This window comes from Ursus arctos, unplaced genomic scaffold (assembly GCF_023065955.2).
Source record: "Ursus arctos isolate Adak ecotype North America unplaced genomic scaffold, UrsArc2.0 scaffold_21, whole genome shotgun sequence".
NCBI classification, from domain to species: domain Eukaryota; kingdom Metazoa; phylum Chordata; class Mammalia; order Carnivora; family Ursidae; genus Ursus; species Ursus arctos.
Genome location: NW_026622886.1, coordinates 4,975,695 through 5,045,090, shown reverse-complemented (window position 1 = coordinate 5,045,090; position 69,396 = coordinate 4,975,695). Strand labels below are relative to the sequence as shown.

At 54.3% G+C, this 69,396-nt stretch overlaps 2 protein-coding genes across 5 annotated transcripts in view; both read right to left on the bottom strand.

Annotated features, from left to right (window-relative positions):
• Nucleotides 1-14,631: 14,631 nt before the first annotated feature.
• Nucleotides 14,632-32,941, bottom strand: IFT27 (intraflagellar transport 27). 3 transcript variants are annotated; one of them, XM_057316171.1, is made up of 9 exons: nt 32,857-32,941; nt 32,380-32,479; nt 25,976-26,055; nt 25,539-25,598; nt 24,407-24,466; nt 22,666-22,770; nt 22,342-22,459; nt 21,286-21,395; nt 14,632-14,874 (listed from the first exon to the last, which is right to left on the bottom strand). In XM_057316171.1, the coding sequence occupies exons 2-9, from the start codon at nt 32,411-32,413 to the stop codon at nt 14,776-14,778; spliced, it is 666 nt and encodes a 221-aa protein (XP_057172154.1). In that variant the 5' UTR covers nt 32,414-32,479; nt 32,857-32,941; the 3' UTR covers nt 14,632-14,775. The 3 variants fall into 3 exon arrangements, with proteins under 3 accessions (XP_057172154.1, XP_057172156.1, XP_057172155.1); XM_057316173.1 differs by having other exon boundaries at nt 32,827-32,929; XM_057316172.1 differs by lacking the exons at nt 22,666-22,770; nt 32,857-32,941 and having other exon boundaries at nt 32,380-32,812.
• Nucleotides 32,942-50,270: 17,329 nt separating this feature from the next.
• PVALB (parvalbumin) overlaps nt 50,271-69,396 on the bottom strand; it is a 19,635-nt gene continuing 509 nt past the window's right edge. Inside the window, exons 1-5 of one of the 2 annotated variants that reach the window (XM_026499682.4) lie at nt 68,026-68,164; nt 67,445-67,512; nt 65,628-65,760; nt 64,370-64,479; nt 50,271-51,103 (exon numbers count right to left, since the gene is read on the bottom strand). In XM_026499682.4, coding sequence (XP_026355467.2) covers nt 51,075-51,103; nt 64,370-64,479; nt 65,628-65,760; nt 67,445-67,505 — 333 coding nt within the window. In that variant the 5' untranslated portion in view covers nt 67,506-67,512; nt 68,026-68,164 and the 3' untranslated portion in view covers nt 50,271-51,074. Of the gene's footprint in view, nt 51,104-64,369; nt 64,480-65,627; nt 65,761-67,444; nt 67,513-68,025; nt 68,165-69,396 lie in introns of those variants that run through there. The other variant, XM_044384434.3, reaches the window with a different exon arrangement.

The following is a 69,396-nucleotide window of genomic DNA, read 5'->3' as shown; positions in this document are numbered from 1 at the left end:
AATAAATCTTAAATACATTTTTTAAAATTTTGAAAAGAAAAATTCTGTTCCATCCCCATTTTCCCAAGTCCTCAGTCCCTCTGTGAGTGGCTGTTTCTCCCATTTCGCAGACGAGCATGCTGAGGCCTAGAGGAGTTTAGCCGTGAGCCCAAGAACACAGCCGCAGAGCTGGGCACAAGATGGGGTTCTCTACACTTTTGAGTGAGATCAGGCTGCCTCATCCACCTGCCAGCCGTCCAGCCATCGGGGACAGCCCCAGGGTCCTCCCTGCAGAGAAGGCCCTCTGTGCTCACAGGCCCCGAGGAGAAGCAGGAGGAGCCTCTCGTACCCAAGCTCACTGGGCCCATCCACCTGTCCTGCCACCATCCCAAGTCCCCTCCTCACAGCTTCCCTCTGCAGAGCCAGGCCCAGGTGACCAGGTCTCCTCTCCCTGGGACCACTGGGACACTGCGGCAACTGACCTATATTCCTCTCAAGCGCTATTTGCTGCCTGAGGCCCCGCCCACCGAGCGCACAGCCCCACCCCGCACAAACACCTCCACCCATCCAAGGACGCCGTGAAACTAAAGGGATCACACCCGGCCCTCTGGGAACCGTGGCTTTACAGCGTGTCCTGCTCTGAGCGGGAGGCATTCACAACCCAGAAGAGGAGGAGGAGAAGACGCAGGGGGCCCTTGGGAGGGGAGAGGGGAAGCAGGTACTCACCAGCTCTCATGGAAGATGGGGAGAAGGGCAAGGGGAAGGGGAGTCACCAAAAAGGGTGAGAAGAAGTCGCGGGGACCCCGGGGGGCGGGGGGAGCACCGATGGAGACTCCGAGAGGGTGCAGAGTGGGCAGAGGCCGAGCAGAGAAGGGTCCTGGAAGAAAAGCCGTGGAAGGGCAAGAGCCGGATGAAGGGGGCAGAAGATGGGCAAGCAGCCGGAGCTGAGACCCCGGGACATGGGACTGGACTTCCGTGCGGACTAGAGACTGAGGGCATGAGAGAGTCCAGGCCCAGCCTAGAGGCTGCAGAGCCAGAGGCGAGGGCTGGCCGGCGAGACACAGAGTGAGTTCAGGCCAGTGGGGGCAGCTGGGGCCTGAGGCACCGAGAGGCCCAGCATCTGCAGGCTGCACAGACCATCACCCCAGAGCCAGCAGGTGCAGCCAGTGGGGCTGGCTCCCGCAGGGTCTTCCTGGGCTCCACCTGCCTGCCCAGCCCGTCCAGGGAGGCCCACTGCCCTCTGAAGGCCTTGGTCCCTTGAGAGCATCTATGAGGCGCTTTCAGTCCCTCTGAGGGCTTAACGAAAGGCTTTACACTCACACCTTGGATTCGCCTGTAAGCCGTTTCCCTGATAGTGGCCCGGCTTTCATCTGTGCCTGGACCTCATTTCCTCTTGTAGACAGATTTCGAGAAAAGTCTTCAAGCCCAGGAAATCCCGGCTCTGTTATGTTTAATGGTCAGTTCTTCGGCTTCTCTTACTGACAGATGCAGGATTTGCACCCAGGACTCTCTGTTCCCTTGCTGAGAGACCCTGTTGCCTCCAGTTACAGTGGAGTGAGCAGATTCTGGGAAGTTCTGAAGGAAGGGGTGGGGGGAGCTGAAGCAGGAGGGAGAAGGGAGGGTGTCCAGGCAGGCCTACCATTCGGAAAAGACCTTGGCAATGGAGGGAAATGCACGTGGTGGGGGACACAGCAAGGCATCCAGGAGGGCCACACCTTTCGATCCCTCTCTGCTGTGCCGTATCTGTCCTGTGTTTGTTCCTACCTCCCCGTCACTCAGCACCAACTTTTCTGTTCCGTTTGTGGCACCAGCCCTTCCATCTGCCACACTACATTCCACTCCTCCTCCAGCTGGCTCACAGAGGTCCCGACCTCCCCAAGAATGCCCCTTCCTCATCTTGCCCCCTGGACAGTGACTTCCTTACCCACCAGGGCCCGAGAAGAGTGTCACCTCCTCTGGGAAGACTTCCATCATAGTTAGGATACGCAAACTATTGTAAAAACACTCCAGCGCCACAGTGGCTTGACAAACAAGAGTGTATTTCTCATGCAGAGCGCTGTTGAGTGAAAGGCGGCGAGGTGAGGGCGGTGGGCTCTGCTCCATAGTTATATGGGGGCCCAGGCTCCCCCTGCGGTGCCTCCACCATCCTCTAGGGCGGAGACTGGCAAACTATGATCTGTTTTTGTAAATAAAGTTTTGTTGGGACATACCCACACCCGTTTAGTTACAGAGCCTCTAAGGCTGCGTTAGTGCTTCCGCGGCAGCGGCACTGAGAGGCCGAGATAGCACCAGGGCCAGAAAACCTAGAACGTTTGCCCTCTGGCCTCTCTGGAAAACATCTGCTGATCCTTGCTGTAGGGCTCTGGAGGCCTATGAAGAGAGAGTGGGGAGGTTTTGAGGGGCCGGGCCATGAAATGCTGGGCTTCGCCTGCTCCCACGTTCCATGGGTAACAGCTGGTCACGTGACCCCAGCATGCTCCAGGGAGCTGGGGAATGCTGAGCGCATAGGCCTGTCCCTCCACACATTTCCTCCTTGTTTGCGCCTCTTCTCCCCCTGCTCCCTGCACGCGTGCCCCCGCAGGACGGGAAGCCCTGTGTCCGTGAAAGGCTGAGACTGTGTCTGTCTTGTTTATCACTGCTCCAGACTCAGCACAGAACATTCTGGAAATAGTTATCGAAGAAAGGAGTGGATTGGTCTGTCATGTGTGCTCCTGGAGCACTTTGTAAATACCTCCGATCTGGCGCTAACATCGCTGTGTTGTCCTCATTCTGTGCCTGCTTCCCCCCCCGTCTCCGTTCTACCAGTTTCTTTCCAGGCATCTCCTGTGTGGTTACACTGTGCCAGGCCCCGGGCATGTCTTTGTGAACAAAACACACCGAGCCGTGTCCTCATGGAGCTTCCGGTCCAGCGGGAGAGACGGGCCAGGAGCAGAGAATCACACCATTGTGCCAATAAATGTAAAGTGACAACAGTGATTGCGAGCTGTGAAAGGAAGGGGCCGAGCAGGTGTGCTGAGCACATCCAAGGGGAGATGATCTAATCTGAGATACAGGGAGGGCTTCCCCGAGGAGGTGACTTTGGGCTGCAGTTCGAGCCACATGCAGACATGAACCAGGTGGAGGGAGGGTGGGCAGCGGCGTGTGCCAGGCAGCAGGAAGTGAGGGCCCCGAGGTCAGAGGGAGCATGACCTCACTCCCAATGACCACGACATCATTCACGTCATTACAGCTCAGACTCACTAAGGGCTTACTATGTGACAGGCCCTGGATTAAGTTCTTTACATGTATTATGTCAGTTAATCTGCAGGATGCTATGAGAGAGGTACTCACGAGGGCACAAGCTGTTAACGTCCAGCCCCTACTCCTTCAGTCCATCCCAGAGGTCCCCTGAGGACGGTTCTCCTAGTTCTCCCGGCTTCCCATGTAGCTCTGTCGCCTGCAAGGGGCCTACTTCCCAGGAGTGCCCTTGGCAATGACACCCGAGAATTGGGGTGGGGGGGAAACTGCCCTGCTTCCTTGCCCCTGGGTGGGGAATTCTGTGGCAGTCCTGCCACGGCCTCTCTGAGGCCACCCCCACCCCTGACATGGAGGTTCTGTTGCCCACAGAAGTAGCCCCCATCAGGGCACACATCACTGACTCCCTCCCTCCCTAAGCTCCTGGGATCACTCCAAAATCACTGGAGTAACCCAAACTAAGACACTGTGAAGTGTCCCATTTCATAGATGAGGAAGCCGAGGCACAGAGGAATTAAGTAAACACAGAACCGAGGGAAGGTCTTTGAAACTAAAGCACTGTGTGTGTGTGAGTGTGTGTATGCACGCGCACATGTGTGCATGTGTGAGTGCATGTGCACGTGCACACGCATGTGTGTACGTGCGAGTGCGTGCGCATGTGTGCACGTGTGTGTATGAGAGTGCATACACGTGCGTGTGCGTGCGTGCACGTGGGATGGAACAGAGGAGGCCAGTGAGGTGTGTTGCAGCCAGGGCAAGGATTTGGGTCATTAACTTATGCGCGTGCGTGCGTGCACCTGTATGGAACAGAGGATGGAACAGAGGAGGCCGGTGAGGTGTGTGTGCAGCCAGGGCAAGGATTTGGGTCATTAACTTAGAGGCATAGGAGGCTGTTGAATCGCTCTATGCAGACTGGTGACGTGTTCTGATTGACGCTGGGACAGCGTCACCGTGGTGACCAAGGCAAACCTGGGTTAGAGGAGCTAGAGCCCATGCAAGGGGGTGGTTGGCAGTCACTGGGGGCGCCCTGGGGACCCGCCAGGGCAGAGACACTGAGCTCACTCCTTGGTCTCTGGAGCTCTGTGGGGCCCTGTGAGAGCCAGGGAGTATCTGGGTGTCCGAGGGGCTTCGTTCCCTGCACCCTGCCCAGGGTTCATCTCTCCAGGGGGAACACGCACATGGTATCCCAGCTGCTCCCCTCCCCGCACCCCTTTCCTGCCCTCTTAGTTCACAGAGTCCCCCTAGCTCCCCCCAACTCCGGGATCTCCATCAGGCCGGGTCTGTGCCTGGCGCCCAGCACCCCCGCAGCCCAGCTGGGGCCGGCAGCTGCCGAGGGAAGGCCAGCCGGGCCTCCTGACCAGGCAGGCCCCAGAGGCCAGCACGTGGCCAGCCGGGTGCCGGCTGTTTCTGCCCCAGTGCCCTGTGCGGCCCACCACCGCCTGAGCAGATGGTCTTGGAAGTGAGTGCGGACTGAACGGGGTCAGGAGGGTCTGCCAGTCCATCTTCTCCTCCTGTGTCTCTGCTGCGCTCCTCTGCCCTTGCCACCGTCCTGGAGAGACCGCTGAGCTCGGCCGGCCGGTGGCACTGCGCAGCGTGGTGAGGTGTGGTGGGACACGGCCCAGGCGTCCAGGAGAGCTGGGTATGTGGGACGTGGATCTCAGGGGGCTTTGGGGCAACAGTTGCAGGACTGGAGGGTGGGAGGTTGGCAGAAGAGGGGCATGGGGTGCAGGTTACCCTGCGGATGCCTCAGGGAGCCCCTCACCAGGTGGCTTGTGGAGGCGGTTTCCATGAGGGTCCCCAAAGGACGAGGTCACATTTGCTGAGAGGCTGGTCCTCAGTTAAGTGTTACCCCAGACTATCACCTGCCTCTCCCCACCACTTCATCGCCCTGCCTCCACCCTTTCTGGGGGGCCTTTCTCCAGCCCCTATCCTGTGGGTTCCAGCCCCCGAAATCCAGTGTTTATTATGTGGTCTTCCCTTGCCCATCCTCCAGGTCAGCTGCTTCCCTGCAGGCCTTTCCTCGAACGTTCCCAACAGTGGTGTCCTTCCTGTTCCATGGGGCTCTCACTCCCTCCAGCTCTCATTCCCAAGGGTCAGTGGAAGCCTCCCTCAGGCCTTAGCTCTGGTGGTGGGTCAGTCCTGTGTGGGGCCCCCAGGGCCGACCATGGTAGGAGGGGGAGAGCTGGAGCCCCACCTTAGCTCAAGGCTCATATCTGAGCATCTGTTCACCAATGCCTGGTGTCTGCTACCCTCTCAGAGTGGGGAATGCCAATACCTGGCAGAGAAGGGCATGTGGAAACCCCGGGGGAGTGAGGGCAGAGGAGGAAGCTCTGCTGAGATCCATTACGGAATTGGGGCTGTGGCTCCTCTCTGCCTCAGGACCTTTGAATGTGCTGTTTCTGCGTGTTGATAGACAATTTCCCTGTATCACTGCCCAACTCTTACTTGTTCACATCTCAACATAGGGGGTTTTGCTGGACAACTTCCTCCCTGATCTAAAATAGGCCTCCTTTGAAACCTAGTTCGGAAGGCTCTGGTCTTCCCCATCAAGCAGCTTTTATAACTTGGTTGTACTTGTGTTTGTGAACTTGCTTATTGTCTCTCCCTCACGAGACTGTATGCTCCATGGAGCAAAGAGAGGGGCCTTGCCAATCCTGTGCAGCCCAGAAGATCCTGCACATAAAACAGGGCCTGGAGCCTAGTTGGTTCTCAAAAGGCCAAGGTCAATTGAGACACATTGTCCCTGTGCCTGAGCTGTTCAATAAGGCCTCTTGCCTGCCTGCTGTGCGTGGAGAGACAAAGAAGTTAGAACCACAGGACTCTTTGGGATTGTTAGCCCAAGCTTGTCATTACAGAAGCCTCTGAGGCTTGGGCCCTCCCACTGAGGGACAAGGTGGACTTGAACCCAGGTCTCTTGGTCCCTAGTCAGGTCTCTCTCATCTGCTCTGGGCTGTGGTAGGCCATGTGCCAGGGGACCCTTGTGGGGGGGACTAAGGCCTCCCAGCCCCAGAGCTCCTTTGGATGCAAGGTGGGGGGCAGCACACTCAGCCCCTTGGGATGATCTGGGATGGGATAAGAGCAACCACAGTCATAGCAGGACACGGACAGTGGCTGCTCCAACGTGGCTGAGTGTTCCGTAAATACTGCTGCGTTGGGAATCATCAGCGGCCATCAGGGGAGGGGATCCTGAGGCCCAGGGCAGTGAAGTGACTTGCCCAAGGCCGTTCAGTGGGGAGGGGCTGAGCAGGATCGGAACCCAGGGCCATTGGCCTCCAGAGCCGAGAGTGCCGTGTGGGGGTGCACAGCTCCGTACTCGGCTTCCCCGAGCTCTTGCCACCTCCTGCCTGGGGAGCAGGAAGGTGCTGAAGGAAGGCTGCTGCCAAGGACCCAGCCTTCCTCAAGATGTTTCCTGAGATTCACAGATTCCCGAAGGCGGCTGTGGGCGTTCCTGGAAAGCCATATTCGGGAGCGAAGGTCACGGGCCCGGGGTGTCTTCCGCCATTAAGGAGGAGCGTTGGCTTGGCCTCCTGGTTTGGTCTGAAGGTTGAATGAGAGGAAAGAGCTTGAAAGGGACTTGGGGAGATTCTGGCACAGAGCGGGACTCTCAGGGACTACGTCTTCCTGCTGGGTCCTCACTTGGCACCAGAGGCCCAACAACCCCCCATCCCCCTGGGAAAGAGACCTACTGTTGGATCCACGAGGAGGCAAGGGGTTGGGGACAGAAAAGGCTCACAGATGCCAAGAAGACAGCCTGAGGTCATGGAAAGAGGCCTGAGTCGGAGGGAGCCCAGGTTCGAGTCCTGACTCCTACCAGCCAGGTGGGTCACGTCACCTGCTAGAACTCACTTTCCTTTTGTGTGAAATTAGAATGTCCTCTCCAAAGAGTTGCCACACAAAATAAAATTGAGATAGGACGTGTGAACTGCCCCACACATCGTTCGAGAAACCGTTTCTTGATCTTTGCTTGAGAACTTCCTTTTACACCAGCAAGAGTCCACCATGACCTGGATCCTGTGTGCTCCTAATTTCAATACCCTCTTACGAAGGATACAGAACTTAGCAAAGTTCTGGACTCGTTCTAAACCCATGAACTCACCCTAGTTCTCCGGTCCCGTCGTCCATGCTTCCAGTTGGAATGGCTCCGTCCATTGAAGACTGAGGACTTTGCTCCTTGGACCAGTTCTTCTCGAGGGCTTGTACTCGATGGATGGGTGCTATAGCGGAGGGGGTGAGTCGAAGGCAAGCAAAGCATCATGCTGTCCCCCTCCAGAGTGACACCCCAACTTTACCCAGCCTGCAACAGCCAGAGCCAGCCTGTCCTCCATTTCTGTGTGTAGAGCCAGGCCTCAAATGTATCTTAATTTCATTTACTCTTCTCAAACCTGAAATTAATTTTCGTTTGTAAGCCATAACAAAAAAGCAGCAGCAGCAGCAACGTAGGGACCTACCTACCGCGAGTCACATGTGGGTCTCCTCCCTGCCCTCACCCCTGCCCTGAGCAAGTGCAAGAACAGAACGTCCCCTGGCCTTCGGTGGTGGAAAGTCTTGCCCAAGTCCAACCGATAACCTTCAGAACAGGGTCCCCTGGACTGTGAGCACAGTGGACAAAGCCTTCGGGATTGTAGGGAAACAGATAAGCTTTGAGCACAGCTGGGCTGCAGCTCCCCGCCCCCCCACCCCTTCAGCCGTGGCAGCCTGCTCCTGATTTCTCTGGAAAGGCAGCTCCTAATTAGAATAGATCGAAGAGTCTTTGCTCCAGCTTTGTTCTTGGTCTCGATTGAATCATTGCTTTAGGACTTAATCTGGTGTAGTCGCCAGTGGGCTGGGACCCTTGGCTCTCCGAGCTCCTCTCAGGCTGGGGCAGGCTGGCACCTGGAGCGGGGTAGGTGGGGGGAGATGCGGGGGTGGGGGGCACCAAGACCTCTGCGTCACCCCCCTCTCTGCACCCTCTCCCTCCGGCCTCTCTTCTTTTCTATTTTTCTCCCCACCTGCTTTCTCTCCCTTTAATTTCCTTTCGTTAACAACCCAGGGCTGTCCAGGATGCCAGTCCCTGCTGGTGGGAGTGCAAATTGGTACAATTGCTCTGGAGGGCAATTTGTCAAATGCTATTAAAAGCCTTAAAAAAGTGCATAGGCTTTGACCTGGAAAGTCCCCTTCTAGGAATTTGTCCTAGAATATAATAATTGGACAGGGGTCCACAAATATGCTGCCCTCGGTGCTTTTCATGAGTGACAACTTGGAAACCTGGAGCCCGTCAACAGGGGGTCATTAGAAATGACCATGTGATAAACCAGCTAGAAAGGAACCCTTTGGAGCTAATTGGAGAAATTTGAATTCTGACTGGGTATTAGCTGCTCCTTAGGAATGGCTGTTAATTTTATCAGGTGTGATCATGGCCTCGCGATTGGTTTAGAGACACATGACAGGAGGGCTGGTATTTGGTTTAAACTGTTACAACAACAGTGACAGGAAGGGGAATGGGCAGAGGCAATGCTGGCAGACTCTTGCAAGTTCTGAATCCGGCTGACAGGTTCTTGGGTATCCGTTTTGGTGCATCCATTCTAATTCTGTGCATGTTTTAAAATGTTCATGATTTTTTTTTAAAGATTTTATTTATTTATTTGACAGAGAGAGAGACAGCCAGCGAGAGAGGGAACACAAGCAGGGGGAGTGGGAGAGGAAGAAGCAGGCTCATAGCGGAGGAGCCTGATGTGGGGCTCGATCCCATAACGCCGGGATCACGCCCTGAGCTGAAGGCAGACGCTTAACCGCTCTGCCACCCAGGCGCCCCATAAAATGTTCATGATTTAAAGAGAAATAAAATGATGGTGTAAACCTGTATTTTTTTTTGATGTCCACAAGATATTGCTAAGTGAGAAGAGAAAAATCCCACATAGCAAATATGGCCTTACCAGATTTTTTGGTTTAAAAAAATAAACACGGAATTTTATATGCAAAAGAAAAAGGATGGAAGTACACACACCCGAGTGTTAATGGTGGTCATTTCCAGGTGGTAGGATATGAGTAATTTCCAGTTTCTTCTTTATACTTTTCAATCGTTTCTAAATTTTGTTTTTGTAATAAGCATACATTACTTTTACGCTTCTAAAAAGCCATAGTTAACTCAAGGAAATTGGGAAATCTACGATGCATTGAGCGTGACTATACGTCGTGTCTTGCAAAAGGAGGTTTGATAGATCTTAATTCACATGCAGTCATTGGTGAGGTTGACATTGTTACGCCTATTTGCTAAATGGGGAAGCTGGCCATCAGAGAGGGTGAGCGATTTGCCCATAGACACGCAGCCTCAGCTCTAGTTCCACTCTTCCGATGTGACGCCAGTCCTCTTGCCACACTACGCCCCAACTGCTTCCAGAGAACCTGCAAGGAGTATCGGGCGTGGGCCCGGCCCTCCAGGAACCCACCCTGTCTGGTCCCCCTGGTCTCCCGCCCCCACGCTCTGCCCTGAGAACCAGTTAGGTAATGGCTTTGCCAAGAACAAATGTTCCCCCCTCACATCACAGGTGAAACTTGAACGCTGCCCCTTTGGTATTTTCTCCTAATGAGCCTTCCCAGGCTTCTTGCCTTTTTAGGATGGAAACAAGCGCTCTGCTGTTATCCTCTTCATATTTATCAGCTCGGTTTACTGGCAGAGTGGAAGAGTGAACGGGCATTGTATACATAAATATCATAAAATCCACAGAGGGCTGGCGAGCCTGAGTTCTTAATCCTGGCTCCATCACTAACAATTTGCAACCCAAAGAAGTCACTCTCTCTCTGTTTTCTCTGTCTCTAAAGTAAATAAAGGATAACCCATTAGAAAAAAATCAATTGGTGCTCTGAAGAAAGGAGGGGGTATAGACAACTCCAAGTTGGGCTGAAAATACGTTTCCGAGGTTTTTGCTAATGTTGGGAATGGAAAAAGCCCAGTCTCCACCTCACCCCATCAGCTCTCGTCCAGAGGACTGTGATGTCTCTTACCTGATCTCCAAGCTCTTGTTTGTCCTTCTCCCCAGTTGTCACCTGCTGGGCATCCCTCACTCCTTGCCTTACCCTGCATGCAGTTTCCAAGAGGGGCCCCAGCTTTGCACCTCAGGGCCTTTGCATATGCTTTTCTCTTTGTCTGGAATGCTCTTCCCCAGCTAGCATCAGGTATTTCCCTGTAAGGTCCCTGGAAACCTTCCCTGCCCACTAGACCTGAGCTCCTCGAGGGCACAACCTCAGTTATCTCCAGCATATAGCTGGCCCTGCGCAGACACAGACAGGGGCATGGGGCAGGCAAGGGCAAAACCCAAGGCTTTTCTCTACATCTCCAGAATGGGCAAAACCTGTCCCACAGATTTGCGTTAGAAGAACACTGTTTCCTTCCTGGGCTCCATTGAATCTGCCCTTACTGCCATCCCAGTTTGGGATAGGACATGTTTCTAATATTCTTTTTTTAAAAACATGACATTTAAGCACCAAAATGACTGCATTTTTACATAGACACAGCAGGTTACCTCTTGCCCCCAAGTCCTTGCAGAGGATGGTCTAACCAAAGCACCTGTCTCAGCCTGGAAAACTGCAGGGCTGGCTCTCAGGGCAGAAGTGTCACGGCGAGCCAGTGCGTCTGGGGACCACCTGCCTGGGGGCTGCCTCCCACGCCATCCACATCGGAATGACAAACCCTTCCTTGGTGAGACCCCAGCAGAGGACTCAGCAGGGAAAGTACCTGAGTGTCATGGTCACATCGTGTTTATGTTTCTGAACACTGGTTCCAAAACTCTACCCGCCCATGAGTCCCCACCCTCCCACTAGCCTGCGCTTCCCTGCCCTCGTGGCGGGTGAACCCCAGCCGTGTCAGCAAGCAGCAGGGACAGTCAGCTTCACACAACCAGGAAGCAAACACAGAGGCCAGGCCCCGGCCCCAAGCCACTCCTCAGAGAAGAAAGGAAGCCATGAAGGGCAGTGAGAACCTTCCCCCACAATCCTAAAGGAGATGGGGGAGAACCTGGCTCTTGTGCCCTCCCACGGCAGGTGGGAGACCTGGCTGGGGTGCTTTTTGGGTTTCACTGGGGTGTAGAAGGCAAGTGTTGCTCAGCTTTCTCCTCTCTGGATTGCAGGTGATTCTAAGACAGGGTCCCATTCAGCTTGGCATCCCACCGAGTCCATACACATGGGCTGTGCTCATCTCGAGTCCTGGTGCTGTGTGCCAGGGACAGAAAGTGGAAGATGGGCCACCACTGTCATGTTCCATCTCTGTGGGGCCAGCGAACTAACTGGAGGGTGCTGTCACTCTGCTGTCTCTCAAATCTTGCTGTAATGTCATCTCGGGAGGGTCTCTCCTGACCCCTAGTTCATACTGCCACTCCCCCACCCCAACACCCCCTCTGCTCTCTCCTGCTCTATCACCATCTGTCAGATGGTCACCTTCCCTGCTTACTTGGACCTCTCTCTCTCTCACTCTGCTAGAGGGTGGGGAGGGTTTTTTGTGTTACTCAGTGACAAATCCCCATTCCTAGAACAGGGACCGGCACGTAGTCGGTGTTCAACAAATGTCGAATGAATAGATCTGCAGACCTGGCATGCATTTCATAAATGTTTGCTCACCGAGAATGGGGTCTCCAAGCAAGTGAAGACATTAATAACCACTTACTAGAGTCCCCAAATAGCGTGGGGCACTGAGTCGACAAAAGCTACAGTTTCCCACTGGCTTCCTGTTGCCTTTGCAATAATCCAAATTCCTTGCGGTATGGCCTCTGTCTGCTTCCCTTCCTTCTGTTTCTCCTGGCACACACCAGACTACACCTCACTGACTGGCCTTAAGTTCCTAGACACTCTGAGCTCATTTACACCTCAGGGCCTTTGCATTTGCTGTCCTTGCTGCCTGACGGCTCATCCCTCAGTGGGGACACATGGCTGTGGGGCCCTAGCTCAAATGTCACTTTTCCTTGGAGTCCTTCCTGCCCACCCTACCCAGTTACCCCAACACCCATCATAGCTCCCTTTTATCGTCTGCATTGCACTTAGCATGGTCTGAAACGATCTCGATCATTTATTTACTCATAGTACGTTTATTGGAGAATCTTGACCGCCTTAGCTTCCCTAATTGCTTTATTCTGTCCTGCTCCGTCGAGCCCTCCTTCCCGCTGGGCCTTCATGACAGTGAGATCCCACACATGCAGGTGCTCTAGCTTATTAGAACTCAGACCAGGCCAGTTCAAAACCCCATCCTGGCTCAGAGCTCCTCTATAGAAAGGGCAGGAACGGGAGCAAGAGCTTTGTCTTCTCCTCTGGGGTGGGTCGGGGTGGGCTGCTTCCATTTCCCTCGTACACGCCTCTCTTGGTTGGCTTCCATCTGCTGCCGTCTCCGTGGAGGTGGGTGCCTGGTCGTTTTGGGCAGAGCTTCCCCCGTGGCTGGCACCTCCCCAGGAGGCGGGAGCCACAGCCCCCTTCAGCATCGCCAGCGGAGTAGGCCCCAGCCTCTTCCAGGTCGGAAGCAGCTCCCCTCGCCCAGGATCTGTCTGGGAGGCCCCTTGACTGTGCTCTTATATGAGCCCGCTGGGGGTCCTGCACAACTGAGTTGGGGGCACCTGTTCCTCCTGCCGGTGGCACAGGCTTCTCCCCACCAGATGCCCCCGGAGCAGGCACCACTCCAGGGCATGTGTGCCGAGCTCCCCCAAGGGCACCCTTACCACCCCGTGCCTGCAGCTGGCACGAGGCTCCCGCAGCTCAGCGAGCATCCAGCAGGGGAGCGAGGTGCCAGCCTTTGTTGGCAGTACCCTCAGCCTCAGGAGCATTCTCTGGGGGGTGGGGCAGGAGCCGGGATGGGACCCACTCACCAACACCCCATCTACCCTCACTCCCTCCTCTCGACCACTAGGCTTTCTTATACAAACAGGGGAGAGCGAGAGGAACACAGAGGCCACAGAGGCCCGGGGCTGGTTCCTGGCAGCAGGGCCAATTCTGCCCCAGGGAAAGTGTCTGGCCCCAGCTTTTTGGGATCTCTTAGCATTTCTTTGTCCACAATGGTGGGTCCCAGTAACCAATTCTGGGGCAACCGGAAATGCCCCCTCCGTGGCTCCTTGGTTGTTTTTGTAGGTTTCCCTTGTGGCCCACGTGACACGAGATCAGCAGCTCGGCATTGCTGGCGCCTATAGAAATGCCTGACACACTGTAGGTCCTCGGTAACCACTGTCCGAAAGAATGACTCAGCAGGAAGACTGCTGGCTACTGGGAGCTCACAAAGAGAAATGACCAGAAGAGGAAGGGGCTGGACGGGGCCTGACGGGGTGACGCCATGTGCCACCTCCCACCGTGCCTTCACCTGTTAGCTTAATTCTCATGGTGACCTTGAGGGGCAGCCTAGCCATCACCCTTTGCAGATGGAAAGACCTCCACCTGCTTCAGGCCAGGCCAAGCTGGGGGAAAGTGAGGGGCAGGGGAGGAGGCCGAGGGGCAGCGGCTGTGAGCAGGACTCTGGTGTCCACGATCCTGGCTCTGCCACCCCTCGGCTCAGTAACTGGATTTTCTGACTCCGGTTCCTCGTTTGTAGAAGCGGGATGGTAAGGCTACATTGTAAGGATTGAATCCACTAATATAGGTCACGTGCTTAGTTCAGGCAGAGACCCGGCAGGTCATAAACAGCACCCAGAGTAATTTTCACGATCATCACGATCACTGGGACAGACCCAGGTCTGTCGACCCCGAAGCCGGTGCTCTGCATGAAGCCCCCCACCCCCAGGAAGCGGGAGGGGCGGTGCCTGACAGCGGACGAGGGGGAAGCCCTCGGGGGCACCGGAGCCGAAAGCATCCGAGGCCCCCAGCAACGGTGACAGGTGGCCTTCTGTGCCAGACCGCGACCCACAGCCCAGATCTAACAGGCACTGAGGAACCTCTGTGGGTCTTTAATCAGGGGAGTGAAACGATGAAAGTGAGGTTTTAGGAAGATTAATCTGGCAGCAGGCATGGGGTGGAAAGAGTCAAGCTAAGTGCAAAGAATTACGACTGCCGCCCGGCTCCGAGAGGCGGGTCCTTAAAGGAAAGTGGCCTGGTTCTCGGCTCCCTGGGCACTCAGGGTTCCCAGCAGCTGGCAGGGGCTGGGCGCCCTACTCAGGAAGAGCCCCCGAGGGGGCCGGCAGAGGGCACTGTTTGGTCAGTGACAGTGGCCACTGCAAGGGAGCTCTGGTGTCTGGACAGAACAGGCAGCAGAGCCGAATCCACTAGAAGGAGGCAGCCGTGGGCCCCTCAGCTGTGGGGCCAGTTCTGGGCTGAGCATTCCACTGTGGGCCGTGCTGTTGGTGCAGGCCCTTGAAGGCGGGCAGGACCACCCGCTCTGACAGGTGTCGGGCCACCAAGGTTCTGCGCGCCGCCCCGGGACTGGCACCCAAAGGGTAGGACGGAAGCAGGGCCGCCCCGGCCAAGAATGGAAGGAGCGGCTGCTCCTACATCTCATTTTATTTAAAGCTGTCAGGACATATTGGAAGTTGCCGAGCCAATGCCAGCTTCTCTCCTCCCCGAGGAGCCGGAGTCCCTGGCGGATCCCCAGCGGCGCCGTTGCGAGGTGCTGCCGACCCCGGGCCCTCACACTAGCGCGTGGAAAACCTCCACTTTCTCCCGGTACAGGTGGTGGAACTGCTTGGCCAGGCAGTGGAAGGGGGCTTCGTAGTTTTCCATCTCCTTCTGTAGAGACAAGGCGAAGAAGTCGGCGGTGTTACAGCCTCATCAGGACAGGGAGCTGGCGCGCAGTCACGCTCCCCTCGCATCAGGTGCCCCCCATGCTTGGCCTCCTCTCGCCCCCACGCCGGCGGGGCTGGCTCCTAGCACGCCCTTGTTACAAGGAGGAAACTGAGACACGGACAGGTTAAGTAACTTGCCCGAAGCCTCACACCTGTTCATGGTGGAGCAGGGTCTGCACCTAGATGTTTCTACAGAGCCAGTACTTTCAGCCACGTTCACCCCCTGTGTGACGGGGTGCTAAAGTGAGACTCTCCTCGCTTAGTTTTCACTGGGGCCCTCAAAGGCCAAAGCAAAATAACAGATGGCAAGGACTCCCCCCACCCCCCGCCGCCTGCCCCACTCCAGAGGGAGGGCCAGATGGGATGGGCCCACCCTCACCTGGAGTTGGGCAGAGCTGTGGCACTGACCCCTGCAGTGCCTCTCCCTCACTTCGAGCTCAGTGGGAAGCTTCGGGAGAAAGCCCAAGGCCCAAGGGCCCATGCCAGTGCTGGAGCCAGGCCTGGGAAAAATCGAGGTCAGCCCGGGGGCTGGCTGTGTTGGCGACCAAGCCAGGAGAGGACTGCAGCAGCACTGCCCTGGGCCGGCGGCGGGCCGAGCAGGAGAGCCGGCCTGGAGCCGCCCTAAAGGGACTCCGCAGGGATGGGCTCCAGGAGGGGGATGGGCCCCAACAAGAACCAAGGGCCAGGAACTAAGGCTGCAGGAGGGGTGATGAGGGGTCACCCATGAGCTTCGGGAAGCTGCAGGTGGGAGGGTTCTGCCAATGCGCCAGGGATGGGGCATCACCGAAGTGCTCCCAGGGCACCAGCCAAGCCGCCTGAGTGCCCTCTTCTGCAGGTGGCAGGCTGGGGGGAGGGGCAGGGGCAGGACCACCGGCCTGGCCCTGCTTCCCACAGCAGGTGTGGGAGGGGGCACTGACCGGAAGTGGTGAGGCACCCAGCACTGTGCATTTTCATAACTGAGATGAGTATTTTGTGACTAAAGGTGCCCAAAGGACATCCTGTTCTGAGACATTAGACAAGTTCTAGAACTGGCCCCAGATGTCTACAGAGCGGGAAGAATCGGCCTCACAGGGTGAGCATGGCCAAGCTCTAGGGGAAGGAAGACGGTAGCCTCTCAGCTTAGCTATTGTTCTCTCACTGTGTGTGCACGTGTGTATTTTTTTTTTTTTACGAAATACGTTGGCAGAAGAAAGAACCCGCTACTTTGAAGACAGAGGCTCAAGCTATGTATGCACGAGAACCCGTCTTCAAACAGTCCTTGGCAGCTAGCAAAAGCACAGCCTTGACAAGAGGCAACGATATACCCCCAACAAAAGGGAAGGATTTCCCAAGTTATCGAGCTCAGTGCCCTCGCTTTGCAGGTGAGCAGTCTGCAGCCCAGGGGTGCAGCTGGGGCGTGTGGAGCTCCCCAACGGGAGAAGAGCAGCCTTTCCACCCTGCCAGCCGGGGAGACAGAAACGCACGACGGAAGCCAGTGCTCACAGGGAACGTTACCTGGACTTTGTCACAAGGGAAATCCCAAGGCGGACGGGACAAGTTAGCCAAGAGCAGAAACAGAAGTGGCACTGCTGAGGAACCAGGGGACAGCGTAGAGCCGACACGAGCACCTGCACTAAGTGCGCGGCTGCCCGCCACCAGCCCCGTCGGACAGAAGAGAACTAGCTCGGTCACGTCAAGGCACGTTTGGTTGTACAGAACATAATGTCCTGGGCAATGCCAGCGTCCGCAGTAAAACGTTACACCGGGAGCACCTGGGTGGCTCAGTCGGTTGGGCATCTGACTCTTGATTTCCGCTCAGGTCGTGATCTCAGTGTTGTGGGACTGAGCCCTGTGTCAGGGCTGGGCATGCTGGGCGTGAAGCCTGCTTAAGATTCTCTCTCTCCCTCTGCCCGTTTCCTCCTCCCTCTCTGAAAAAGAATGTTACACCAGTTGAAAGCAGAGTTAAGTAACGAGCAGACAGAGAATGAGGCCTGTATTGGACACACACGAGGATTTCCAAATGAATTTGAAAGCTCCTGAAAGCAAGATCTGGGGAGAATGCAACATAAAAAGTAAAGAATTCAGAGGAGATGAGCCTTTATATATGCCACGGAGCATTCCCGAAGTAGCAGATGTAAACTGAACCATTTTCTGAAAGCATTAGGAGGGTTTGCCGGTGACAGGAATCCTTTCGTTAAATGACTAATCATAATCTCACTGACACACTATACAGTACATCTGCTTTGTGTGAAAAGATCCTTAGGACAGGCTCTCAGACTAGTGCTCAACTGGCCTAGAATTCTGCCCCTGAGAGTCCCAAAATTGGTTCTGTGGGAGGCCAGAGCTCCTTCTAGAAGGTTCTCAAGCTCAGACAGGCATTCTAGTCCTGGTTTGGCTGCTCATAGGCTGGGCAACCAGGGAGAGCCACACAAACTTTCTGAGTCTGCTCATCAGCTGTAAGACAGGGATAGCACTGGGTGTCTTGTAGGCTGCTAGAAGCTTCAGCAGATAAATGTGTACAGATACCTAGCACACAGCAGACACTCAACAAAGGTCAGTTCCCTTCCCTCACCCTGCTGCAAGAGGAGTCCTCCCCACAGATCCTTCTTGAACCTGCTTGTGTTTAATATTGTCCTATAGTGATGAACTTTTTAAAAACTTCCTTTAAAAAATCTTTAATTTTTTGGTCTGCAAATGCCAAATATCAAGAGATGTTAGAAAGTCTAAGGGGGGGGGGCAGCGCCTGGGTGGCTCAGACAGTTAAATGTCTGACTCCTGATTTCGGCTCAGGTCATGATCTCAGGGATCGAGCACCCCCATTGGGCTCCCCATTGGGCTCTGCGCTCAGTGTGGAGTCTGCTTGGGATTCTCTCTCTCCCTCTTCCTTTGGCCCTCCCACCATTCATGCTCTTTCTCTCTCTAAAATAAATAAAATCTTAAAATTTTAAGTCCAGGAGGAACTACAAAAAAACCCAAATAGCCAAAGCAATCCTGAGAACACAGTTGGAGGCATCACACATCCTGATTTCAAACTATATTATAAAGCCATAGTCATCAAAACAGAATGGTCCTGGCATAAAAACAGACACAAAAACCAATGGAACAGAATTGAGAGCCTAGAAATAAACCCCTGCCTACACGGGCAACTAGTATTTGACAAGGGAGCTAAGAATACTCAGTGGAGAAAAGCTAACCTCTTTAATAAATAATGTTGGGAAAACCAGATATTCCCGTGCACGAGAACGAAACTGGACCCCTATTTTACACCATTCATAAAAATGAACAGAATGGAGTCAAGATTTGAACTTGAGACCTGAAACCATAAAACTCCTAGAAGAAAACACTGGGAAAAAGCTCTTGGACAGGGAACTTGGCAATGATTTTATGGCCATAACAGCAAAGCACAAGCAACAGAAGCAAGAATCAATACATGGGACTACATCAAACTAAAAAGTTTCTGCACAGCAAAAGAAACCATCAACAAAATGAAAAGGCAACCCATGGAATGGGAGAAAATATCTGCAAACCACACATCTGAGAAGGGGTTAATATCTAAAATAGGTAAGGAACTCGGGAAACTCCACAGCAAAAACATCGATAATCTGATTTTAAAAATGGGCAGAGGAGCAAATGGACATTTTTCCAAAAAGGATATTCAGGTGACCACCAGGCCAGTGAAAAGGTGCCCGACACCACTCATCAGCAGGGAAATGCAAATCAAAACCACAGTGAGATACCACCTCACACCTGTTAGGACGTCCATTACCCCAAAGATAAGAGATACCAAGTGTCGGGAGGACGTGGAGAAAAAGGAATCTTTGTGTACCGTCGAATGCAAGCTGGTGCAGCCATTGTGGAAAACCGTCTAGAGGTGCCTCAAAGTGTTAAAAATAGAGCTACGATATCATCTAGCAATTCCACATCTGGATAAATACCCAAAGGAAATGAAATCGCTACCTTGAAGAGACACCCGCACCCCCATGTTCACTGCAGCATTATTCGCAACAGCCAAGACATAGAAACAACCCAAGTGTCCATCGACGGATGAATTAAAGAAACTGTGGTATGCATATGGACATAATGGAATAGGATTCAGCCACGAAAAGGAGGGCGTCCTGCTCTTTGTGACGACGTGGATGACCCTTGACGGCGTTACGCTCGGGGAAACAAGGCAGCCAGAGAAAGACAAATACCGCATCTTCTCACTTACACGTGGAGTCTAAAAACACTCGAAGTCATAGAAACACAAAGCAGACTGGTGGCTGCCAGGGGTGGTAGGCGGACACGGTGAAGGTGCATCGAAGGGTACCAAGGGCCAGTCTGAAGACGAGTTAAGTTCAGGAGATGCAGTGAAAAGCCAAGAGAGAAGGTCAGACGACCACGTAGGTCCCTCCTGGTCTGCGGGACGGTGGCCGCCGCGTGCAGTCTGGAAGGCGGAGCCGGGCGCTAGGTGTCAAGGCTTGGCCATGTCTCAGGCAGCGTCAGGTTCTATTTCCTTTTTAATTACAGCTTTCTTAACCGAGCTGCCAGTGGTGCTTCTGTTAGCATCAACTCGGGGGAACCAGCGCCCAGGGTCACGGTACTGCCTGTGAGGGGACTAGTTAACTTACACAGTTAATACCAAGTGCTTAACTGAGCCTCCTCCGGCATAATTTACACCACCCGTTTTGACGGCGTAGCAACAAACACCCACGCTGTTGAAGCGCGCATTCCAGTGGCCTGTGATGACTAATGTGTTGGGGGTGGGCGGTAATTTCTGAGCTCCATCAAGAGTTCTGGGGACTACAGGATACTGGGCTGGGGAGGCAGTTTCACAAATGTGAATGGAGGCAGAGGGAGTAGGAAAATGTGGCTTGATGTGGGTAGCCCAGTGTACGGTTGGCTCAGAGGCGCACTGCGTACAAGACGAGAAGCCGTCTATCCCGTAAAAGCTTGCTAGTGTGAACTTCATTAGTTTAGCACCTGTGATCATCGGGCCACAGGCAAGAGGGACATCTATCTTTGTAGAATCTAGGAATACAAAACTTTTAAAGTAACAATGGTATAAAGAAGATTGGTGGGGGGATGGTCCTACTTCAAAAGCAAACATTTACTGAGTGTTCACTATGCACCAGACTTGGTGCTGATGTTCTCCTATTCACCATCTCACCGAATTCTCACATTTATCACTCAATGAGGAATAGATTTCCTTATTCCCATTTTACAGGTGAGGAGACTGAGGCACCAGCAGGCTGACGAACTCGCTAAGGGTTCCAGAGCTAGTTCTGCAGTCAGAGCGTTGGCCTCTACCTGCTACACTTTCCCAAGAAAGCACGCCACTCTGGGGGATTTAAAAAGTTCACATCCACACAGCAACTGAACAGCAACATTTGCCAGGTTTTGTAAATGCGACAACAGAAGTGTCTGCAGCTTGAGTGGAAAACCGCCTCCAGGCTCTTTCTTAACTAGCCCACTGACTCTTTCGGACAGCCAAAGAATCAGGCCCGGGGGGCCAAGAGGCCAGGAGTGAGGTCCAAGTGACAACCATGGGTGTTTCTGGCCGTGCGGGGCTTGGCAAGTCTCCCCACCAACCCCGCGGAGGGGCACTGCTGCCAGCACCTTGGCCCCTGCTGGCTGAAATCAATGCTTCTGTGTCGCTCCTGCAGGGGGCGAGTTGTCACTTTACTCCCTTCTGGAAAGTCTGAAAGGAGCATGTCCGATTGGTGCACCCTGGCTGCAGGGAGGCTGGGACCGAAAAGTTCTCGAACAGAGGAAGGAGGGTTCCCCAGTGCTGGACAGCCAGAATTATGAGACAGTGCGCTGAAGGTGCCAGTAGCAAGTCCTGCTGGCTGTCCCCTTTCACAAGGGCTCCTGCTGACTCTGTAAGGAGGGTACTTCGTGGCCTGGCGTCACCCTGGGGCTGCGGCAAGGTGGGACAGGGAGCCAGGGATCATACTCCCGGCTCGACTCTTCAGTAGTCATGTGACCCTGGGCAAGTCACTTCGCCTTCTCAACACGGAAATGGGGATTACGGAACCAGCGCCCAGGGTCACGGTACTGCCTGTGAGGACCCGTGAGATAATGCTCCAATGGCACGTGACCCACGCTATCTCACGCAAATGCCAAGGGTCACTATCATCGAACCCCATGCACTTGTATTCGTCATTAACTGAGATACAACTATGTCGGGGCTGGCTGGCTGATCTGCTTTTCTGTAAGGGCACGAGTGACTCTGCTCTATCGAGAAGCGTCTTGGACTAAGAAATGTACACATCGGTTCCAAATGAGACTCTGCATATGGTGGGAGAAGAACCCGATGCCTGTGAGGTCACGTGAAAGACCACTTCCAGCAGAGGCCCACTCCAGACTTGGCTCTGGAGTGAGTGCAGCTACTTACCACGGATGTTTCAAAACATTCCAGGCCTTGGCCCAGGGCCCACTCCCGGGCCTGAGCCGAATCCACCGCTCGTCTGCCGGCCAGGTCTGTCTTGTTCCCCACTAACACACCTACTCGAAAGAAAGAAAGAACCAGAGCGTTGCATTTAACTGTGGCAGCCCGGGAGGACCGCTGGACAAGGAAATGGGCAAGCACACTAATTTTGAGGGGTTCAAAACACTGTCGGGGAAAGGCTGCCCGACTCTAGGTGCTGACCATGGCAGGGTGGGGGGGGAAGCGAGGCTCTAGGGCTTCCTCTCCCCTAGGCCGCAGGAGAGCTGGAGGGCTTTGCTTTTCACACACGGCTTTTGCTCGGCCCTTTTTGCAGACTCCACGCGGATCTGTCTGCCCTGTCACCTTCAGGCTGCAAGGCGAGGGCCAAATTTATGTGAGCGTTTGCGATAATTCCTAGCACATGGAGCAAACGTTAAAAATGGTCATTAATACTAATCTAAGGACTGGGCTCAGAGTCAGGGACTCAGAGGTAATTTAGAGCCGTTCCCAGCTGCATCAGCTGCAGCTAATTTCTGAGCCCGTCTCTGGAGATCGCTTTCCCTGGTCTCTAATGAGGGGAATTTGTTGATCTCACATAGGGATGAAAAATAAACTGATTTAAAGCATTCAGAAGTGACAATAGGACTTGAATGTTTACTTGTGCCCCACATACAGGAGAAAATGAGGAATCCATCCCTGGGGCTAGCTTTCAGAAATAAACCCTCATTCATACCACAGCGCCGCCCCCATATTATTCTCGAGTCTCCTCTCCACGACCCTGCAGGGGGAAGGGGGACCGCGGGAGTCATCATGCCCATTTTACAGACTCCCAGAGCTGTGTGTGGTAACTCACTGAGGTTTCCGTGGCTGCTACGAGGCAGTCACTGTACAATGCAGGCCGCCATACTCTAAGCCGGGGGCACCCACCCCTCTTTTATATCGGTAGCCACCTCTGCAATGACCTTGCGCGCGTGCACTCGAGGGACAGATGCCGCCGGAAGTCCCACAGACGGCAGCTCCTACCTGGGAGGGAGGTGCCTGGAATCTGTGACCGAGCCTTCTCCAGCCACTTGCTGCAGTTGGCGAAGGACTGCTCGTTGGTCACGTCATAGACGAGACACAAGACGTTGGGGCTCTCCCACTGTGCCAGAGGGGCAGGACGAGCACGTCAGTAACAGCGCAAGCGATTTCTAGGCTGGCCTCCCGAGGGAAGCGACGGCGGGTGGGGGGAGATGAAGAACTGTAATGGGGATGGGGGTCCGAACCCTGAGCCCACCCACAGGAGGAAACGATTCACCCACAGGAACCAACAGGAGGGCTGGGCTGGCGGCGAGGGCAGGGGCTCACCTCTGCGCCAGGCTGCTGGCTGGGCAGCGTTCTGTGCGCGGTTGAGAAACCTTCCAACTTTGCAGGGTTGGTTCCCAATATCCCTACTGAGCTCGGAGACGGTACCTGACTTGCCCAGATCAGACATGCTTTAAGGACTGGGATAGGACTGAGGCTTTTTTCTACCCAGAAATGCTCTTGCCTGGCTCTGGTTTCATTCATTCATTCTCTGTTGCATTCCTCTCAAGGGCTCACTCTTAACGCCAGTTATTACGTTTTGCTGCTTTGCAGGCCTAAAAGAGCACCCTCTCTTCCATTAGCCAGCCCCTGGAAGCTTGTTTGCTGGCATCTTCTTAATCAAGGCTGGCTTTTCAAAATGCAAAGAGCACTTTCTGTGTCTCCTGCAGTGTATCAGCCCTAATCCAGACCAGACCGACAACTGGACAGGGCTCGCTGTCCCGATTAAGAAGGAGGGCTACGCTCTCGGGGCCTGTGGCCTTCGGGGGCTGCTTAGAGTCCCAGGACGTCCTGCTGCTTGGCACAAGGCCACAGGACAGCCCTGCTCAGGCTGGATGCTTGTCCCAGTGCACGAGGCTCTTGCCATGCCCCAGTCTCTGGGGACCCCCCCGTCCTGCACAATCACAGCCTGGTTTATTTCTGATGTGTCAGTAACCTCCCAGGGTGTGGGGAGGAATCCTTTTTCCTCCAGTTGTCCTTGGAAGGCCAGTCCAGGATTGGCTCTGGAGGGCTCCCTGTACCCCAAGGCTATGCTGCTGCTTCGATCGAACTGATGAACAGCCCCCCCCGCCCCCCCACATTCACTCTGCAGACTAACTCAAGAACTCTTGCTAGAGCCACAGTGACCTCCCCTTTGTGCATGCAGGGGACACCCCCTTCCTCTAGGCCTTCGTTAGGGGACCCAGGAGAAGCCGGGGATCAAGCCGGAGCCAGGGCAGGAGCCCAGCGTCAGGCTGGCTGGAGGCAGGGTGTGAGCTGACCGGTACTGCTCTGACTTGCCCAGACACGTCCTCGCTTCTGCCCCAGTGAGAGGCCGTGCACACAGCAGGCGCATTGTAAGCATCACAGACGGATGTGGGAAGCCAAGCCCATGAGGAATGACTGTCATTAGATCTATTTCTCTTAGACAACAAAAAAGGGGCAGAAAACAGTTTCTATTAAAATGTAGCCGTTCTTGGAAAGGCAGGGGAGGGCTCTGGAGAGCTCAAACCTTCTAATTAGCTCACTGGCCCAGATTAGCGGAACTGTTACCTTGGAAGGCACAGCGAGCTAGATCCTGTGAGGAAGGCTGGGTGGGCCAGAGAAGCCCCTGGTGGCAGCAGGTGCAGGTCCCAGAGCAACCCCCCCCCACCCCTGCCGCGAGGTCCAGGGGGTGAGAGGGGAAGGCGAGCCTTCCTACGGGGCCTCCAGGGTGCCCCCTAGAGGGGAAGGGAATGTTTGCTTCCGTCCTAGGAGGTTGGGGAGTGCTGACTGCGCACCATGGGAGGGAGCTGGCGAAATAAGGGGGGCCCAGAGCACTGCGGGGACTGAGTCAGAGCTAGGGGGAGGGGGAATCACGTGCATGAGCCAGTCCTCCTGGCCAAGGGGCCGTGAGTCCCGAGGCTGGGAGGACTGCTCCTGCACGAATTCTGCCATGATAGCTTCTCTTGGCAGCCAGACTGCAGTGACACTTCTGGGAGAGCATCGAAGGGGGAAATGTTTTGGTGGAAGGTGGTGGTTAGGAAAAAGATCGCACGTTACTTGCCAATTTATCCAGCATTTCAGAAAACAGCTCCTTGCCGGCGGAGTCAAAAATGAAGAGTTCCTAGAACCAGAAAGGCACGTCCCGAGAAAGTCTCCACGCAGGGAAATCGCTGGCCACGAATCCCCGAGGTGACACTCGGCTCCCTGCAGACCTGTCTTAGTGGTGAGATACACCCATTTCCGCAGAGCCTCTCTCTCTTCCCCGGGGGCTCGAGGAAGATGATGGGGGACAGGAACGATCTTGAGAGCCCGAGACAGGCAGCGCAACGGTTTCCCACACCAACTAGCACTTTGTGTGCGGCGCTCACCTCTCCTAACCCCGAGTGCAAAAATACCAGGAACAAGCTGACTTCCCACCTGGCAGAACAGAATGCTAAACAGGCTGACAAGTGCTCTGGTTTCCAAAAGGTCATTCTGCACTTTGTTAACCAAATTGATTTTCAAATCTTAAAACAATTCTTTTCAAAGCAGGTCACTGAGTAGGCCTGGAGAAGGCGTTTAAAGTAGGACAGCCTGCCATCCTTCCCCGACGGCGGAGGTGGGATTTGGACAGAGGGCCCAGGGTGACCCTTCCTGCCCCTCGACCCAGCGTCGGGGCCAGCCCATGCGAGGGCCCCTCCCCGAGGCTCTGCTCTGGGAAGTCTCCCCCGGGCACTGGGTGCCCCCTGGCTGGCTCCTGACCCCGGCACACGCTGTCTGAAGGTCAGTCCTGTAATCTGCGTCGCACGCCGATCATCTGCGCTCATTTTACCCCTTCTCCGTGCGTCAGGGGGTGCTCAAAGTTGTGTTTTCTCATGGACCTCCTTAAGAAAGTGGTGATTCTTCAACCTTCTCTCCAGGACAGTACTACAAACATAATGCCTTGCAATTCAATTTCCAGAGTTACGGATTGCAAAAAAGGGACCCGGGTTAAGAACCCTGATACTACACCAGTTTTGGGAGGACGGGGCCCATATCCCTGTCTTCCTACTCCCTCTTCTTCAGCCTGGGTCAGTGACTCTTCCCAAGTGCTCAGACAAGCCTAGGCCAAGTCCTTGTACCCCATCCCTCTTAGGGAGGATGACACTGGTCACGGAGACTCTGGGCTCAGCGGGAGGAGCACTGAGCTCTCTTGGGTCAAGGGCACCACTTACCACACTGTCCCCTGTGTCCGGAACCGGCACTGTCTTCACCACCAAGTCTACCCCTGTCGTCTGCGGAGGAAAACCGAGAATATGCGTGTCAGAAGGTCCCGAGAGGCTCGTTACAGGACACGATGAACATCCAACGCCCAGGAGGCATGGGGCAGTGTTCCGGACTTGGTGCAGAAGTCAGGCAGGACCGACGGGCCTCGTGCAACTCCCTGCCCACGAGGGGCGGACCATGGGGACCAAGCCGACCGCCCAGTCTGTTGCACAGACAGCCTAATGCCCTGCGGCTTATGGAAAAATGCCCTCCACATGGCCATTCAAACAGCTTCTCATCGGACTTCTTAGGGCTTCTTAAGGAATTCCGAAAAGTCACTCCCTCGGGGTTAGGGGACGACCGCTTCTCTTTAAGCCTCGGCCAGCCCACAACTCCCACATCTCACCAGGGTGTAGTTCTTCTGGAAATGGGCCCCGTCGCTGCGGAACATCTGTGCCAGGGCGGTCTTGCCCACTGCTGGGTCTCCTGTGAGGTCAGAGGAGAAGAAAATCATCATTGCCATCCTGATCTGACTGGAGAATCTCCCACTCCAGAACGCTAGTTAGAAACCAGAAACTTCAATGGCTTTTCAGAGAAAATGTACTTGATTCTCCTGGGGACTTACGAGGTGGCTGACGGGGCCACGGGTCCAGGAGAGCAATCTTCAAAGCCCAGTCGCGTTTCTTCAAGGGTAATCCTTTCATCCAAAAGAACTGACCCAGAAGGTAACAGAGCTTAAGGGGGGCTTTCGAGCACTAGAAACAGAACTCACATCTGCCACTGAGCACACCCCTGGGGAAAAACTCTCACTTTCAAACTTGAATTTACTTTGAAGTCTTGAAGGTAAACGGGTATGACCCGGCTCAGTCTTATGGGTCTCACCTACCTAAAGGAACCAATTCGAGTTTAGAACTTCCATACTTGGGGCCCTGCACGCTTCTGTTACGACAGGGGGGTGGAAGTTGGGGGGGGGGTTTCTGTATTTACAGGAAGCAAGAGACCAGGTGCTAAATTCATCAACCTGAAATCCATTTCCAAGTGATTGTTTCCACGCCCGCCTCCCTGTGCCCGAGACCACGGCAGATCCGTCTTCCCAGGGGCCTCTCCACGTCTGTCCGCCACGGCTGCCGTGTCCTCCAGGCTCGCCTTATACCTACTGAGGTTTATCCCCCGGCCTTCCTTCAGGAGTCCACAGCCCCATAAACTGCTGTCTCCAAACTAAAGGTTTACGGCATAGTTTCAGTCTGAGATCGGGACCTTTCCCGACTGTCGGGAGCGATTTAATCTGGAGGTCCTCCCCCTGCCCCCCAGGGTGCTGCAGGCTCTCCCTGTCCACCCTAATCCCTCTCTGTGCACCGCCGCCCCCCCCCCCCCATGGCTCTGCTCGGCCTCCTGGGACTCCACACTGTTCTCATTTGCGAGATCTTCTGGGCCAGGAGTCTTGCACAGATGCTCATCAGAACACCTGTTTTCTGCACTCTCACCCCTGGCTCTTGAGTGAAACCGCCACTGCACGGGCGGGCCTCTGACTTGTAGCCTCCGCTGTGATCGCCTCACCTTCGATGTTTACGGTCGGCTCCCACGCGCCTCTGCACTTGACTTCTCCACAGCCTGCTGCTCTGCTCACTTCTCAGTTTTGACTTTTCCCACCTATAATTTTCTCTTGCGAGACAATTACTTGACTACTTGTGGCATTTCATTTCCTGTGAACTCCTCCAGGATTGAGTGAGCTAGTCAGTCTTGCTTTTCTATTTACCACCATGACTTGGAAGGGAATCATTCATGCGATTCCCTCCTTCCCAGCCCCCACCCCCTATCGTGGCCGTCATTAATCTCATTTGGCGGACGAAGAGTCCGAGGCTCAGAGAAAGCTGGGTAACTGGCCCAGAATTCCAACATCTTACTCTACCGGCCAGACCCCACTCCTCTCCTAGAGCTCGGGGACACTCCTGACCCATTTCTGACACCGCTCCTACGGGCCCGCATCACCGCAGCCTTGCCTGCCATCAGGGGCAACCGCGGGCTGGACTGTGGCCGGGTACCCATCCATCTCCGAACAAACAGAGCGTATCACATTCCTTCTTACACTCTGACTGCATCCACCCTCCTGACTCGTTTTGCTTCTGAATCCAGTTGGAAATTGGCTCTTCCTGCTCGTGAAATTCCCCACAGATTTATTTGTTCTAGTTAATTTCATAAATCTTTCTTCCGACTGTCAGTCAGAGTCACCCACACTTATGGAAAGCCTCGTGTGTCGGCTGAGGAGGGATCCAGCACAGGGAAGGGAAATAACTGATAAACACATTTGCAGAGCAACACGATGACAAGTGCAAAGGCAAATAGCACAAGCTGAGAACCAAGGCGTCTGAGGGAGTGTTGAGGAAAGAAACGAAGGAGCAGTTTCATCAGCGAGGCCCACTTCCCTGGGGAGAGGCTGAGCCCGGGGTGACGGCGGGGAGGGGCACTGCTGGACAGAGACAGTGACGCCTGCAAAGGCATGACGCAAGGTCACCTGTGATCTCCTAATCGCCAAGTCCAAGGGCTTTTTCTCAGTTCTCATGCTCCTTGACGTCCCTGAAGGATGAGTCGGCCTAAAGCAGCCCCCTCCTTCCCCGTGGCCCTGGTGTCCTCGCATGGGTCTGGTTCTCCCACCTCCTGCCCTCTGAAACGTGGGCACTCCTGTGGGACTGTCCTCTGCCCTCTGCTCGCAGTTGCTCTGTCCTGTTTACTCTCTTTCCCCTGTCACCTCTCGGGTCAGGATCTCTCTCCACACTTTGTATCTCCGACAACCTATGGATGTTTCTGCTACAATGCTGGGCCTTCACCCGATCTGTTTGTCCACAGCCAGGCTTGTGTCGCACCCCCAGGTCCCAAGTGGTCTTGCTCATCCATCTCACTGGTTCTGTTCACATCACCATTGGCCCCTGCCTCCCAGCTGTACCCAGTCACCTCTGACCACGTCTCCCCGCCTCCTCCCATGCCCTTCGCTCTCTCCTCGCCCCTGATGTCCTTTGCTGGGTCTCAAGCCTGCGTGGCCTTTGTTGTCATTGCTGACACTGCTGACGCTGCCTTGCGATGCAGGAGCAAGGACTCTGCAAACATGCATCCCCTTTGCCAGGGGCTTCCTGTCCGGCTCTGCCACTGCGAGTTCTAGAGAAAGACTGGCGGCTGGGAGAGGGGATGGGCTTTCCCCTTTCCCACCTGCCCGCTGTGTCTCTTAGCAGTACCCTGGCAATGGCCTTCAACCCAGCAGTAGGTAGTAACTTCTCTCCAGTTTGTTTGGGGTTTTTTGTACTCCCAGACCAGCCTTATTACTCCCCCTCAGAGATGCCAGCATTGGGGGGCAGTGCCCCCTTCTCAGAGATCTGCATCTTGACTCCCCAGGGCCCTCCTAAGCTTCTGATGTCCCTTCGTCCTTCCAGGCCTCCAGTACCTGTCTGGCGGACATCCGCATGGAATCTCACCGGTGCGGTGCCTAATGTAGCTTCTGCTTTTTTGCCTGGACCCCGATTCTGTAGCACTGGTAACAAGAGTGGCCTCAAAACCCAGACCCTTAGGATGGTCCAGAATGGATCTGGTCATGTCTTGCCTGAACACGGGGTCCAGCTCCCTACCAGTGGGGAATGGGACCTAGCGATCCGTAGCATCGCGTGGTGGGTCACTGAATTCTTGAGGTCCCATCCCAGCAGAGCTGTGCCCCCTCCTCGGGAATCTGGATCCCAGCTCTGTGGGGCTCTTCCTCAGGCCTCTGACAACCCAACCTCTATCTACCACTGTGTCATCTCAATGTTTTCTTCTTGCTTTTCCATTTCTCCAACCCCCGTTGAACCAATTCCGTATAATAAAATGCCTAATGCATTTTCTGTTTTCTTCGCCGGGTCTTGCCTGAAGGGCTCCCCACCTGTCCCTCTGTGCTTTTCATTTTTCTTTGTTCTACCCACCCTGTCGGGACTTATAGATGGACCTTTCCGAGATAGTGTTTGATCCTGTCACGCTCTCATGAAGAAGATTCCTTCTACTGTGTACCCCTCTCTACTGTCAACCCCGAATCCACCTCCAATTCGCTCTCCAACTATTAGTCCCTTATGTCGAATCTGGCCCTACACTCCTACTCTCTTGATCTCTGAGAATCCCTCAAGGGCAACTTCCTTCCAGGTCTCCCCGCTCAAGTCCAAAGGCTCTGCCTGGCGAGGCTCCGTGGGTCCTTCTGCCACAGCCTCTGAAGGCCGTCCCTCCCTCTTGCCTTTACCTGTGAGGCTCACCGCTGGTAGCATGAGCCTTGATGTCAGAGCCACCTTCTGGCAAGGCACTATTATCATCCCAACTGCCATCAGGGGGCAGTACATAGTATTTAGGGCACACACCCCAGCTCCCCACTTACTAGCTATGTGACCTTGGGTCCTCAGTCTCCCTCTGGGCCTCAGCTGCCGCTTCTGCAAAATGGGAATAATAGCACCTATCTCGTAGAATTGTTAGGAGGATTTAATGAGCTAATATGTGCAGCACCTGATATTTCTGAAGTTATATTTAAGTGATTGTTAAGGAAATAAAACAGATAAATGCCAAGAGTGTAGTCCCTCCTCGTCTGAGCGAGAACAACTGGTAGCTATGCCTCGAGGTAGTTCTCCAGTATCTGGCACGCAAAGGGCATTCGATTCGTGTTTGTTGGGTTATAAATTATTCTGCACGTCTCAGCACTGCCACGAGTGTGGGGGCTGGCCTGGTTCATCCCTGTATTCCCACTGTACCTTGCATGGTCACTCACACATAGCAGGTGCTCAGTAAATATCTATTGAATGAATGAGCACTTGAATTGAATATCAGGTCCCTCAGTGACCAGTTATAAGAGAGAAACAAGGACAGATAAACTCAATTTAAATAGCAGGCCTGGGAAGAGAAAGAAAAAATAAAACCAGTGAGGGGGGTGTATGCGGTGTGGAAAACGAGAATTTGGTGGGTGGTGGTGGTGAGACCCGATTCATTATACTGAGCTCTTTTTGGTTTCTGGAAACTTCTAAGAGGAAATGCCCTCAAGGCCCTGAAAGGAGGCTGTAGTCGAGGACTAGACCGGATTTCAAAAATCACTTACTCAGGCAGTAGCTGAAATCAGGTGAAACAGTGCCTGAGAGAGTGGGTGTAAAGAGGGCAAAGAGTCTAGACTTGAGGCTTGAGAACAGTAGAGCTGAGGGCTAAAAACAAAGCCCTGGAACTCAGATCATCTGGGTCTGGATGCCAGCTCTGCTGCAGCCAGCTGTGTGATCCAGGGCAAGCGTCTTAACCTCTCTGGGCCTAAGGTGCCCCATCTGTAAATGAGGATGACAGTAATACCGGTCCCACAGAGTTCTTGTGAGGATTCACTGAGATACCTGTGTTTAGGGTTCTTGTACAGTGTCGGCACATAGAAGGTGGTCAGTAAGTCCCATGATGGGAGTTGAATTAAAAAAGAAATAAGAGATAGAGCAGTTAGAGAAGCCCACATAAAAAAAATGTACATCTTCAGAAAATAAAAACGTTCTCACCTCATCTGCAAGGAAACTGAGGCTCAGAGAAGTCTGTGTCCAAGATGACACAGCCAATCAGAGAAACAGCCAGAATTACTTTTGTTACACAACACTGCCTCCCCTGGTGGTCTGGAAACTAGAGACCTCTCTCGGGAACCATTATTTTTTTGCTCCGGTATGATCTGAGTTACTATTGTCAGTCATCTTTCTGGGTGACTCTTTTATTTGCAAATTAGAAAAGCCATTAAAAATACCATCAATGTCAGTCTGGAAGAGAGGAGTCCAAAACGGCATCTCTTTTCCTCTATATAGCTTCTTACCATTTCTTTCCTGAGCTGGGCAGGGAACTCTGGAGAGATCGTGGGGTTCGACGGTAACACAAGTGAAGAGTTTTGGTGTTGGGCAGGTCTGGGGACTGGAATCCTGCCTATGACTTTCCTTCGCTGGGGGTGGGGGTGGGGTGACCTTGGGCAAGAGCCCTGACCTCTCAGTGCCTCAGTAAGAGCAGAGTAATACAGCACTTACCCCAGTGTGCTACGGTGAGGGGACTGAGTGAAGTACCCGTGCCTGGCAGGCACTTAAGGCTCAGTAAAGTACATCTGTGTTCAGGGGCCCCAGGTCAAAATCCAGGCAAATATTTTCCTAAATGAGCAGACACACAAAGGGAACACCACAAATGTGGACGCCACGTTGTCATTCATTCCACACATAGTTATTGAGTATCTCTTGGGTTCCAGATAATGTTCAGGATGCTTGAGACATAGGAGTCAACAAAACGAAGATTCCTGCCTTTGGGGGATTCAACATTCATGTCCTCCTGAGTGTGAGGCGGCACAGAAAGTCTGGCTCTTAAACACAACACGCAAGGGCCTGTTGCAAACTCTGGTCAACTGTGTATTACTCTCTCCAATCCCTGTTATCAGAATGGGTGGGGTCAGGGAAAAAAAATCCCACAAGTCTTTACTTGTGGGATACAGCACATGGTTTAGATGAAACACTTAAACACATAAGGTGTGTTTAGCCTGATTTTTTTTTTTTTTTTTTTTTACCGTCTACTCCTCCTGAACACAGCTCAAGAACTGGCGAAGGTGGTCTCAGAGTGTGACAGAGTGGGGAAAATAGCTGGAGCTACAGATTGTGCTCTGGAAGATAATTCTCTCCACCTAATGGAATTTACTCTATTAGTAATTACATTAACTCGCTTTTGGAAGAGAAAAACAGAGAAAGAGGGTAGGCAATTTAGGTGAACAAAAGCTCTCAATAACTTACGAAGTCTCTGGACTCCGGAGACTGTAAATTTCAAACTCACCTGCCAGGATGCATTTGGCCGCCAGCTTCACCATGGTAACCAACCACCTCCGCGGACCAGACTGGGGAAGAGCGGCTGCTAGAGGCGTTGGGTGCCCTGCCTGGGAAGGGAGGTGGGGAAGGGAGATGCTCAAGGGGCCTGTGGCCGCGGTGTGGACAGGGACAACAGGGCCCGGACCTCTGGGCTGGGCTGGGCTGGGGGCGGCTATCGGGCGCTAGGGTTGGAGCAGGGGCGCGGAGGAGCGCCAGATGGGGCTCAGCTCAATGCCTCAGAAGGCGGCCTCGGAGGTGCGAGAGGCGCGACGCGGCTCCCGTTCCCAGCCCAGCCCCGGCAGTGGGGACCAGCAAATGCAACCTGCAGCCTGCAACCCCAACCCAAACACAGAGCCAGAGGCGCTCCCGCTCACCCACCGCCCGCCTGCCCCGCCTCCTCCTCCTCCTCGCTGACCCACGATTGGCTGCCAACAAAAGCTCCCACCCCGAAGGGTCTCGGAGGCCAGTGGGAGGAGGGGACGGGGCTAGCAGCCCTCCCCTGACGGACAATTCTTAGTGGTATTTGCTCCTCAAGCTCATCCCGCTTGACGAATGGTTACAGGAGATGTCAATCATTACCACTCCCGCCCTGCGCCGCCGGAAAGTTAGCGGAAATAGAGCGCCAAATTCCGTAGCCAGAAGCGGTGATAAAAGAAGCTTTCTGATTGGCCAGAGGTTGGCTTGGACCATCTGCAGGAGGAAGGGGGAATCGCCGCTTCCCCCCGCCCTTCCGGAAGTGAGTTCGTCCACGAGGGGCAGGTCGGGCGCGCGGGAGTTTGCAGCGGCGCCTGCGCAGTAACGAGGCCGCAGCTGCCCAAGCGGAGCTGTGAGCAGGTTAGACTTCATAGAGGTTCTTGTCGCTCCAGTTCACGGGTACCTGCGAGCAAGGCTGTGTGATGCATCAAGAAATCCGGTTCTTGCCCCACATCCCGCAGGGAAGTCCGATTTTTAAAAGCCCAACGATATTCTGCGCTGTAAAATCTGAAATTTGAACGTGTGTATAGTAATGTCTGTGAACAAGAGGGAGAGAGCAAGTAAACTTGGCGAGCGTTGCTCTTGGGGATGTGAAGTCCTACTTTCCGCTGAGCCCACTTCCTCGCCTGTACAATGGAGAACGTGTGACCCCCCCTACTGAATGAAAGCGGGCCTCCCTCGCCTTGCGCGTTGCTCAGGGAGGCTGCACCCACCTCCGCAGACTTCCCGGGGAGGCCCCTCTTGCTGGGCGGTCAAGAAACCAGGCTGAAATCACTGCCGACTTCCCTCACCCCGAACCTCTTCGCTCATCTTTGAAGATGGGCCCCCAGAATCCGCCTCTGGGGTTGTCCTGAGGAGTAGAAGAGGGGAAGGACGTAGGGGCCCCGGGGCACAGTAGGTGCTCGACCGTGATTGTCGCATGGATGAAAGAGAAGAAATTTATCTGGACAGATTTGGCTCATCACCATCACGGTGATGACATCATGGCCAGATGCGCCCCCGCGGTCATTCCTGCTGGCCCCCCTGGGGTGGCTGGCGCTGAGAGGAAAAGGCGGCCGCTGGCCGAAGGTGCCTGTGCCCGGGATTCCCATCGCCAACCGCTCTGTCACCAGGCACTTCTCTCGGCTGCTCTGTGACTTAGTGTGGCCGCCAGCCACGTGCGGGGCAGTGAACACGCGCACTCTCATCAAATTGCTATGGAGTTTTCAGTCCCCAATCTGGACTAAAACAATGCAAGGTGCCTGGAATTTTCTTTCCTTAGGAATCAATCCTGGTATTATTGTTGAGGCCTCTGTGTCTCTCCTTCCTTCCTTTTACCTGCTTTCCTTTTTTTGAAGACATCGTGCACAGCTGTCTCAGGCACCTCAGGCCTCGGTGAGTCAGAATGCCTCTGCCTGGTCTTCCTGCTTACCCCTCCAGGCTGTCCTGTTCATCGTCACCCCGTTAATCCCTTAGAGGAACCCTTGAGTGAGTCACCCTCCGGAGGCAGCTGCATGGAGCTGAGACACTGAGATACAACTGGGGGGGGGGGGGGTAACGGCGCCCCCCTCACAGGCTGTTGTCCTCTGCACCACTTCTACTCTCCCTGTCGTTGTTGCCACTCTGTGATTTGGGTCAGCACGACTGTAAGAGCATTTTGGATTTTTCTGTGTATAGTGAATTCTACCCTGCTTACCAGGGGCCTTCTATATATTCTTGATGACTAATGACAGCTGCCTGACCGTCCCTGGGTTTAAAGAGGTCAGAGAGTTTTGGAGCCATGAAGGCCCTTGAGAAATTCTAGTCTAACCCCTCCCTGAGCAGCAGTAGTGGTGAGACTGGTGTGTGTTGAGCACATACTGAATGCTGGCCTCATTCTGAGCACTGCAAAGCCTTAAGAAATTTAGTCTTCATGTTCATGTGTGATAGTCACTGTACCTCTGTGAGGCTTGTATCATCCCTGTTTGATAGATGGGGAAACTGAGGCCCAAATGAGGAAAAGCCTAACGCCCAGAGTCTCAAAGCTAGTGAATGGTGGAACTAGGGATTGAACACAAGGAGAATGTCAAGCCCTGTGGCATCGACAGGAGCCTGTCCTGCCTCCACTGCCTCTCACCCTTCCTCCCATCCTAGAGGGGAAATTTATTGAGTTCCTTGTAGTAATAGGTCCTGTCGATTGAGCCTCATATGCCAGGCATGCGCTGAACACTTCACATCCTCTCTCTTGTTGGCTGCAACGACTCTGAGAAATGGAAACGGTCATTACTTCCGCTCAACAGGCAAGAATCTGAGGTCCGTGGGCAGCCCAAGGTCCTGCGACATGCCAGCCGGAGTCAGAACGGACCTCAGGTCGTGCTCTTGGGACTGATGTCTCTTTCCATTTCCCAGTGCGGTCTTCCCAGTGTCCTTAATAAGCTTTCCTTGAGTGCCTGCCCTAGGCCAGGCCCTGGGCTGGTGACCGGGGCTACGAAGTGAGGGTGACAGAGGCCCAGGCGGCTCTGTCAGACTGTGGCCCTGTGGGAGGGCTGGCCGTTGTTGCAGGCCTGTTTTCTAGAGGAGGCAGGAATCTGGATTTTGTGTGAAATCCCCTGACTCTCAAATGAGCTGCGCCTGCCTGTGGTAAGTGTTGAGTGGGCAAGGATTTTTGCACGAAGAAAAAATACTCTTTGCTGTGGTTCCCGGACCAGCAACATCAGCCCCACACAGGGACTTGTTGGAAATGATCTTTCCCAGGCCAACTGAACACTGGGGGTAGGAACCATAGTGTGTTTTCATAAGCCTTTTTGGTGATTTTGTTGCATGCTATTATTTGAGAACCTCTGCTCTTAGGTCATTCTGGGACCCACGTTTATCCATTTTCTCTGTTTTACTGTTTCTCAAATTTCCCAAGACCCTTCCTACCTCAGGGCCTTTGCACTTACTGTTCTCAACATGGCTGCATGACTCTTTCCCTCAAACCTTCAGATCTTTGTTCAGATGTCATCTCTTTGCAGAGGCCCTCCCAAGCATCCAATTTAAAGAATCAACCCCAATCTGTCGGTCTCAATCTCTTTGCCTTATTTTACTTTCTTCATAGCACTCCCCACTACCTGATATTATATCCTATACTTATTTATTTGTATAGTATGTCTCCCTCCACTAGGAGATAAGCTTCACAAGAATAGGGGGCTTGGTCTCTTTTCTCCTCCCAAGATCTCAAACGGTGCCCAGCCTGGTAAGATCCTTGGTAAATATTATTAAATGAAGGAAGGCGTCTTGGAGAGTTTATCTTTCTGGTCATTCATTCATTCTGCAAGTACTGATTCTTTTTTTTTTTTTTAAAGATTTTATTTATTTATTCAACAGAGATAGAGACAGCCAGTGAGAGAGGGAACACAAGCAGGGGGAGTGGGAGAGGAAGAAGCAGGCTCATAGCAGAGGAGCCTGATGTGGGGCTCGATCCCATAACGCCAGGATCACGCCCTGAGCTGAAGGCAGGCGCTTAACCGCTGTGCCACCCAGGCGCCCCATCAAGTACTGATTCTTGAGTAACCAATTCTCGTGCAGGCAACAGGCTTGTCGGCCATGGCCATTCAGATGGGGACAGCCTGAGGCCTGGGTCCTCTGCTGCTTCCCACCCTCTCGTATGCCAGCTCCAGATTGGTGGAACCTCCAGAGCCTACAGATCCATAGGTTCCGTGGCATTGGAGGGGTTAAATAGCGCTGCTCCCCAAAGCCAGGGACTGGGCTGTTTGGGCTGATTTGGAAGCAAGGGCTTTGGGTGAGGCAGCTGCTGACAAGTTGCTCCCAGGGACTGTTCCATCATCCCAGGGTTGAATGCTTCCCGACAGCCCTGACAAACAGCGTGCGTCTGAGCTGCGGCCTGGTGCCAGGACATCCGCGATATTCCACGCACGTGCCCGGGCCGATCGTGCCCCCTGCGTGGCTCAGGTCCCTCCGCCGTTGCTCCAGGGGGTTCTCTCCTTTGCTTGGGCCGCTCCTCAGAGCCCCCGTCGCTTGTAGAGTGTTGTATTAGCAGGACTGTTGGATGCAAAACAACCCCATTTGGTGAATAAGAGGCTTTAGGGGAAATGAGTGGGGGAAACCTCTTGAGAGTTATTCAGCATGAATCCTTGAGAAGAATACCTTTCTACAATAAAGCAGATTTGTTCTAATGCCCTCATGTCAGGGGGCAATGCAAAAGAGAGGACTAGTAGATTTGGGGGACTTTTATGTATTTTGATGAGGGCTTCTTCACCTTGGCACCATTGGCATTTTGGGATTGGATAATCCACTGTTGTGGGGGGCTATGCTCGGCATTATAGGCGGTGTGGCGGCATCTTTGGCCTCTACCCACTAGATGCTAGACTCATCTCCCTTGTTGTGACAACCAAAAATGCCTCCAGATATGGCCAGATGTCCCCAGGCGGCCCAAATCATCCATGGATGAGGCCCACTGGTGTGTGAACTCGATGAGTAAGGAGGATTGATTTTAAAATTGAAATGTGCAAGGGCCTGGACTCAGACTTGTTCGGGTTTGAATGCTGCTTTGCTTCTTGAGTTCTGTTTTGTCATCCCTGCTGCTGTGGGTGCCACAAGAATCCGCCGGGTTAACACACAGAAGGGGTCTAGAACAGCGCCTGACAAGTCATAGGACTCACTTAACACCAGCCCTTCCTAACAGCGATCGGGATGCTGATAAATCCGCTTAGGGGGATCTATAATGCAGCCTTGGCGTCTGTTTTACAATCCCCTGTGATGCCCCCTGTCGCCTCTGCCTCCTGGTGCGTTGCCTTCTCGTGGTAATGACCTTTGCTGTTCGTTTCTTCACTGTCCACGTGGGCCTGGTTGTTTATGCCTCCACTGATGCGGTGTTTGGTGGTGGCCATTCGATGAAAGGGCAGAGGAAATGTGACGGACTCACCTTCTGTGCGCCTGGAATGCAAAGCGGAGCCTTGAGCGGTGGCCTCCGGAGTGCTCGCAGACTGCGATGTCCTGACTCCGTCAGCAGGGGGCAGCAACAGCTGGGAAAATGCCTGTTGCTGGAGGGAGCCAAGGGATGCATTAACCGAGGCATGTATTTAAGTGGAGCAAATCATCCCTCCAGAGCCACCCGCGGCCTCCTTTCACAGCCCGTGATAGCTCATCTGTGGGGGCCAAGAGCTGCTTTTCTAGAACATTCTACATTTAGCATCTCTGTCCATTTCCAGATGGCTCCGTCTGAACCCAGGGCAAATTCTGCTAGGGGCAAAGTTAAGCTGGTTCCTGTTGCTCCCTGTGCCTTTCCCCCTCTGCTCACTCCAGCCCATCCTGCCCACTTGTCTGAGTGACACAGTGCCTTTTCTAGGGCATCCCGTGGGGCTGCACCCCACGCTCAGGCCCCGTCTTACTGCGTTCCCCACCTCCCCCGCACAAAAACAGCATTCCAGAATCTCATTCTCTTACAGTTTCCCTGAATTCACTCTGGACCCCTTCCACTGCATTTCCCCCGCAGCAGCCAGGGACATCTTAACAATTTTGAATAGACCGTCTCTTTTCTAGGTTTAAAATGTAAAAGGTGGGGGGTGCCTGGGTGGCTCAGTCGTTAAGCGTCTGCCTTCGGCTCAGGGCGTGATCCTGGCGTTCTGGGATCGAGCCCCGCATCAGGCTCCTCTGCTGGGAGCCTGCTTCTTCCTCTCCCACTCCCCCTGCTTGTGTTCCCTCTCTCGCTGGCTGTCTCTTTCTTTCAAATAAATAAATAAAATCTTTAAAAAATAATAAAATAAATAAATGAATAAATAAATAAAATGTAAAAGTGGAAGAGAATGGTACAGAGAACATTGCCTCCTGGCTGTGACCACAGGCCCGCAGTTCCCAGCCCCAGGGGCCACCACTCTGAACAGTTTCTCTGCATCTTTCAGGTATTTTATGTACCTGGCAGCAAATTCACGTGAACATTTTCATCCTTCCCCTCCTCCTTCCCCTGTGAAGAGAAGCTGTCACACACACACTCTCCTGCACTTTGCTGTTTCTAACAATATGCCACGTCAGCACCCAAAATGCCCGTCATTCTTTTTTTTTTTTTTTTATGCTTGTGCTGAGAGTGGTCTTTCTAAATCTTGTCATATTTCTACTGCAACCCCCTCAAAGACTTCCTACTGCTTTCCCCAAAGACCTGTTAAGCCTAGGTGAGCAGGTCTTCGCCTAGCTCCCTTTCTGTGTCTGGGGCCGGCTGGCTTAATCCATCCTCAAACTTGACCTGCCTCTCCTGCCCCAGGGCCTTTGCCCCTGCTGTCCCCTCCTATCCTAGTTTGCCCCCACTGAGCTTTTCTCAGCTCAAACATTACTTACGCCCTGTGTCCTGTACCTCCCATAGCAGTGGTGACTGCTGTTTGTAGCACAGTGAGTAATCATAGGCTCTAGACCGGAGTCCTGGGGTTCCAATCCCAGCTCGGGCACTTTGTAGCTGTGGGACCTTGGGCAGCTTTCCGCACATCTGCCCCGTGCCATGGGAGCAGTGATAGATCCTTCGTCCTGGGCTTCGGGGTTGAGGATTCAGGGACGTGGATGAGTAAGCACAGAGCAGGCCTCCACGCCCGTGGTAACTGGAGCGCATCTCTTTCCCCTGCCGAGGGCTAGCCCCTGAGGGCAGGACCGTGTCTTCCTCACGGCCATCAGAGCCCAGTGCCTGGTACAGAGCAGGTAGTCTGTAAAGACGGCCCGCATCTCCCGGGCATACTTAGAGATTAGAAGGAGACCCGGGACGAGCCAACAGTAGTTGGGCCTTATGCCAGGCTCACCATTTTACCCCATCCTCACAACAACCTCGGCAGGTGGGTAACATCACTATCCCCATTTCCCAGGTGAGGAAACTGAAGCCCAGAGAGGTTAAGTAACTTGCCAGAGGTCACACAGAAGCAGAGCTAGGAGTCAAATCCAGGAAGACTTCTAGGAAGCAATAAACTTCAAAATACAGTGTCTGAACTCAGAGACGGTTGTCTCTCTGAGTGGGAGTGGGCTGTGCTCCGGGGGCGCCCTTCCCATCCATCTCTGCTCAGTTCAGTCCTGGGCCGGTTTTGAGACCCAACTCAAACTCCCCCTCCTTCCTCCAGCCCGGCAGTTGGTGTCCCGATGAGCCTCTGGACCCTCAGAGAGGGGAGGCAGCCAGCCCCTTCACCTGGGCTCGGGTCCCCTGTGGTCCCGGCCGGGTCCGCTCTGTAGTACAGGCCTCCTAGCTTTTGAGATGCATTCCCCACACCTCCCTTCAGAGCTTGGCTTGCCCGTCCCTCTTTTGTTCCCTCACCTCCCACTTCTTCCACAATCCGCTGCGAGCAGTCTTCCCCAGTGTCAGAAGTCCCCCACGGACCAGTGGTCCACTCCAATGCTAGGCCGCAGGAACGGGGGACACTGCACGGACTATGTGCCAGGCCCACAGTAAGCACTCCAGCCTCACGGTAGCCTTGTGAAGTGGGGACTGTTGTTGACTTCGGCCTACAGAAAAGCAAACTGAGACTCAGAGAGCGTTAGCGACATGCCTGGATCATATGCTTGAAGAGCGGGGCAGGATTCAAACTCAGGAGCCACGGTCGTGGCCACTCAGCCACAATGTCTCCGATGTCTTCTCTCTCTCGGCCTTCTTCTCTCTTCCTTGCTCGGTGATGCCCCTTTCCCTGGTTCTTCTGCTGAGCCCCGGCACTGGTCTTTCTCCAACGTATTGGAGGCTCCCCGGCTCCCTGCTCCTGGAATGGTAGTTTCCTAGGGCTTCCTGCCCCCCAGTGCTCCCTGGTGACAGCACCCACGCTGTGACTTCCCGCCCACGATAGGGCACCCGACACAGGCGACTTGGGGATAATAACACCCCGGCTTGCTCTCTCAAAGAGTTACTGCGAGCGTCAAAGTGTTGCCCAGGATATGCTTTGCAAACTATAAAGTGCTGGGCAAAGGTCAGGGCTGTCACCATTCCTATGATGGGCTCCATCCAGAGGTTGGTTCCTGGTCCCCTGGGCCCCTGTTCAGGCTGTGAAAGTACCTGATAGCCATTCAGAGTGAGAAGCCGAGAGGCCTTTTCCAAATGGAACCACTGAGATGAAAAGGCTGGCTGGGCCGCCTCCAGGCCATCTCCTGAGCCTCTGGTGGCTGTAAATGGTCGTGATTGCTTCGACAGCAGGTCTCCTCCACCCTAGAAAAGGGAGCTGGCAAGACACAGCAGCACAGAGCCCCTCGACTTACCACCACTGTGGGCTGCGCGCCCAAGGGTGCGAGTACCCGGCTCTCGCAGGTGCCGGAGGGGCAGGAGAACAGACGTTGAGGTCAGCAGATGTGGATTAAGAGGCTGACTCTGAACAAAAAGATGTCTCTGGTCCATCGATGCCACCCTCCATTCCCCAAAGAGAGTTCAGACATCCTGCTTGCAAGGAAAGCTTCTTAAAGTCTCACAAATTTCATCTTTGTCGGGAGTGGGGGGAAGAAAACCAGTTTTGGGATATGCAAACTGAGAGGTAGATCCCTCAGAGCGTTGGCACCCACCTGTCTGGTGGCTCTGTCCTGCCCTCCCAGATTTCAGCTGTCGGTGCGTCCAGTTTCCAGAGGGGGAGACTGAGGCTCAGTTCAGTGAGTGAATGGATGTGTCTAGGACAATGTGGCTAAAAAAAAAGGAGCGGGGGATTAGAATTCACATGTCTTTTCTCCACATCCCTCTCCCTTACCTGCTGGCTGGCTGGCTTTGGGAGAGCTAATGAGCTTGGCTGAACCTCTGTTTCCCTATCTGTAAGATGGGATGAATGACCTACCTCAGAGGGCTTGAATGTGTCTTAAATGAGGCGATGCAGATAAAACATGTGATCCAGCCACAGAGCAAGCACTCAGCAAATGCTGGCGGTTACTGCTACTTGAAAGCACGCTGTTATTGAATGAATGAATGCATGCGTGCATGAATGAATGAGTGAATGAATGAATGACTTAAATATCAGTCCTACCCTCTGTGGGGGAATAGGAAGCTTTCCTTGCAAGAAACCCAAGAAATGAAAGCAATTTCCTTCAGATGAAAATAAAGTGCCCATGGAAGCAGTTTATTGTCGCAGAAGAATGGGCCCCCACTTCCTCTGTGTTATTCACACCCTGAGGCAGAGAAAGGGCTGGCTCCCGGAGTGGAGGGGACCAGCCCTCCGGACCAGCCCTCCATGACCATCTTTCTGGCAATGGTGACAAGGTGGCATTTTTGTGATGATTACGCAAGAAACCTTTCCAATCCCTGACCCTCTGCTCCAGCAAAAAGCTTTGAATTTTGCAAAACTGCTGGGGCATAGCCATTTCTCCTCTGGCGCTGGCTCGCCCCGCAAGCTTCGCGGCCATCCCCAGAATCGTCTGCTGAAATGATTGCCTGCTGCTCGTTTCTCGAGAGGGAACAGATGTGAGCACCGGGTGAAAAGTGGCCCGAGACCTGGAGACGCTGGAGCGGTAACAGAGGCGCTGGCGTCTTGCTGGAGCACAGCCAGGCCGGCGCCACAGGCACTGTGGTGAACACAGACAACGTTAGAATGTTCTCTGTTTTCACAGCATGACCTTTAAGAGCCTCCCCAATCAGAGGTTGGGCCTTGGGCAGCCGCCGGGCTCCCGCGTCCTGCTCGGGGCTGCAGATAGCTGGCTTGTGGATTTCCTGCTTGTGGGTTTCGGTCCCTAAACTTGTGGATGCACTTGGGGCTGTCAGGCACACACCACACAGAACAGAGGAGTTTAGTGGGTCTGAGCTCGGGCTCCGGGGTCACATAAACCAGAGATGGGCCCCGAGGCCAACACTCTCGGGGTTTGGGGTTCTCCCAGAAGTACACCTTGAGCACCGTCTTGTTGGGATACAGTGGTTTATTGCTAGTCGGTTCCTGGAAGCACCACTTGGGGAGCAGGGACATGAGACAGGGAGGGGACCGGGGAAGGAGCATGCACCAAAAAGCTGATGGCTGCTGTGGGCAGCTCAGCCCTGCTGGGGACTCGGGGAGACGGCATGGAGCACTCCCGGAGTCACTCCCACTCAGGGCTGAGGTTGCTGGTGAGCTCTTATCCTCAACTCACCACTAGGCGCTCAGGGCAGTGCAGCTGGTTCCCTCCACGTGTCTGCCTTGCCCTGCGCGGGGGCTGGATAGCCACAGCCAGGAGCAAACCCCCCCCCCCCAGACAGTGAGTCTGCGGTCTTCAGAGGGATGAGTGCAGGGGGGGGCACTGCAGCATCTGCTCTGATCCCTCCCCTCTCTGGGCCTCAGTGTCCCGAGCTACTAAAAAGGGACAAGGATACTATTATTGGGGCTTGGCATAAGGATTTGGGGGAGGGGATGTGAAGCACAAAGGAGAGGGCGGGCCTGACAAGTGTTACTCTTTTTTTTTTTTTTTTTTAAGATTTTATTTATTTATTTGACAGAGAGAGAGACAGCCAGTGAGAGAGGGAACACAAGCAGGGGGAGTGGGAGAGGAAGAAGCAGGCTACCAGCCGAGGAGCCCAATGCGGGGCTCGAACCCAAAATGCCAGGATCTCACGCCCTGAGCCAAAGGCAGACGCTTAACGACTGCGCCACCCAGGCGCCTCAAGTGTTGCTCTTCTTATTATTATAGTTTGCTGTTCATGTTTCCGGAAGATCGTTCTCCTCTTAACCAAAGAATTCCTCTGTATCCTTCCGATGCCCGGCTTGGTTGTCACATCTTCTACTTTTCCGGATGTCTTAGTGTCCTAGGGCTACCATAACAAATGACCACAAATTGGGTGACTTAAAATGAGGGGAATGTATTCTCTCCCGGTTCTGGAAGCCAGAGTCTGAAATCGAGGCGTCGGCAGGCCGTGCTCCTTCGGAAGGCTCTCGCCGGGAGTCCTTCCTTGCCTTTCCCGGCTGCTGGCAGCTCCAGAAGCTCGCGGGCTTGTGGCTGCGTCACTCCCACCTCCGCCTCCTCTTTCACGTGTCCTTTCTTCCCCTGGTGTCTTCTCCTTTTCTGTCTCTTCTGATGGCACCTGTCCCTGGATGTAGGGCCCATGCTAATCTGGGAGGGTCTCATCTTGCGATCCTCACCTTAATTACCTCTGCAAATACTCCAAATAAGGTCACATTCTGGGGTTCCGAGTGGATGTATCTGTTCAACTCACTACACTTTCTGAGTTTTCTTCCATTCCCGCTCGGTGGTTAGAATTACGTCTGTTTTACGGACTACCCGCAACAGCTCAACCTGCCAGGGGCTTGTGGCGCTGTTGTCAGAACCCTCTCGAGCTTGGTGGCTTCCAGGAGCCCTCTGGGACCGGGGTCCTCCCAGTGTTCTGACAACACGCCACCCCAGCGTGTCATTGGTCTCTATGGCTGTAGGAAGGCAACTCCATCTTGGGGTCACCAGGGCTGCATCCCAGACAAGACGAAGGAGGAAAGTGAAGGCCAGAGTCTAAGGGGTCTGCTTCTCCAGAAGCTTCTCTGCAAACCCCGCCCAGGAATGTGTGTTTACATCTCATAGACCAAAACCACGTTCCCATTCAGGCATCTTTCTCGGGGCACCTTGCTGTCTGGGATGGGATTGTGGTAGAAAGAAGGAGGTGAGAATTGGGGATAAGCAGACAAATTACAATATAGTATCATATAATATAACATAACATAACATAATATAATATATGTCACCTACAAACAATTAAAATTCATATCACAGATCTTCTGCATGTTATTATAGAATATCCACAATGTCCGGCTTAAAGGACACCCCTACTTTCTTTGTGGATGCCCATACTTTTCCTAACCTTGTCCCTCCTGGTGTCATAGCAGCACCTTCCTGGACACCAGGGCCTGGCCCTGAGGGACGGCAGGGCCAGGACGTGGGCGTTCTGGTGAGCCCGGTGGAGCAGAGCCGCTGCTGGTGGTGGTGCTGCTGGAAGGAGTTTGCGCGGGGACAGGGAGGTGATGAACACACCGAGGGGACAGCAGAAGCCCACAGGAGGGACACTAAATGCAAACCAGTCTCCTTTGAACCTGGTGACATCAGCACATGGCTCTCCCAAGGTGGCGTTCTGAACACCGGGTCAGGTCAGGACGAAGAAAATAAAAAGAGTGACCTGGAAACGTCTCTGCCTTTTTAGGACATGGCACCCTTTTTTGGGTCTGTGTTTGGGTGACATCTGTGCTCCGTGGCTATCTGGAGAGTGATTGATTCAATAACGTAGCAAGCAGCCAGCAGGAGGTTAATGGATTTGTAATGGCCTGTAAGTTGGCTCAGGTCACAGCATTTCCAAGTTGCAAGGGACTCCCTGTCCAGGGGAACCTGCCTCCTGATGCATGAGTTCTTTCAACAAGTTCCCTTATCTCTGTTTGCATGCCTCTCATGACGGGATGCTCACTGCCGCACAGGATAGCTCGTGTTGTGCCTAGGAGCTTAAGGGGTAGATAGGCTTCTTTAGGGTTAGGCTTCATGAATCCCCTAGTTGGTCCTGATTTTGTGCCTGCGGAATCACACAAAATAAATGCGATTCCCGTTCAGACTACACTCCTGCCTTCGATGATGGAAGGGCTTAACATCCTCTGTATGTTGATGCTTTGCTTTCTTGCTTCCTTGTGAATGTTTTTCTTTGTTTTCTGTGTTTATTTCCTCCACAAGGATGTATTAAGTCCCTCCTTTGTGCCAGGGACTGTGTCGGGTGCTGGGGGTCACAGTGGTGAGTGAGGCGCACGTGTTTCCAGCTCTCAGGAAACCTAGCAACTGAATGGGGAAGTTCCCTAGGTGCTGCTGCTGATGAGTGAGGTGAAATTCACATGACATACAAGGAGCCATCATAAAGAGAACAATTCAGTGACATCTAGTGCGTTCCCAGTCTTGTGCAGCCACCACCTCGCTCTACTTTCAGAACTTTTCCATTACTCCGAGAGAACACCCCATATCCATTGCCCTTTCCCATCCATCCCCTGGGCAACCTCCGGTCTGCTTTCTATCCGTATGGATTTACCTCTTCCGGATCTCTCATAGAAAAGGACCGTCTGCGTCTTCCTTCACTCCACACCATGTTTGCAAGGTGCATGCCTGGTGTAGCGTGGGTCAGCGCTCTGTTCTTTTCTCTGGCTTAGTAATATACCGTTGTATGGATATACCACATTCTGATTATCCGTTCATTCACTGATGAACATTTGGGTTGTCTTCGCCTCTTGGCTGTTACAAATAGTGCTGCTATGAACACGTGTATACACGTGTCTGTGCGAACACATGCTTTCATTTCTCTGGGATATATACCTAGGAGTGGATTTCTGGGGCATACGGAAATTCCACGTTGAACGTTTCAAGGAACCGCCATACTGTTTTTCATAGCGACTGTACCATTTTATGCTCTCCCCATCGATACATGGGAGTATTCCTAGTAATATCATTTCATTTTCTTGATTAAAGCCACCCCAGAGGGCGTGAAGTGGTTTCTCATTGTGGTTTGATTTTCATCTCCTTAGTGACCAATGATGTTGAACGTCTTTCCCGTGTTTGTTGGCCATTTGTATATATTCTTTGGAGAAAGGTCTTTCAAGTCATTTGTCTGATTTTAAATTGGGGTTTGTAGATGGTTAATTTTATGTGTCAACTTGACTGGCCCAGGTATTTGGTCAAACATTATTCTGGGTGTTTCTGTGATGACAGTACATTTAAATCAATACACTGAGTAAAAGAGATTGCCATCCCTAATGTGGGTGGGCCTCATCCAATCAGTTGAAGGCCTGAATAGAACGAAAAGGCTGACCTCCCTGAGTAAGAGAGAATTCTTCAGCCTGAGGATGTAGGGGAAGTAGGAGAAGAATATGCGCTCTGAATCCAAGCTCCTCATAGTTTGAATCCTGGCTCTGTCCCCCACCAGGCAAAGAGTGGGGTCAAGCAAATGGGTTCTGGAGTTTCAGCTAAGTGACTTATGCTCCATTTTTTCATCTGCAAAATGGCGATGATGAGGGTACCCTGGCTTGAGTGCCACCACCCATGCATGGGGAGCCTGCTTTTGGCCCTTAGGAGACCCTGACCCGACCATAAAACCCCAAATGTGGATTCTTCTACCATTTTCCTAGGGAGGCATAAGAAGAGCAGAAACAGAGGTAAGTCAGGTGAGAGTCCTTTGTGACATGGTTTGGGGTCCAGACTGGCTACCCAGGCTCTTCTCCGGCTGGACCGATGGAGGGGGATGCAAAGTCAGAGGGCACCGGACTTCCATCCCACGTGCTGAGCTGCCCCTCGCAAACGGCCTCCCGAATCTTATATAAACTGGACTATCAGATTCAACCAATTCAGATCTTTTCAGGGTAATTGTCCCTGCAGAGTGGCAGTAAAGACACTGGATGGAGCTGGGGGTCTTCACTGGGGGAGGCAGAGCCAGAGGAGGCCGAATTTTGGAAGGAGGTCTAGCAGTTACTGTGATGACCCCACGAGGTCATGCTTCTAAACTGCTTAGCTGTGTCGGCCACAAGTAAGGCACTCAAAAATTATTTGTTGGCTGTGTAAGTCAGTGTTTGTTAGTTTCATTTTATTAGCTGTGTAATTTGGGCAAGGTCTCTAACCTCTCTGAACCTGCTGTTTTCACCTGTAAAATAGAAATTGCTCCCTTCCTTGAAGGGCTGTGAGGGGATTAAGAGGTGGTATATACAAAACGGGCACGTAGTAGGTGCTCAGAGGAGGAAGAGGCAGATTTGGAAGGCAGCTCTGTTGAGCCCCAGATCCGGAGCCCAGCACGCTCCTCTTCTCCAAGCCCATGGCTGGAAGAGGAGAGAGTCCGCAGGCCTGATTTTTCCCACCCAGCCTTCCCCACCTCTGACCCTTCCTCGCTCCCTGTCTCCCACTTATCTGCATCCTCTCCGAGCTCTGGGACATTTAATCCATCATTCGGCCCTCTGCCCACATGCAGGCTGCTCCCTGCTCTTATCAAAGGCCACTCAGGCTCCTCCTCCCAGCCCTGAGCTCCTTCCCTCCCCCGGGTCCCCAGCCCCTCCAGGACAGAAGGGAGATGGAGATAAGGAGTGAGCAGAATAAGGAAGAACTGGAGAAGGAGTTGTGTTGAGCCCAGGAGCAAATAAAGCGGGTGGTGACCAGGTGTCAAGGTGACTCTGGCTGGAGGCTGGCGGATGCTGGGCTAGGAGGACATCCGTCCCCTGTGCCCCACTCCTTTCTGGGGTGGAAGGTCTCCGCGGGTGAGACACTGCGGCAGGGTGGGAAAGCAGGAGGCTGGGGTCAGGTCCCCGTTCTGCTCTGCGCTTGTGGTCTTGAGCCAGTCCTTGGCCACGTTTGGCCTCTGTGGCCACATCAGCATCATGGCACCTTTTTGTGCGTCAGGCCCTGGGATCCAGCAGGGAATCCCACGGACGTGACCTTGGGCATCTTTTCATCTCTAGGAGACATGGGTGTGAATTAGGTTGTCATACCTGTTTTCCCCGTTTCACCTGCAGGAGAAGTTCAGGTGCTCTAGCCCTGGCTGGGGGTGTCCGTTCGGGGGAGGGGGTTCCCGAGAGGAATAGGACTGAGGCGGGGAAAGTGGTGGGAGGGCAGGATGGTCTGGGCTGAGGGAGCAACTTGGTAGCGAGCAGTGGGGGACTGAGGGAGAGGGCAGAGATGGGGGAGGGGCGGGGCCATCCCCATGGGCACAGAAGGCTGTGTTCGATTTGGGTTCTATTCCGTGGATGGGGCAGTCACGGGACAGTTTTAGGCAGAGCAGTATGATCTGATCTGTTTCGGAAAGAACCCTTGGGGACTCTGGGTGGAGAGTGGATTGGGGAGGGGAGGGGAGGCCAGGACACCAGCTAGGAAGTCACTGTGGTGGGCCAGGGGCCCGGGGAGCTGCCACCAGCAGCTGACTTCCAGGTGGTAAGAGTGCCAGTGTATAGAAATGTCAGTCCTGAATTACAAACAGTGACTGGACCTATGGCCTCGTTAGAAGAGAGGCCCCAAGTTTGAGCTGGAGGCTCTTCACAGATGTGAGACCCTGGGCACAGGGCTCTGTGGAGGGGCCCCTGCCCTACCCTGAGATGACCTGGATTCAGGCGGTGGTGGCGAGGGTGAGGGGATGGATGAAATCAAGCGCTGTGTAGTAGGAGGCAAGAGGAGGCTTGGAGACTGATGGCCGGTGTGGTGCCACTTGTCATCACCCCCCCACACACACCACCACTCTACTCCCCACCCCCTCACCCCCTGAAAGGTGCCCTCCACTCAAGGAAGCCATTTCCTCCTTGAACTGCCCACGCCCCAGCAAAACCTTTCCAAATTGAGGGCCCTGGAGCCAATGTCCTGTGTCCCCTAAGAGGTCGAACAGCCCTGCTTTCAGACGTGCTTGGCTGCCGGGCCACGTGCTGCCCCGAGTCTGAGTTGGGATGTGCGGGCTGTCACTCGGGTGTGGGGTGAGAAGCACTGAAAGCCACCTCAGGCCAGTGGGCTGGTCCTGACCTGCCTGTCCTTCTCGCGGGGCCCTGCTCTGGTGTCCGGGGCCCGGCCCCTCCTTCCGCATGACACACGGCCCCGCATACGGCCCCTCTTCGTCTTCCCCCGGCCTCAGCTCCCACGTTGGGCCCCCTTGGGCCCGGCGTGAAAGCACGGGTCTCCCCTGGTCCTGACCATCGCGTGCCCTCACCACCGTCCGCATGCTCACGCATGCCGTCTCTCAACTCACACCTGCTCGGACACACTCCCGCTCACCCAGCCCCACTTCCACTCACGGACCTCTGGCTCGCCTGCCCCTTTGGAGCCCACCTGGTGGACCCCTGGCAGGGCGGCCCTTCGGAGCTTCCTGCTTTGGCCCACTTCCTAGCTCTGGTCCCAAGTTCCCTCCTAAGCCTGAGGCAGCTGACAGGTGGCCTGTCCATCCCTGCCCCTCGGCCTGAATCCCCAGCCTTACCCTCAGTGAGGACCTTCCCTGATAGCCCTGCCCAAGACGACAGGGCAGGGCCCAGGAGAAGGGTCAGGCGGCACCACTGGGTGTGGGGTCTAGAAATCTGTCATGAGAGAGGAGACACACAGCAGTTCCCTCCCCAAGGCTGTCATGGGAAAGAGCCGAAGGCATCCTGCGGGAACGCTGCCGTCTGTCCACCCAGCCTCCGTCCCCACTCCTGATTTCCGTGGGGACACCTCTCCCCAACTCTCAGGCCCTGAGCTTTCTGTGTGGCCGACCCCACCTGTCTCACAGATGGGTGCCATCCAGAACGTGCCAGTCAGGGCTCCGGGTCACGGTGACTGGTTCAGGGAGGGACGCAGGCTCTGGAGGTGGGGGACCCTGGCTCCAGGACTTACTCAGAGTGCTGTTTGGGGCAGACATAGCACTTCCCTGTGCCTGTGTTTCTTCATCTGTACAAAGGAGATAGCGATAGTCCTCACGCGTAGGGTGTTGTCCAGAAGGAATCACGCGACGGGTTCAGCACAAAGGAAGTGCACAATAAACATTAGCCACTGGTATTAATGGAACTAAATTTGGGGTCTTCTGACGGAGTGATTGGGAGAGAGAAGCTCTTTTTTTATTGGCATTGAACTGCTGCAGGAATCTTGCCATCATGAGGGAGAGCCTGCCTGATAATGAATCCAGCACAAAGCAACACAGTGCTCAGAGGCGGGGGAAGGAGGACTTAATTCTGATGATGTCACTTGAGTCCATCGACCCAGCTGTTCCTGAACCTACCCCTGGACCGTTCAGGCATAACCAAATCTTTGTTTTTTCTTCCTTTTTTGCTTAAGTTACTCTGCGTTGGGTTTCTGTTGTTTGTAACAAAGAGTCTTCATGAGTGTCCATACGTCCATCCGTCCATCCATCCATCCATCCATCCACAAGTCCTGGCTGTGTGGGCTTACACTCATCACTTTCCTCTCTAAGACTTAGTTTCTGCATCTGTAAAATGGGAGTTTCATCACCTACCTTATGGGTGGTTTCAAGGATTAATGGGCAGCCCATGCAGAGTACCGTTCTCAGGACCCCAGGCAGAGGAGGGCTCAGTAAATTTCCCTCCCATCCTATCTTTCCGTCTCATTCCTGCCCCACCCCTGCGCAGGTTTGTCCGGGAAGCCAAGGCAGGCTCCACGCCCCACCAAGCCCGGGGCCTCCAGAGCAGCAGGGTCTGATTGGTGCAGCCTTTATTGTTTCTCAGCATTTTTCAGAAGAATGATGTCATTTGAGGGCCACAGGGGACGGGGAAAGGGGGGGAGTAAAAAATAACATAAACACACTGAACAGAAACGCAGGGAGGCAGCAAGAGGGGCTGAGATTGGGTGTTTGGGGCAGAGGGGTAGAAGACCCGGGGCGGTCAGAGCCTCTTAGCTTTCGGCCACCAGAGAGGAGAATTCTGCAAAAGAAGAGGACAGAGAGGTGAGTCAGAGGTGGACGGTGTGGGAGGACTCGCCACGGCCTGACCGCTGGGCCCCACATGGTGCTTCCTGTTGGTTCTCCCATCTGCAGCAGACCTAGAGTGATGGAATGAGTGAGTGTGGGAATGAATGAATGGGAAATGGGAAGCCTACTATCTCTCTTTTTTGTTGTACTTTTTAAACATTTTAATTCCAATGTAGCGAACATACAGTGTTATATTCCTTTTAGGTGCACAATATAGTGATTCCATACACAGCTTCATATACCTACGCCGTGCTCGTCCAGATAAGTTTCTCCTAATGAGCCTGCCGTCTCTTTTGCTTCATGATGTCATGCCACCTGCAAGTTCCTGATAATAACTACAGTGATAAGAGCAGCAACCATCTGAATGTTTATCACATACCAGCAGTTATTCTAAGCCCTTGATAGTCAAGCTCTTGTCTGACAATGATCCTATGATGTGCACATTATCATTATTCCCATTTTACAGATGAGGAAGCTGAGGCTCCGAGTCCAGCAGTCTTTACAAGGTCACACGGCTAGTAAGGAGCAGAGCCAGGGTTCAGACCCGGGTCTGGGTGAGGCTCTTGGGACCCAGAGCTCTTCCTTAGCTCCTTGTCTAGTCGTTCCCCAGCTGCCCACCCCCAGAATCACCGGCAGAATCCAAGAAGACATGTTCCCGGGCCCTTGCCCTAGGATTTCTGATTTAGGAGGCCTCGGGTAAGGGAGGAGTTCTTCTAGTTGTTCAAAGGTGATTCTGGTGAGCAGCTTGGTTCAAGAAACACTGTGTGCTCTTCCTCCTCGGAGGGCTGAGCAAGACTCTGGAGGAGACCTGAGCAGGTGACATCTCCACGCGGGTCAGATGGGTCAGAATGAACTGGGCCCTGTCTCACACAGCTCCTCATTTAATCTTGACCATCACTCAGGAAACTGGGAGCTAGTCCCTTTTTACAGAAGGGGAAACCAAGGCCCAGAGAGGAGAAGTGACTTTTCCGAGCCTCCGGGGTCATAAGGGGCTCAGCTGGGACTCAAGCCCTGGGTCCAGATCTCTCCACAGGACTTGCCTTTGAGGCCACGGTGGGCTCACCTGCCCCACCTGCCCCACCTGCCCCACTTTGCTGAATATTAATTGATGTCAGGGATTGGTGTCGGCACTAGGGGGAGATCCAGGGTCCCTCTACTAGATGCAGCTCCACCTAAATGAACAGAGGGATGGCCCCAGCCAGGTAAGGGGAGACACAGGGGAGCCGAAGATGATCTCTGCCCTGAAGGAGTTTCTGGTCTGGTCAGGGAAGAAACAGTACTTGGCAGGACAGGCTCCATGCTGCTGGCCTTTTGTCTGAATCTCAAGCGTGCTGAGGGCATTTCCACCTCAGGATCTTTGCACCTGCTGTGCTCTCAGACTTTCCACAGCTACCTTCTTCTCACTCACCGGGTCGCAGCTCAGATGTCACCCTCCTGGGGCCTTCTCTGACCACTCTGCTGACAGTAGTGACCCTCCCCTACTGTGATCCTCTTTGCTGTCACCAGTTTTTATTCTCTGCACAGCACTTACCACTCTTGAAATACTTTTGAGTATGTTCTTGCTGATTCATTTGTTATCTGCCCCCCCCCCACTGGAACATGACCATCTCTCTCTGGAGAGAGCCCATGCCCCTTCTTTCCCGCTCCATCTCACCACCACCTGCCACCAAGCCTGACACTGAAGGGCCATGCGTGTTTGTGAATGGATGGAAGGCTCAGAGACTTCGCTGTCACAAGGAGAAGAGGTGACCTCTACTTAAGGCGTCAGCAAAACTTCAGAGGGAAAGTGGCTTCTGATAGAGTCCTGTGAGAGGATGCAGGATTCCCACGGGAGAAAGCAGGTGGTAGGGAAGGGACCACAGGCAGTGGCTTTTCATGGGGCAGGCTCAGAAGGCAGGAAACAAGGGAGTGGAATTGGGAAGGACCCAGTAGCCATGCTGGGCTGGTGTCTTGCGTGATAGGGCTAGTGCCGCGAAGAGGCCTGGGCCCCAAGTTTGGTCGGCCGTGTACGGGCTGTGTGACCTCAGACAAAGCACCTGGCCTCTCTGAGCCTCACTGTCATCATCCATAAAGGGTAGAAAAGTCAACGCTGCTTCTTGAGTTGGGAGATAGTCAGAAGCGAGATGCTGGTGTACAGGAGGTCCTCGGCTCCCCCCATCCTCCCCGTGAGTTCCTTTGCCCCTGTTCTCCATGTCCTCCCAACAGCGGGGTCCTTGCCGTGGCAGTCATGGGACTACTGCTTAGCAGCCGGGGCTTCTGAGACCTGTCTTTGGAGTCAAGGGGGCCCAGGAAATATCTGCCCTGTTGTTTTTCTCTCCAGGAGACCAGAGAGGACAAGAAGGAGTTTGCCACCCTCTGCCGTGATATGTCTCTGAGAAGCTGTGTCCCCAGCCTGCCCGAGAGCGTGGGCCCCAGGTAAGTCCCCATTGCATCTAGAAAGGATTGAGAGTTAGGGTCTCAGGCCCCACCTGGCATGTTTGCTGGGAAACATGTCTCTCTGGCTGTGGGTTCAGGTGTCTGTCAGGGCAGCGAAGGGAGGGGCAGTACCGATTCCCTGGGAGAGACCAGTGAAAACGGAATGTGAAGTGGCCTCAGAAAGGGCGCCAGAAGGACCAGGCTCCTTGAGATGAGCACCGCCCTCCCCAGACTTTGTATGAAGCATGTATGTCCCCCCCACACACCCTGTGCGACCTCTTAGTTTTCATCCTGTGCCACGGTCCCATGAAATGTTAGCCCTGGGGGACGCTGCCTGTGGGGTGTACGGAACCCGCCGTGCTACTGTTACAGCTCTTCTGTAAAGCGAGCCTTATTTCCAAATAAAAAAGCGAACAACCTAACATCGACCAAACCAAACACAGGCTCCCACCATGGGAGTCACTGGTGGGATCCCTGCCAGGTGGAGGGACACATTGTCCCCGGGCTCCTCCTCTTCCTGGGGTGTGAGCTGGGATGTGGACACCACCCTCTCCTGTCCCCAGGCTGTCCCCGAGGACAGGAAAGGCAAGTGACCGGGATGTGAGGACCTAGGTATCGAGGCGAGGTGGGAGAGAGAGAGGGTCCTCCAGCTGGTCCTGAACTCCCACGGAGCTGCAGGCTGAGTGGTGAACAGCAAGGTTCAGGGATGGAGCCCAAACACCAAATACTCCAAAAATCCCTCCCCTGGGCCGGGGTCAAAGGGTCCGCTTCCTCAGCCAGCAGCTCCTGTGACCCTATGACACCTCGGAGAGTCAGGTGGTCCTTCTGAGCTGTCTCTGATCAATACTGTCCGTTTTTATAGAATTTCAGAATTCTTGTTTATTGAATGCCAAACGAGAAGCATTAGATACATTATATATATATAATCTCATTAAATTCTCATGACTGCTCCACGGGAGAGACGCTTTTGTCTGCATTTTACACATGGGGAAACTGAGGCCCAAGAGTTAAGTAGCTTGCCCAAGACCACACGGCAGACGTGAGTCAAGCTCCTGCTTTCAGGCTCCCTTCTTCACCTAGGAGCTTTCTGACCTACTTTGACCTAGGTGTTGAGTGACCCATGAGCCAGCTCAGATATCTCCACCCCCGATGACTCGGTCATATTAGCCCTGTTTTATTTACTTCATGGTACTCAGCACTCTCTGAAATGAGCTTATTTATGGACTGACTTCTTTTTGTTGGTCTCCCCCGACTAGAATTTAAACCCCAGGAGGGCAGGGAGCCCTGACTTGTTCACCGCTCTCCTAGCAATAGAGTAGAACCTGGCATATAGCAGTCCTAATAAACAAATGCCAAATGCATGGACGGATGGACGGACGGACGGACGGATGGATGCATGGCTCGCTCATGAGTCCTCCATGGGGTTCAACAAATTCCAACTTGCCTCATGTAATTCTCACATTGGGTGGTCAGCGGGGTGATTCCCATTTTGTAGATGGAGAAATGGAGGCCTGGAGAGGTGAAGGGTTGGGGTCATGCAGAAAATAAGAGGCAGAGGCCGGATTGGCCAGTGGTCTCAGGCGCTCCCCCTGCAGGCCTGTGCAGAGGCCATTCCTGATTGGGCTGGCATCCCAGCTGGGGTGCAAGCAGGGACTCTCGACCTGCCACTTAATCTGGAAAACTGGCCAGGGCCGATGTATCCTGTCCTTGGGCACAGAGTTTGCTCTGTGCTGGGATAAAGGAGACGCGAGTCTGTCTGCCAATGCCAGCTCACGGAGAGATTGTCAAGAGGGAAAGTTGGTCCTTACAGTTTCCCGACCTGCACTGACCTCCCTAACCCTCACCCTAGAAGTCACGGGTCCCCGGGCTGCTCATCAGCAAAGAGCCAGTTTACCACCTCCACCCTGGCTGGCATTTGGTGCTGTCAGTGCGAAGGGGACCAGGGAATGCCAACCAAGGGACACTCCAGGGGTGGAAGGTCAGGCCTTTTGGAGCCTGACTGGAGGTATCTTGGACCTATGGGATGTTCAAAGGCCTCTGAAAACAGGCCCCTCTGCCCATCCTGGGATCTACTCTGAAGGAGCCAGGACGTCACAAAGACCACATGCCCTGGATTTTTGCAGAGAACACTGCATTCTAATTTTATCCTCCCAGAAGCAGGAGCAGGGCATTTTGTAGACAAATTGAGGGCAGGGGTCATCTCTTCTGGACCTTTTGTATGCGCCCCAGGGCAGAGCTCTTAGCAATCAGCCAATTAACAAACAGCCCTCTTACCAAAAAAAAAAAAAAAAAAAAAGGTCTCCTCTAAAATGTTCAGGTTTCTCCTTAAAGAAAAACAAATGAGCAAACATGCAAAATCCTGCAAAGTCTAGGTCCACTGATTTGGTGCTAGGATGCTGGGATGGGGAACGGGGAGGGGCTCTGACCTTGGCTCTGCCTCCTGCTCACCCCTCTGGGTCTTGCTTTTCTCCTCTGGGCAATGTCAGGTCTAGAAGATGCCTGTCCTGCTCTCCCGCAGAGCTTGGAGCAGGGGCTCTGGGAGTCGGCTCCCAGCTCCCATTTTTGTTTCCGTGACCTTGGACTGGAGATACTTCATCTCACCATGCCTCAGTTTCCCCATCTATAAAATGGAACTCTCTGGCTCATTCAGAGGAGCCCACACTAAAGCTCTTGTCACAGGCCCGTCATGTAGCCAGCACTCAGCATTTCATAGCTGTTGTTATCGAAATGCTTCTACAGCTCCCGCTACCGTAAACCAAGCTTATGAAATGCCTGGCTGCTGCCTGGCACAGAACGAGCGAAGGCCTGGCAAACGGCACCATGATGTTTACTGTCTGGTGTGGGGGTTGCTATCCCCCACCATTTCCTGTCCCCGCCCGGCACCTGGAGCTGGGTCTGATTCTTGTTCCTTCGCTTCCTGGCTGGGTGGGCTTCGCTCCCCACTTTACTCTCACTTGGAAAGGGGGTGTGATAATGTCTGCTTGCTCAGCTGTTGGGAAGGCAGAATGGGCAAATGCAGAGAGATGCCTGGTCTGTAAGTGTTCGCTCCCCCTCCCTTGGAGCTCCCCTCCATCGGACACAGGTTGGAGCTTCGGAATGTCCACAGAAATCCTGAGACAAAGACAGGGAGGATGCGAGCGGCAGAGGGCGGGGGAGGGCAGCCTAAAGAGCAGGCTGTTGACCTGCCCCAAGTTTCCAGCACCACCGATCCCATCGAGTTAGGATCCCACCTCCAGCGCGCCCATCCGTGGGAACTCAGCCTCTGGCCCTCAGCTTCCACGTCTGTCAAATGGGGATAGGGCTCTGGTGAGGACCACACAAGGTAACTGGATGAGAAGCGCCTGGCACGGGGGTGCCCGGCACACAGAGGGAGCGCAACTAAGTCAAGTCTCACCGTGGCTATTCGAGGGACCTGGAGTCCCACCCTGGCTCTTGAAGGGGCCCCTGGGGTGGGGTGGAGAGGGTCAGAGGATGGGAGGGCTCAGTCCCCCCCTTCCCACAGGAAGCTGAAATTAGCTTAATTAGGTCTGTCCCAGTCCCAGTGCCGTGGGGATTGGACAAATTTAGAAGGTATTGACAGGTGAGATCAGCCCATGCTGACAGCCCCAAGTGAAACTGAGACAGACCTTGAGTCAGCGCTTGGAAGCCTCTCCCCTTCCCTCTGTCGCGATGACCAGGATGGCAGCACCGGCCCCCTGGTTTATCACTTCGCCTCTAAATAGCTCCTGGGCTGGGCTTCTTATAAATTGGTATTGCAAACAGGGATCACTTTCCCACCCCAGAGAATGGGAGGCAGGGTTATTTGGGGTCAAGCCAGACGGCCACGAAGAGTGGCATAAACCGTCCTGGGGGCTCGCTCTGTGCCAGGCGCTGCCCTGGGTGTCATCCCGCTCCATCTACGCTGGCTCTTGTATCCCGTTTTACCAACAGGGAAACTGAGGCTGCGAGTCACTCAGCCAGGAAGATTCTAACTCAGGGGTGGCTCACGTGGGGTGCGTCTCTCTCTCTCTCTCAGAGGCTGGAGTTCTGACTCACGCCCTGACCCACGGAAGCAGGAGAGGGATCAGTGGAGAGGGGACGTCTTCTTGCCGCCCTCCCCACTGCTCCTCACTGGAGGGCAACTCTATAAGGAGTGCTGCTTCCTCTCCCTTTGCTTCATCTCCTCTAGCTCCGCTCAAGGCTGGAGTCAGGGAGCAGCGGTCCACTTGCGAATTAAAGCAAGCATCTCGCTAAGCCCAGAAACCGTTTATAACCCGAATGTCTCCACGAAGCCCGGTGGAGGGAGTGGCAGTGTCAGGAGACACGGGTTCCCTTCCGCCAGGGATTTCTGGGTGACTCTGGGACAGCACCCACCGGGCCTCAGTTGCCACAGCTCTCAGTCGGGATCACAGGCTCTGTCCCCCCGACCTCATGGGGCCGGCGTGAAGATGCCGGGAGACGGGACAAAACGCTGTACACCTTAGGGCTCTGCCACCAGGACGGCGGCTGGCCTGGATGGGCTCGTCCTGCCTTCCCCGGAGACCAAATCCCACAGGGGCTGGAGGGCTGGATGTCCTCTCCTGCGGTCCCTGTCACTGTCCTCCCATCTTAGACCCCCTTTCCCTTCCTTTCCTTTCCTTTCCTTTCCCTTCCTTTCCTTTCCTTTCCTTTCCTTTCCCTTCCTTTCCTTCGAGAACTGGTATTCCACAAGGGTTTCGAGGTGGCTTCCAAGAGAAAGCACACATAGAAAATAGGAGGAAAGGAGTCATTTCCAGAACACTCACTTAATGTAAGCAACCACCCTCTGAGGTGGGCATTTTTGTTCCCACTTTGGGATGAGGAGGGGGCTGCCCAGGGAGAGAAGGGGGCTTGGCCGTCCACACCACTTGGCAGCACGCATTCCTGCATTCTGCGGGTTGGAGTTCCAGCCTGACTTCAGCTGTTGCGGCCCAAGGGCTCGCTCCCTCCCTTCCACCCGCCTGCCATGTTAAATGGGCTGCTTAGGGATAAAAGAGAACAGACTTCTCCAGAAGGAAGCAGAAAGGGCAAATGCCTGAAGGCACGTGAGTGGAGAAGACCGCAGTGGTCCGGTGGTAATTAGGCCTGCATTTTTCAGCAACAGAAGCAAAAAGCAAACCAGAGGCTCTAGGGCAGGAATAGGCCGGAAGCCTTGGAGACAGGACCCATCACTGGGATCACGTTTCAGGGAACCGGTAACAAGGATTCTGTGTGTGTGTGTGTGTGTGTGTGTGTTTGTGAGAAAGTGTGTGTGTGAGTGTGAGAGAGTGTGTATGAGAGTGTTTATGTGTGAGAGAGAATGTGTGTGCATGAGATATTGTGTGTGAGTGTGTGTATGAGATTGTGTGTAAGAGTGTGTGTATGAGAGAGTGTGTGTGAGAGACTGTGTGAGACAGTGTGCGAGAGAGTGTTATGAGTGTGCACGTGTGAGTGAGTGTGTGTGAGTATGTGTTATGAGAGTGCACGTGTGAGCGAGTGTGTATGAAAGTGTGTGTGAGAGTGTGTGTATGAGAGACTGTGTGTGTGAGACTGTGAGAGTGTTATGAGAGTGTGCACGTGTGAGTGAGTGTGTGTGTGTGTGCACGCACATGCACGTGTGTATACAGGGTGTGCAGATCTTGTCCACGGCCGGTGGGGGAACAGCGGGATATCTGGAGTCAGAGCGTCAGGGTTTGGAGAGACCCGGATGCCGATTAGCTGCGTGATGCTGGGCACGCCGCCCCGCTTCCCGGAGTCTCAGGTTGCGTGTCTGCACAGTGAGGGCGTATCTCGTGGAGCCGTCATCGGGCTGCACGAGCTCTAGCAGCTAAGGCGGGGGGTCAGCGCCCGGCACAAGACGTGCCACACGGTGGTAGCCGCTCGTCCTGTCAGCCTGCACATTCCACGTGGGCAGGCACTGCAAGTGGACAGCCCGGGCCGGGGACCCATCTGTGTGAGAGGCAGGGGGTGGGGGGGTCCTGGCCGGACCTCTGAGCCTCCGTCCTGGCTCTGTGACGGACGGACTCTGGACACTTAACCCCTCAGGGCCTTGGTGTCCTCACCGGTAGAAGGGAAGAGTGATGGCACGTCCCTTCCAGGGTTATGGTAAGGCAGTGCTTCTCAGGGTTTGGTCCCTGGAGCGTCAGCCCCACCGGGGAACTTGGAGGAAATGCGCACACTTGGGCCCCACTCCACACCTAAGGAATCAGAAACTCTGGGTTTCGGGCACAGCCAACTGTGCTGTGAAAAACCCTCCAGCGATTCTGACGTTGGCTCCGTTCGAGACCCACCGATGTGAAGGGCAGACACTTGAGAAGGAGCCTCTCCCTTAGCAGGCTCGCCTGCTGTTGGTGCCTGAGTTTTGCAACTGTGGCTGGGTTTGGGACCACCTTCCACCACCTTCTGTCTAGCTTCTCTCTCCTTTTCTGCCTTAAAACTCTCCTTTACCAGCTCTGCACCAGCCTCTCAAGGGTGGACTTCGAGAATCAATCGACCACATCTATAAAAGTCTGAGCTTCCTGGAACTAGTTGCCCCAGAGACGGGAATGCAAAGGGTTATTATTAGAACTTTGTCTTTCTATCCCCTCCCTTCCATCTGGGGTCCTCAAGGACCTGGTAAGCATTACTCACCTCGAGAGGGCAAACAGTGGGAGATAAAGGTAGTCCTGCTTCTAGAATCTCCCAGCACCTGCTGCATGCAAGTCCCCAGCCCCCACTGGTCTCCAGCCTTTGCCTGCAGACCTCTCCCTATACACCACTCTTCCTCATCACTGCACCCCCAGAGCTGCCCATATATTCATTCATTCATTCACTCACTCATTCAGCAAACTTTCCTTGTTGCCCCTACTGTGTACGAGGCCCTATTCTTGGTGGTGGGGTCAGAACGGAACAAAACGGAGTTCCTGCTTTTGTAGAGCTGGCATTGCAGTGGGGGTCGAGACAGAAGCAAGCAATAAGTCGTAAATAAAATCATCTTGGGGCAGATGCTCATTGGACTCTGTGAATGAGCCGAGCACGCAGCACAGGGCATGTGATTGGATCCCGCAGACGTAAATTCAGGTCCTGACCCTGCCTCTACTGAGACTCAAAGTTTAGGCAGACCCCTAGCCTTTCTGAGCCTCGGCGATAAAATGAGGATGATAATAGCATCCACCTCAGAGACAGCTAGGAAGATTAGGGGAGTAAGATGCTAAGCACAGCGCCTGACACACAGCGAGTGCTCCGTGAAGGTAGATGTTACTGCTGCCATTATTCGAGGTGGCACAGGCTCAGCTGGTCCTCTGCCTAGTGGTCTATTCCCTGGGGCATCCGTGGAGTCCCAGACCTGGCAGGGACCCCAGTGACTGGCTAGTGATCTGACTCCTGATTGTAAAGATCGGGCACCCGAAGGTCAGAGGGGGTTCCGTGACTTGCTCAGGTCCCACCGGGAGTGGAAAGCATCCTCCTGCAGATCGGCAGGGCTCAGAACGCTTTGCCTTTAGAGGAAAGCGGCAGGAAAGCTGAGTGCCTGAAACAGAACCTCCCCGGGGGCCTGCAAAGTCCTCTGCCTCCCATCTCACTGCCGACTGGGCATCATCACCCCCATCCTTCCTGGCACCTTCCAGAAAAAGTACCATGTTTGGTGTGGAGATGGGGAGGGGAGGCATCTGCATCTTCCCTCCTCAAACTTAAAGGTCCACCATGTAGGGCCCCGCTGCCTCAGGGGATCTGTTCTCACTGCCCCCGTTTCTTCTCCTGCCCCACTCTGTTTCGTTCTGCGCTGACCCCCAGACCTTCACCAGGTCGGCCTGAGCTGGGACTGCACCAGCAGACAGACCTGGGTTTGTATCCAGTGGCCCTCGGGCACTGGCGCTGCTCTTTCTGCACCTGCCCCTCCATCCTCTGTCATAGGTGATGCTTGGGTTCGACACACGTTACCACCCTGCTAACAATTCTCTCTCTCTTCCCACCCCCAACAAAACAACCTTCTTGCCCCTTCCTAGACATCCCTACACCTCCCAGCCTTGTGCCTTTGTTGAAACCAACGCTTTGCCCGAGCTCTCCCAGGAACACCCCACCCCCTACTCCAGGCAGTGGCTTCCTGTCCCCAGCCTCCCATAAGCCTCCACACCACTGTCTCTCCCTCTCCAGAAGGCTCCTCCGCGCCTCCCTGGTATTGCCGTTCCTTTGTGTACAGATACATAGAACTGTAAGCAACTTGCAGCTAGAAGAGAAATAGTATCGTAGCCTCTGTTTGCTGAGTACTTGCAATGTGCTGGGCGCTGCGCTCAACACGCAGCAGGTCATGGAATCCTCCTAGGTGCCAGGGAGCCATGTGTTGTCATGCCCCGTTTATCGATGAGCAACTGGGGCTCAGAGTTGCTGAGCCGCTGCTCTGGGGCGCCCAGCCAGGAAACAGTGCCTCTGGGAGGAGGGTCGAATTCATCTTTACCTCCCTGACAGCCTGGCACAGGCTTGCTACTCAGTAAACGTCTGTTGGATCTGTTGGAAGAGTTGAGTTAGCTCTTTAAGATAGGAGATGGGCAGGGAGGGAGGGCGGGAGGGAGGGAAGCAGCCTAGGATCTGGCCTGGTTTTTCTTTATCATGTAGGTTGCTTGGGAGCATCAAACCATGAAGACCCCGCCTACAGCTTCCAGGCTGTCTTAGTGGCTGCAGATAAAAATGGGAAGCGGGTCTGGAGGTTTGGGTTGGGGTCCTGGTGGGAACGCTGGACCGGGGTGGAGCTGTCTCAGTGGATTGGTGAGGAGGGGGTGTGGGGAGATGTGCCACTCGCCACTCCCCAGAACCGCCAAGACAGCCACCTAGCTCTCTCCAACACTTTTTGCTCCGGCTCCTTTAAAACCACCTCCCTCCTTCCCAGCCGCAGTACAGACAGCTGGCCCTGGAAGGCCAGGCGACTGGCTGCATCTGACCTTGCTGGAGTTTCTCCATTTTGGTCTTGGGTGTAAAACTTTAATAAAACTACACCCACGTTCAGAATCCTTTTCACTTTCCCAGAGCAATTTTGTGTCGATAGCCACTCAATTTTCACAATGAGCCCAAGCGGGTCTTAGGATTAAACTGCGCACCTCACTGGAGGAGATAATTTATGCTAAGTGAAATAAGTCAAGCAAAGAAAGACAACTATCATATGATTTCTCTCATCTATGGAACATAAGAACTAGAATGATCAGTAGGGGAAGAAAGGGATAAAGAAAGGGGGGTAATCAGAAGGGGGAATGAAACATGAGAGACTATGGACTATGAGAAACAAACTGAGGGCTACAGAGGGGAGGGGGTGGGGGAATGGGATAGACCGGTGATGGGTAGTAAGGAGGGCACATGTTGCATGGTGCACTGGGTGTTATACACAACTAATGAATCATCGAGCCTTACATCGAAAACCGGGGATGTACTGTATGGTGACTAACATAATATAATAAAAAAATCATTATAAAAAAATAAATAAATAAATAAACTGCGCACCTCATTTGTCCTGCACGGGAACTGGGGGTAGAGAGGCGCCGGGGCCAAGGTCGTAGCTGGGGAAGGGCAGAGAGGAAGCAGAACATGGGGGGCTGGTCTTTACCCTCAGGCAACGGATGTTAGTACTGAGTGGCGCTCTGGGGCAGGTGTGGGCTACATACTGGATATAAAAGGACGAAGACAACCGAGTCCCTATTTTTAAAAATTTAGGTAACAAACACATATATAGCGCTTAACTCTGCCAGACACTATTCTAAACCCTTTACACATTAACACATCTAATCCTCACGACAATCCCATGAGATAAGAGCTATCATTATCCTCAGCTCAGAGATGAGAAAACTGAAGCCCAGAGTAGTTACCTGAGTTGCCCAAAGTCACACAGCCAGAAAGTGGTAAGGATCCGAGCCCAGAGGCCAAGCACCCGTACACAGTTTTCTCTTAGGTTGACGGGGAGGACCATTCCGAGATGCGACACAGCTTGCTGGAAAGAGTTATCCTAAATCCCTGCTCGCCCACTTCTGTCCTAGCTCTTTGAACAGGCTAAGCACCTCAGCCTCAGTTTGCCCATCTGCAAAACCGAGATCATTCTCAAGGCTGTTGGGTTGCTAAGAAAGATAACGCTGCTGGGATGTGTTCTGTGAGTGTTCGTTCTGAATAGAGAAGGACGTGGGGTGGTGGACCGCCAGCCCCTCACCTGCTCTGAAAGAAAAGCTTGGAAAGCAAGGCAGGGCCAGATAGTCATCTTCCTGCTTCCCAGCTGATTGCTGGCTGGCTGTTTTTCCTGGCTCTCCTATAATGCGGGAAGGGTATATTTGGGTGAAGCCAAAACAGGTTTTTGTAACCCGAAGTTACAGGATACCAGGACAAGATGCTGAGGAGTACAGAAGATAAGGAATTTCCATCCCTGGAACTTGAGAACATGAGAGCCCACAGGGTCCTTGGGGATCAGGTGGCCTTATCTACTCAGGTTACGGTTGGGAGACTGAGGCCCAGAGAAGAACAGAGACGGCCCAAGGTCACACAGCGAGTGTGCGCAGAGCCAGGATGGGAACCCAGGCAAAAGTGCGGCAAAGTTCAGGGAAAATCCCAAATTCTCCTTGATTCCCTACACTGTAGAGAGGGGGGAAAGAATTCCTTTTGGGTTGTTCAAATTTAGAAAAAATAATATACCAGGTGTTTTGCGTGTGTGCCTGGCTTACAGATCGAGCTCTCAGACCTAATACATTGCCTTTTCCTTCTAATCCTGGGAAGGGGGGGACCCCTTGTCCCCCTATCATGTGACAGAGATAGCTCCAAGCTTTTAGCATCCAAACATCCCAAGATCCACAATGGGCTCTGGCCCCAGGTCATGGCTACTCACCATCGACCCCAATCTTGCCGTCCCCATCCTTGTCTCCAGCGGCCATCAGCGTCTTGGTTTCTTTCACAGACAGGTCTCTGGCATCAGGGGAGAAGCCCTTGAGGATGAACCTGGGGAGAAAAGCCGGGGAGGGAGTCAGGTGGAGGTCACCTTGCAGGCATGGCGTCCGGATGGGGGGCTGGCCCCTGCTCAGCTGAAGCAGGCAGCTGGGAGACGCGGCTGGCCGTGGGCGTGCGTGCGTGCGTGCGTGCAGCTGTGCTGGGCCGGGCGGCCCGGGCTGTGGCTGGGCTTTCACGGGTGGGTGTGCACGGAAGGACAGGCTGTCCTCAGCGGAAGGTCGACCTCACCGCAGGCAGGAGTGAGGTTTATTCAGCCAACCCAACAAATGCAAAAGTGTCTTCTCTGCACCGGGGGCATGCTGGAAACCGGGGGCACAGAGAAGGGACACAGGGTGATGGATGCAATGAGGGGGATAGAGAAAGGTGCTCAAAGGATGTATCCATCCCACCCGAAGTGAGGGGGAAAGCCAGGGAGGCTTCCTGGAGAAGCCTGGAGGACAAGTAGAAGTCAGTCTGTGTGTATGTGTGGGTAGGTAGAAGGAGAAGGTTCTAGATAAAAGGTACCCTTGAGAGATGATTTGGAGTGAGACTGGATGGATAGGGAAGTCCCTATGGAAAGGTCTCTCTCCACAGCCTCCCAATTCTCATTAGGACGAAATTCAAGGCTATCTTGGCCAAAGAGTGACATAAGCCTGGGTGGGCAGATATGAGCCAGGTGCATTTTCCTAGTCATAATCTTCCCCTCCTCCGCTTTGTTCCCAGGACTCCTGACCCCCAACGTTGGTTCTGCATCCCCCACTTGTCCAGACACTGCTTTCGCTACACTGGTACAGAAGTGGGGGGCAGGGTCTGCAGGATGGTGGATGGAGCCTTGGAGGCAAACAAAAATCAATGAAAGAAATACTCAAGCTAGCGCTCCCTGTCTTGCACACAGCATTAGGCATCCAGAAAACCTGCCTCTTCCTGTGTATTTAATTATTAAGTAGCATCATCCCATTAGCAATATTAAGTGGCTATAATTTAACCTAGTTAGTTGCACTTTCTGCTGCCGATTTTATTCTTCCGGAAGCAACAGCGGTGAGGCACAGCTCTCTCCTGCAAAGGCGCAGAGAGAAGGGCAGATCTGATGGGCACTCGGAAGCGGAGTCCCAACCCCCATTCCCTCTCAGGCTGGGCAGCCCCTGCAGGCCTCAGTTTACCCCAGCTCATCCTCCTCGATGAAGCCGCTCTTGTCTTTATCCAGGATGTGGAACACCTTCTTTACGTCATCCGGGCTCTTTTTCTTCAGGCCGACCATTTGGAAGAACTTTTTGTGGTCAAAGGAGTCGACAGCTGTGGGGGCGGGGTGGAGAGGAGCGAGTTAAAATGAGGACAAAGAAGGGGCAGTCGGGAAGGGCAGGAGAACGGGGGTGTCAAGCATTTGTTCAATGAGCTCCTTGTGCGTGCTGGGGGACGAGGGATGCGCCTCTGTGGGAGGGCTGAAGGAGCCCAGACCAGCGGACCGGGCTTGACCCAAGGTCACCCAGCTAGGGGTGGAAGAGGTAGACTTGCCCCCACAGCCCACTGCACCCTTCACTGAGAGCAGGGTAGCCTTTGAAGGCAGAGAAACTTCCTGGGTTCCATGAAGGCTTTTGGGAGCTGGCTGACTGGGGGTGGGCAGGGGAATTGGAGGTGGTGTGAACGTGGGGGGGGGGTGTCAACCTTTTTTCTTGGCCACTGATTGTGTTGCCAGAAAATCAACCGACATGGGGAGGACAAGTTTCTGTCAAGGTCACACAGTGGGAGGAGGAGGGGGAGGACCCAGAAACCCTGGCTTTGCCACAGATACCAATTCTGGTGGGCGTTGGGGGAGTGTTGGAAGGCTCCCCAGGAACTCCCAATTAAGTTTCTTCTCAGAGGGAGCAAGGTGGGTCAAGGAGTCGTGGGTGGGTTGTCCCCGCACCCCTGGGAAGGGGGAGCCTCCCAGAGCTTCTTCATACCCTGAGGAGGGGACGCCGAGCAGAAAGGAAATGGGAGGCCCCCTCCCCAAGTTTCCGTGTGCTGAGCTCCCATTCAGGAACACCTGGGAAAGGCTACAGTGTTAAAATACTTTAGGTGTGTGGCAGGGAGGGGTCCTTTTGAGAGTCATGTTCTCTGCTCAGCCCAAGGCTGAGGGAAGGACAGTCCCTCTGTCCACCTCTGACACTAAGGAGGGGGACCAAGACCTGGATTTGCCCTTAGTTCTAATCCCCCTTGTGCTGTGCTAGGTGACCTCGGACAAGTTTCTGGTCCTCTCCCAGCCTCAGTTTTCCCACCTAGGTGAGATTAGAGAGGAAGCGGGTAGGCAGCTAAGCGCTCAAGTCCAGGGCAGCTCAGAGCGGTTAGACTGCCGCTCCCCTCCCTCGGCCACCTACGGAGGTTGGAAGTTGCAGGCGCTGGAGATGCTCCCGCAGGGCTGGGCAGAGCAGAGTGCCAGCTGCGGGAAGGTCACCCCATTCGCTGGCTCGCGGGTCGGTCGGTGGTGGTGTGTGTGTGGGGGGGGGGGTGCTCTGAGCCCCAGAGAGGGGCTTGCAATGCAGGGGAGCCAACCACCGCCAGCCGAGAAGAGTCCCGTTCTGAACCGGGGTCTCCGAAAGGGGCTGCTTGGAGAGAAGGCGTGAGCACACGCACCCCTCCAAGTGCCTTAAAGGGGAAGTATCAAGCGCCCACAAGGACCTGGAAGGTCCGCTTTGGATCCTGGTCTTTGCCCTTTGTCTGGGACCCCGAGTCCTCGCAGCGCAGCCACCCGGCCTTTGGCACCGGCAAGTTTCGGTTGTCGGGCAGAGCGCGGGGCCTCCCCACCCGCTCCCTGCGCCAACTCCCGCCCGGGAGGAGTTTGGAAATGCCGAGGAGCCCCCCTGCTCCGTCCTGCCAGCGCCCCGCAGGATGCTTGGGCAGAGGAGCGCTCCGGAGGATTGGTCAGCCGCGGGACCCGCGGGGTGCTAGGGCTAGGGTGGTGGATGGGGGAGAGGGCTGGGGAGGGGAGCGCGCTGCTCACCGGTAAAGGCCCCCACTGCCTTCTTGATGTCCTCAGCGTTGAGCAAGTCTGTCATCGACATCCTGCAACTGTTTGAGCGGGCAGAGCAAGTGCGAAAAGATTAAAAAGTGCTTTTCTCATCATTTCTGCTCATATGACCAGCGCTGCAGTGCTGCGCGCCGGGCGCACGCCCGCCGGCCTGGCGCAGAGCCAGGGGGCGCGGGGCTGGGCGCGCAGCCAGAGCCGCTCAGTCCCGCCGCGCGATCCGGGCCCGGCGGGCGCGCGGACCCGCTGCCGCTGCCGCTCCCGCACCGCCCCCGCCGGGGGTCCTCGGGATCCCAGGGGCCGCGGCCAGGGCGCCCAGGGAGGGGGCGACCTCTGGAATTTATGGGGCGCCCGCGTCACCAGCCGGGGCCGGAGGGTTCGCCTGCCGTCAAGGGCACGCAGGAGGCGCCAGCCGGGTGCAGCACGGCTTCTCGGGTCGGTGCGCCCCGGAGGAGGAGGATGTCCGGCAGCTTTGGGGAGGATACGGGACGGTCAGGGGCCAGGCCTACACCCTGGTGGGCCCCTCGGCCCTACTCCCATTCTGTCTCCGCTCCTACCTCAGCCTCCGCTCTTGTCTGTCCTGGATGCAAATTTATGCTGCAAAATCTGAGCGCTGAGGTCTGGAAACCTGACCCACGGGACGCTGGGAGGAGGTGGCAGGGAGAGGATAGGCGTCTGGCTGCCCCGCAGGCCCTCTCCGGATGCCCCATCCCACGTCTGGCCAGGGATACGCTGAAATCATTTTTTTTTTCCTAGCTTGACTTTCCAAAGAACTGTTCTAAGATCTCCACTAACTATTGGCTTCCCTGGTCTCCTGAGCTGGCGACTATAGTGTGGATCCAGACTCTTGCCCCCACAAAACTTTTGAGAGAGGGTAGGGTGGGAGAGGCCCCTTGAAATAAATCTTTTGCACCCTCTCCCCACTTGGAGACCAGAAGACCCACATTTGGGGAGAGGCTGGTACCTTCAGACCACACTTCCTAGACAAGCTCAGCAGGTTTTATGGCTCGAACATCATCTCTGGGAAATGTGACACTTCGTGATCTTAGGCAGCCAGAGACCAGTTGCATTCTTTCCCACGGTCTCCCCAGGATTCAGGCTGCAACCAGCTGCCTCTACAGTATTCGGAGCACTGGACGGGGAGTCAGGATGCCTGGGTTCTAGATCTGCGGCTGTGCTAAGTCCCCACGTGACCTTGGGTTAGGACCGTCTCCTTCCCTGGTCGTCTGTGTCCCTCCCTTGTGTTGATGGTGTTGGTGGGTCCCTTGTGGTGGGATCTTGAGACTCCACCGGAAGGTGTAGGCAGGTGGGCCGGGGCTGAGTCTGGTGCCCCTTGGTGGGCGGCTGGGGAGAGCTGTCCAGCTGCTCGAGTTCCGGCACACTCGCTGTCAACACTGTCTCCCTTGGCTCAGCCCTGGACGGCTGCCCTTCCTGGAAACTTAGGACAACGCTGCTTGGGCTGCCCCCTCCCTGTGAGTCAGCTCCTTCAGTCCGCAGCCGTCCAGCTGGCTTCCCAGGAGCAGAGGCTGTAGCTCCTGACCTGCTGTTTCTTGTTGCACGGCCTTCCGCGGACCCCTCAGCTGCCTCTGCTGTCCCGGCGCCCAGCCAGGCCGCTCACACGGACGTGCTGGGCTTCTGTGCAATCGTTTCAAGCCCCAGGCTCAGCTCACTCCAGGGGCCTAACTGGAGAGTTTATTTCCCTGGCTGAAGGATCCTTATGCTATACTGGTGGGGAAACTGAGGCCAGAGAGGGTCAGTGAGTGGCCTAAGGACCCACAGCATGGCAGTGGCAGAGAGGGACCCCCTCCCAGGTCTGCTACCTTGGAGTTCAGTGACCCTCATCCCTGGAGCCCCTCCCCACTGCCCAGGACCCAGCCCTGTCAAGTCCCACCCATCTGAGCCGCAGACCATGCCCGAACACTGACCCC

What these genes read in the sequence shown, in the direction of transcription:
- IFT27 (XM_057316171.1), bottom strand. Translation starts at nt 32,413, where the DNA reads ATGGTGAAGCTGGCGGCCAAATGCATCCTGGCAG. An exon ending in CGGACACAGGGGACAGTGTG is followed by an intron (nt 24,467 to 25,538) that starts GTAAGTGGTGCC and finishes TTCTGGTTCTAG; the next exon opens with GAACTCTTCATTTTTGACTC. An exon ending in TCCAGGCACCTCCCTCCCAG is followed by an intron (nt 21,396 to 22,341) that starts GTAGGAGCTGCC and finishes TCTTTCGAGTAG; the next exon opens with GTGTGTTAGTGGGGAACAAG.